Genomic DNA, 60,881 nt, shown 5'->3' with positions numbered 1-60,881 from the left:
TAAACTGACACAAGATGCATCTGTGTCTCTCAGGTGATCTCAAATCAAAAGTTGCATTATGACATCAATGAAGTTATAGCAAATGATCCATATGTTAAAGATATTAAAAACAATAATAAGGGATAATAAAACCCCCCAAAACATTTAGATCTCAGATTAATCATGTCTTACATAATCACAAAAAAGGATTAAAAATCTTTCAGTCTAATAGTAAGTGTGGAAAATGTCGATTAGTTTCAGTTATCCAGAAAGTAGACGTTTAGATGTTGGTGTTCTGCTGGTCTGAGAATGAATGAACTGCAGTTCTTGGAAAAATGCCACATGACATGATCTCAGACTGCTCTGCTCCACTCTGCTGGGCAGGGCAGCTGAGGCTAAGTCAGATGATGGAACAGGACATGTTTTTTATTTCTAGCCACAAGTACATAATTTTAATCAAACAAATTGGTAGGAATCAGTTGCAGGCCTTAAGTGTTTCTGACTTCATGTGCTGGCTGAGCAGTTTAGGAGTTGTGTGTTTCTCTATCCTTTGCATTAAAGCAGAAAAGCTTCCATACGATAAAATCTACTTCATCATTACCAGAAAACTTCATTAGATTCCTTCTCTGTACCATCAGTATAATTACAATAACCTCTGCCCTCCTGCTGAGCCTTAGCTGCATAATTAGGCTGGGCTGGGACAGTTTCTCCTGATTTTTTCCCTGAAATGGAAATCTTGGGAATTCTGCCCAGCCCTTCCTGGATGTCTAATGACCTATTATTCTCCTGAGACACAGCAAGTTTCTTCCTCTAGCTTTTACAGTAAAGAATCTAATACTTGACAGAGTTTGCATTTAAGTTCAATGTAAACATGTAGATGTAGAAACTACATTGATAAATTACCTCCTCCAGTAATCTGACCCTCAATCAAATATTCCTCATCAGCTGCACATTGAGGCTGGAGTTGCTCTGTTGGGCTGTAACTGGTCTGACACTGCCACCTTGTGGTGTCTGCACTGATCGCAGCTCAGGACTAGTCCATACATGTCTATGTCAGATTATGTCCAGGCATGTACCTCAGACTTGCTGAGGAGGGCTCAGTGAGTCACTGGCTGCTCTTATAAAAAAGCTCCCCAGTGACACCAGTCTGTTCATTCACTGAGGGGGTTTAAACTGACCAGAGCGATGGTAAGCCTCATTTGTACTTTTATATTCGAGGGAGCTAACTTGAGATGGATGGAAGTTTATTTTCCTTGTTTAAGAAAAAGATTATTGGTTACCTGAGAGAAATGATTGCATCTTTAATTTGTGTTTTATCAGTGTCTGAGACTTGGAGCTGTGACATTTGGTCAATTAACTGATTAGTTTTTGGCATTTGTATGTATCTTACTATACATGATCTGACAATCTGTTAATCTGTCTTTTCAAGCAAAATGCCAAACTGTGTTACTGAGGATGATTCAGCTCCTGTACTCCAGCTGATGACGGTTACCATCTCTGACTCAGGTAGCAGGTCTAACCAGAGGTCTTCTCTCTTGTTTCCATCAGTGTAGAACGATGGCTACTCACAAGCGGATCCTGAGCGCCCTGGGGAACGGACAGGCCCGGAGAAACCTGTTCGGCCCGGTGGACCGAGAGCAGCTGCAGGCGGAATACCAGGCTGCCCTGCGCAAGGACTTGGAAGAGGCTTCAAAACGCTGGGGCTTCGACTTCATGTCAGACAAGCCTCTGGAGAGCAGTGATTTCCAGTGGGAGGGCATCCCAGGCAACAGGGTGCCACTGCTCTATAGATCCTGCATGCTCGGTCTGGGTAAGGCTGAAGGCGAGAGGGCAGCAGAGAAGATGGTTACTGCCAGAGGAGGAAGGGTGGAGCCACCACAGAGCGAGAAGGAGAACATCCCTCAGACACCAGCGAAATGCAAACTCAGCCTGGACAACCTGGAGAAAACACCAGACAGAGGCGAGAACACGGGACTGAAGAGGAAACAGACAAACCTTACAGGTACATTTAGACATTACAGTTGTGAATGAGCACATTTGTCCTGTCATGTCAGTTGGCATGGAGCTCAACTTCCTGTTCTTTATCCCAACAGATTTCTATCAGGCCAAAAGAAGAGTGGTTTGGATGCCACGCAAATCTGGCGAGTGATATCCGCTGGAGCTTTTACTGCAAAGGTGCCAACATTCCAGGAGAACCACACTAACAGTGCTTCACTCAGGAATCAAATGTTCAGCACAGACTCTGCACAGCTACTCAGCAGGAGGTCGTGTTACCGGCGAATCATCTGAAAACAGAAGGGACCTCATGTCATTACTGTAAGGTTAATTAGGGTACTCTATTCGCTTTGAGGTGGGGGTGGGGGGTTGGTATTTTTCCCAGTGGTAAGAAGGGGACGTTTGAGCAGAGAAGATTAACAGTAATCTCTGGAATCAGTGGATTTATACTCATTTGGATCAAGGGGTTGCCAAAGTGTTAACGGACATTTCCTACTGGGCATTCCACAGTACCAAAATCACAGTCAGGTTTCAGCTGGAGGAAAAGATGGACGATCACAGTAACTGTATACACTTGAACCAGGTGCTAAGTTGGTTGAAATCATTTTTGTCTCATGAGGAAATTAAGGCGTGTCCATGACAAAAGCTGCAGAGTGACTGAAAATGGTAGAGAATGGATGAAGCGCCTTGGCTTGCCTTTGTTCAAATCCACTATTGTTTTTCTACAGTGTTGTTTGTTGTTTTTTTTTAAAAATGTGTATCACGAGGGCTAGGAGTCTTGTTTTTTATACTCTCCAAAGTGTGTAATACATTGTATATCGAGCTGTACAATCATGCTTTATCTACCATCATGTACTCATAGGAAAATGCTTGAAAAAATCTGGTATCCTGAACATGCAGTTTGCTTAGCTTAGATTGTTAATGACAGAAGTGCCATCATGTTGTCTACCATCCTTTCCATCTACTGTATGTCGACTGATTTTCAAAGCATGTCTCCACAGCCGCCCTGTCCAACACCAGATAATGTAGGTTATGAGTGTAGCACCATAACACTTAAACACTTATATTTAGATATATATATATATGTATCAGAGATTTATCTATAGAGTTTAATATAGCATTGTGAAGTAGCATTATCACAAAAAACATTGCAGTATTGCACATAAATCTGATGGTGGTGTTTATTGAACACCCAGTATCAAGTGCCTTTCAGGCATTTGTTTCGGTATTTGAAGCTCCATTAAGGACAATCAGAAGAAAGTGTTCTCTGAAGCAAATGTATCATTTAGTAGGCTAAAGTGACGTGCTTTATTCCTCTCTATTCGCAAGTACAGTGCAATTTAACCGACAGTGTGTAACAATCTGCCTCAAAACTAATAGAATGTTTGTTCTCGACACTTATTTATGGCCATGTTGGCAAATCCTGCTGCTATGGGTAATCTGAATGGGTGTCAAACAAAGTCACTGTAACGCTAATCTTGTTCGCCGCTGCAAAACACTAAAGCTAAGAAAATAACAGAATTACCCCAAAACAATGAATGCACTTCTGTTTATAGATGCTTGTGCACAGGTCCTACATGTTGTTTTATGTTAAAAGCTGCAAATGAAAAGATCTATCCTTATTTATTGTGAGATACTATGCCTTGTGATGTTTAATTATGATGAGAACTCCAGATTCAAATAAAATATTCAAATGAATTTTGGTGAATGTCTTTTGTGTGTCATCACTTGTTCTTGTGCAGAAAACATCCAATCACAAATAAATGTAAATAAATAAATGTTTTTTTTAATCAGTTTTATTCCCCGTGTAGTGAAATAAAGAATGGTTTAAATGTCCAGTTGTAACTGTCAATATTTGAAAGTGTTTTTTTTTTTTAAATTCAGTTTTCCAGGAACCTTGGTGGAAGTATTCACATCTCCTTTACTCAAGTAAAAGTAGCAGTAAAAAAAATGCTTTTAAAAAATGCTGACAATGCAGCAAAAGCTGTGCATTTAATTATGTAAAAATACTGTCATGAAAATACTGAATAATGTTATTTATCACATGTTCCACTCATACATTAACAAGTAAGTATCATTATGATGCTGTAGCTGTTAAAATGGATCTGATTCTTGCTATATACTGCCTACTTTTAGAGCTGTCCCACATTACAAACCACCATGTTTCTTCAAGCCAGACAACAGAAAATCTAACTGAAAAAACAAATACAGAATAGCTTTACACTACTTTGTTAAATTTTTATTAACAAACATCAACACATTCTGATATTCCTTTTTTTTGACAGGGCTGTTTTAGCAATATTGATTTTATAGGCTTAACTTTAATTGTGTCAGCGATCTGCTTCCTTCTCATGTGGTGCTGCAGTTTGAACATTTCTCAACTCTTATCTATGTTTGAGCAGTCATGGGATTTTGATCACAGCTTGTGTTAACACATAGTTTTATTTGTTTTAATTTGTTTGAGGAAAAGCTACACCAGATATTCCATCTAGCATCGAATGGAAGTGATCAATATGTTACAAATACAATTAAACCGCCCTGTACAAGTTGAGTAAATGACTTTGCAGTAGTTCTGTTACTGCACTGGATGACAGGCAGTAAATAGAAACCTAACATTTTTAAATCATAGTGAGTGCACAATGGCCTATTCAGAGCAAAAATTATATATATTACATGTTAAATAAAATATGTGTTCAAAGAAATTCCATGTAGTTGTGAACTTTATTCCTCAAGTGTAGAACATGGTAGTAGTTTTCTTCTGCCCCTTAACTGTACTTATGCTGTTGGAGACGGTAAATGTATTTTTTTTTGTTGTTGTTGTTTTAGAAAATAGGCTGAGAAGCAGCACTTTAAGTCTCAACGTAAGTTTGCTACTGATCTCATGGACAAAGAAAAAGCCTTCAGAGGAACTTTTTGTGGTCAGATGAGACAAAATTTAGCTTTTTTACCACAATGACCAGAAATATATTTGGAGAAAAGAAGCTGAGGCCTTCAAGCCCCAAAAGCCCAACCTACCTTTAAGCATAGTGGAGGCAGTATTATGCTCTGGGGCTGTTTTACTCCCAATGGGACTGGTGTTTTACACAAAGGAAATGGAATCATGCAGAAAGACGATTAGCTCCACATTCTTCAGGACAACCTAAAATTAACAACCAGAAGGTTTGGTCTTGGATGCAGTTGGGTGTTCCAACAAGACGATGATGACCCCAAACACAAACCAAAAATGGAAATTAATGGCTAAATCAGGCTAGAATTAAGGTTTGAGCTAAACTGCACTTATTCTGGCAATTGTACTGGTCCAAGATAAAACAGGAAGCTTGTGGACAACGACCAGAAGCACCTAGTTGAGGTGAAAATGGCCAAGGAACATTTAACTATATGTTTCTGTCTGTATATTTTTGACCCAGCAGATTTTCCCATATCTCCAGAGGACCTATAAATAGATAGGTCCTTTAATAATCCTTTGCAGGAAATTACAGTGTCACAGCAGTTTCATAACAGTCATAAGACCACACACTTCCATACAAATAAGTTAAAAAGAACAATTGATAAATCCTAAGAACCATTAAAAACAAAAAATAAAAAATGCATATACAGTAATAAATCTATGAAAGAACCAAAATTATTAGTTATAGGAGTCACTGGACACTCAAGACTGCCATGATTCACATGGCATACACATGGTCTCGTGTGTGTAACCTTTTGCTAACAACTGCACGAGTTAGTGAATTATTTATAGGAATCTATTGGAATATAAATGTGTTGCTCCATAACAAATACTTACTTAGTAAATGCTCGCTGATAACGCAGTACTGGGGTACTTTTTCTCAAGTAGATGCTGATGTGTGCTGAAGTAGATGTCTGGGATTAGACTTTTCTTGCACAGCCTTCACACGCTACTCTTTGAAATTTATTTCAGGTTTGTTTTGAGGATGGCGATCAAAGCTCGTTTTCATCTCCGTTCAGTGGGCATCCCTCTGCACAAACTGCACGCCGACACACACACAAGGCAGCACAAAAGAGATCTGAAGTTGTTCGAGCACAGCTGAGTCGCTCAGAAAAGCCTCTGTTGTTGTGAAGGAGGCAAATGCAGAAGAGGGAGCTCGGAGACGCTGTGTACTTTGGCACCACATCACTGCAGCCCCACATCAGCACACGCTGGGTGCATGTGTTTGTACTGAGGGGTTTAGAGGGTTTGTAGTGAGGGATGTAGGGCCGGGAGCGTTCCCTCTCTCCCTCCTCTGGCCTCAGCAGCACAGGGACACCTGCACGCCTGCGCTAAGCTCTCCCATCCCCCCGCCCACTCCCCTCCATCATCTGTTCCTTAGCTCCCACATCCATTATAGGGCAGGACCGCTAGCATTTGCATGTAGACTGAAAGGGAGCTACACAGAGAGGGAGAGAGATGTAGTAGCAGGGAGAGGCGGAGGGAACGTATGACACAAAGGAGAGAGAGAGAGAGAGAGAGAGAGAGAGAGAGAGAGAGAGAGAGAGAGAGAGAGAGAGAGAGAGAGAGAGAGAGAGAGAGAGAGAGATCAGAGCGTTGGAGAGAGAAAGGGAGAGGGAGGCTGCAGATATCGATGGCTTTAACAATGGAGCATTAGGATCCAGAGAGGTGATAGTCAGCCAGGCAACGGCTGGGAGTAAAGACATTTGAGGAGGGGGGAGCTCAGGGGGAGGAGGAGGAGGAGGAGGGAGGAGGAGGAGGAGAAGGATGGGCCTCGAACACAGACTTGCAATGGCACTGCAAAAATTGGATTAAAGCAGTATGGTAACGTTTCTGATTTAATTTATCTGCTGTGCTGCTTGTGTCTCATCCTCGTGTGTTCGCGTCCACGCTTGTTGACATCCATCGGCCGTCTCTCGTGTCACGGTGTGTTTCCTGAGAGGAGAGCAGACCCCGTCCTCTTGTTTTCATGCCACAGACATCTGCCATCTCCATCCTCATCACCACCCCTGCTTCTCTTCCGACCTTCAGGATGCCTCCATTCATCCATCCACAGCATCACCCTCGTGTGTTTTTGATTAAAATAACCAAAAAAAAAAAAAAACAACAACAACGCCAGATCCGGGTGCTGCTGCAGCCATAGCCGTCGTGTTGTTGTTGTTTGTCTGTTCTCACCCATATTGTAACGCCGGACACTGCATCTCCCCCCTCCATCCCAACCCTCCCTCCTCCTGTGAGCAATTGCTTAGCTCCTGCATAAGCATCTCACTTTTCCCCCCTCTTCTTTCTGACAAGACCAGGAAATGATTCATCACTAGGGACTGCAGTCATCTATTTTGTTTAGATTTTTCCTGCTCCATTACAATGTGATTGCAACCTACTTTTTAAAAAATCACTGCCTGCTTCGCTTGGCTCTGATAGCAGATAGCACAGGGGGGAGGCTTGCGCTCATTTCACACTGTCACGCGAATAAAATACAAATAAATCCTCGCACCGTCCCGCCTGGAGAAATTAGAGCAGCGCTATGAGACGTTTGGTGTCATGTGTCTACCCGGGCTCATGTTTGCAGGCTCTGATTACTGTGTTTTGACGTCAGGCAGAGGGTCATTAACAATCCTGCCATCTGCCAGTCTGCACATATAGATACAATACTGACCAGGGAATCCCCTCATGCATGGATCAATGGTTTGTCAGCACAAGTCTGATTGCTTAAAGAGATTACATTCTGTAGGATGTCAGGAAAAGTCTGTATCCAGAGGGGGTTTGCAGAAAAGCTCAATATCTCATCATCATCATCATCATCATCACAACGGTCACTCATGCTTTTAAATGTGCAATTTGTTATTGTTGCAGCTTTGTATCTGCAGCATTTTTAGGGGAAAGGTGTTTAAAAGTCACTTGTTTGTGAGCTGACTTTCTGAGGCAGTGCTGGAGCAGGAAGTAGTGTAATTATGTATCATCTAATTAATGCATGATGGCCTTTCTGTGTACTCTCTGATCTCTCCACCAAATCAATTATAGCCGTACGTGCCAGGGGTGGAAAGTAACTAATTTTGAGCACTCCCATCTCAGAAGGTTTATTCATTTGCTCAGTGATTTTTACTATTTTGGTTTTATGAGAAGTTTCACCTCCCAAAAAAATGTTTCATTTGGAAAAGAAATAGGGACGAAATGTTAAGAATGTTGTTTTCAATGAATGTTCTTTCTGCCCAAAGTATTTTTAAAATTGTTTACACTGGAAATTTGAATCCTGATATTGTTGGATTGTTTGTTTGTAGAAAAATGTTACATTTTTGCTCTGAGTAAGAGGCTCTGGATGTCACTGGAAGTTAAAGAAATTAATTCTAAGCAAGCATATTTTTTTAAACCGTATTTTCTTGTTGCAGTTTAGTTATTTTCAAAAAGATGCTGATTGTTGTTGTATCATTTGGTGGATACTTATCATCTAAAGCTATTTTCTCACAATCTATAAAGACAAAATACAATCAAGATGCCACGTTGGCCTAATCATGAGCCTGTTACTCAAAATAACCTTCATGAGAGCTGCTTTTGTACTGTTACTTGAGTAGATTTGAATAAAAACAATGTCTCTCTTGCTTGAGTCTATCAGTATTTCATCTGCAGTAGTTGTAGCCCTCTTTGCACCCCTGACAACCTCCCCCCTGCCCTCTTGTCCCCTCAGCTGGACAAGAGCGAGGTGGCAACTCTAGGCCTACCCTCCACCACCAGCCATGGAGGCTCTGACAGCAACATTAGTGCAGATGGAGCGGCAGCAGCGTCGTCTGGGGTCGTGTCCGGTGGAGCGGAGGGTTCAGGGGAGCCTCAGCGGACCCGTGCTGCTTTGGAGCACCTGCAGCAGAAGATCCTGAAGGTCACCGAGCAGATCCGCGTGGAGCAGGAGGCCCGTGACGACAACGTTGCCGAGTACCTGAAGTTAGCTCACAACGCAGACAAACAGCAGGCGTCCAGAATCAAGCAGGTGTTCGAGAAGAAGAACCAGAAATCAGCACAGACCATTGCTCACTTGCACAAAAAACTAGAGCACTACCATAAGAAGCTAAAGGAGATAGAGCAGGTAAGTGAGTGTGTGTGTGTGTGTGCGTGTGTGTGTGTGTGTGTGTGTGTGTGTGTGTGTGTGTGTGTGTGTGTGTGTGTGTGTGTGTGTGTGTGTGTGTGTGTGTGTGTGTGTGTGTGTGTGTGTGTGGGCACACAATCTCTGTCAGTGGAGCTGTTTTTGGACTGTTTTGAATAATTATCTCATGAGTGACTCCGGCAAGTGTTCTATCTTTGTGAGGACAGTTGTGTCCAAAAATAGACTGATGATTCTCCGCACACTTATTTAAACCAATGCATCATCCTGTGTCTCACCTAATTCTCTGCAGGACCTGCTTTCCTCATCTATCTTCCTAAAGTTCTGTCCCTTAAACCTAATCACCTCGCTCCTACCTTTGAGATCCTCCATTTCTCTGCTTCCTCATTTCTCTTCCCCTCTCTGCAGAATGGACCAGCCCGGCAGCCGAAGGATGTCCTGCGGGACATGCAGCAAGGATTAAAGGACGTGGGGGCCAATGTTCGTGCTGGGATAAGTGGTTTTGGAGGTGGAGTAGTTGAAGGGGTCAAAGGTGGAGTATCTGCACTCACTCACACAGCCGTGGTGTCCAAGCCCAGGGAGTTTGCCAGTCTTATCAGGAACAAATTTGGCAGTGCTGATAACATTGCTCACCTAAAGGACACTCTCGAAGACGGAGTTGGGGGCCACTCTGAAGACACCCCCACGCCCAGAGCCCTGAGCGGAAGCGCCACTCTGGTCTCCAGCCCAAAATACGGCAGCGACGACGAGTGTTCCAGCGCCACGTCCGGCTCCGGAGCAGGCAGTAATTCTGGTGGGGCTGGTGGAGGAGGAGGGTTGCTAGGACCAGCCATGGGGAGTCCCAGACTGGACGGGCACCACCACCACCACCATCACATGCACAGTTCATGGGACTCTCTACTTGAGGGCTTGCAGGAGATCAAAGCCAGCCAGACGCACATGGAGGATGCCATTGAGGACATGAAGGGCCAGCTGCAGAGCGACTATTCCTACATGACTCAGTGCCTGCAAGAAGAGAGATACAGGTAGATATCCCACAAACACCTTCACACACCACCTGTATCCTGAAGCAGTTCTGGGTTTATGGTCATTCTATTTATACCTCCTACCTCTTCACAGGCTTTTAGTATCAAGACAATTTGTTCCTACTGAAGAGCTATCATAAATACATACGTGACACTTAATGCTTGACCTAATGTATACATTTTAAAGGAGTCTTGTGTATGTGTGTGTTGTGTTGTAGGTATGAGCGACTCGAAGAGCAGCTAAATGACTTAACAGAGCTCCATCAGAATGAGATGACCAACCTGAAACAGGAACTCGCCAGCATGGAGGAAAAAGTCGCCTACCAATCGTATGAGAGAGCAAGGGACATTCAGGTAAAAAGCTGCTAGATTATTCTAGACATGACGTCTCATATATTTTTTTAAATACCATTAAATATATATGCGAACAATATAATGAAAGATTTGATAGTCTCTTTAACTAGCAGGTAAATATCAAAGTAAGCTGTGTGTTTAGATTTCAGAAAGATATGCTAAGAGGACCTACTACATATCAACATTGAGCAATACCCAGTTTTTGGCAATCTATTCAGATTTTCAAGGATCTGAACTCTTTATTTCACATACTAATCATGGAAGAGTCACGGAGAACTGGATACTGGACTAAAAGATGATGTTTCTGTGTTCTGCATCCACAGTTACTGTTTCCCCTGTTGGACCTGCTTTTAGGGTCTCACTTGGCCCATAGACTTTACATTAGGTGGATTACCACAGCAGGAATTCAGGCAGGGCCAAGTTTACATGAGTGTTTACCCTCAATCGGCACTTTTGGCCTAGCCTTTCGGTTTCCTTGGCGGTGTACGATCCAACAAATTTGACTCTAATGTTAATTCAGAGTGCGTGAAAGCAAAGAGAAATAGTAGTAACTGAACAGAACTCCAGTTCCATGAGCAGATAGGAAATAAAACATTGGAGGGTTTTAATGTTGGCCTGTATGGTGAATTTTATGCTGAAGGTGGCGATGTTTGAGAGAGGTAGAGTGCTACTTGACAAGGACAAGTATGTTGCCTTCTCCAAGTTTAACCAGTCAGCTAAGACGTACCTATCCCTGTACTTTGTACTTGTTTTCTCTCCTAAAAGTGGACCTGAAAGAGCTTCTACAGGGGCAGTTCTTGAATTCAGAACATGAATAAAGATATGGCTGCCCTAAGCCGGCCCACATGTTCCTGCAGTGGAAAACAGTCTACTGTGATGAAAATGAAACTCGCTTTTGTGGGTGCTGGAGAGTGTTACAATATGAAATTTTCATGGAGCTTTAAGTGGAAGCAGTCAACTTTTTAACTAAGCATTGCTGTTGGTGCTGGCTTGCTGTACATTTTGACTCAGATGGTAGTAATGTTTTCTGGCTGCTAGCAGTAGCATTAGCAGCACTGCTACCGCTAACAGCCTAGCTACTGTCTAGTGCAAGACACAACCATAAGAATCCCAATGTGAGTTTGAAACATTGATCCCGACACTGTGATAAAGGCAAAGAAATAGAGGTTGTGTTTGCCAAACTGATCCGGTAGATATAAGGCCAATTGAAAGTGTATTTTGAACGTTTTACGGGCAGCTACAGAGGAAAACCTTAGCACTACTCTTGTTTTTGTTGCACAGTTACAAATGCACTTGGTTTGTGCATATCAAGCCTTCATTTTTCATGAGATGTATGTTGTGTCTGGTGGTGAACAGAACTGCACAGTGAAAACAGGGCTCAAAGGTTACCAACTCCAACGCCAGTGGTGCCATTATCCTATAGTGAATACATTGTGCGATCAGTATTTACTTTATAAAGTTAAAGCAAAAGAGAAAAAAATATCTATTGCCACTTTAAGAGGAAGACTCAAAACAACCTTGCATACAGGTAAAGATGTCCTCTCAACAGCTTTGCAGATGTTTCTTCAAGGTTGTGATTTATGGGGAAGATGATTTTGAGCTGCTGAGGAGTCTTTCATTTCAATACCACAACTGACCACAGGAAAAAACTTGGCAGCTGAGTGGTGGCACTAGATCCAGCTTCTCTGAACACCTCCAGGTCAAGAACTCCAGTATTAATATCCATATTACCATACTATATAGTATGCTAGATAAGGTTTTAGTGTGTCACAGTATATAGTATGCCAAAAACACCAGCTGTCCAGTCACATCTTGCAGTAAGCAAGCTTACTAGCCATTGCAACCCACAATCTTTTAAGTATTGGAAGATACGTCACTTACATCAAGGTGTCAAGTATCAACAAACTTGAGGTGCGGGAAGTCACAGATATGTCAAAATTTAAGGTGCAATGTTATGTGTGTGGAAGTAAAACTATATGATTTAGAACACAGCTTTAGTTGTGGGTGCAGTTTGATCAGATTGGATTTGACCTATCAAGCTCACAACTTCTGACCACTAAGAAAACCCAGAAAATTAAAACAGAAGTACAGAAATTGCTCATATAAAACAATCAATCTGTTCTAAATTTGTAAAACATTGTGGACATGTGCAAAAAGCTGTTTGAGGAAAACAGGCATTCAGAGCCTTTCAGTTGTAGGAAAAAAAATCTCAGTGTGTTTTCTTTGCATGGGGTTTTTGGGTGTGCACACAGGAAGCTGTGGAGTCGTGTCTTACCCGCATCACTAAACTGGAGCTGCAGCAGCAGCAACAACAGGTGGTCCAGTTAGAAGGAGTGGAAAATGCCAACGCTCGAGCTCTGCTGGGAAAACTCATCAATGTCATCCTGGCGCTGATGGCCGTGCTGCTGGTCTTTGTCTCCACTTTGGCCAACTTCATCACCCCGCTGATGAAGACCAGAGCCCGGGTTGCTGCCACCGTCATGCTCACCTTGCTGCTCTTCATTCTGTGGAAGCAGTGGGATTTTGTGGAGCCGTGGCTGCTGCCCAGCTAAGCTCTCTGAGAGACTGCAGCAGAGAGCCACAAGCTGGTTTTCTACTTACCAGCACTGAAGAACCCACAGACTGGAACAGAATGAAAACTGCTGCACTTGTTCCCTTTGAATTTAAAGGTGGAGTTTCTGAGGGCAAAACATGGCACTTTTAGCTGAGGAGTAGATGATATGTGGCTACAGGGAGAGCTGGGAGGTGTTTACAGAGCAAAAGAACAGAAATTCTCTGCTTGCCAAGCGACTAAAGACGTCATCTCATCTCACCCAAATCTACTGGTGTTGATGACCAATCATCAATTGCATCGCTGTCACCAAAAACTGAGTTTCTTGCAGAAATCTTTGGTCTTTTTCTAATTATTTATGATACAAGAATTACAAAGACTAGAGCAACTTATGACTGTAAAATGCTGATCATGTTTGCTGTAATCTTCATGTTGAAGCTATAGTATACTGAAGAGGAAAAGGGTTTTTTTCATGAATGTTATGTGCTCATGCATGTCCTCATATGTGCACTGGGATGCATCTAGCTGGCATGAGTTAACATTTCATTAATGACAAAAGGAATCTTCTATAACTGCCATTTTGTTGTCAGAAATACAGTGCAGATATGTTGTATCTCCGCTCAGTGTCATTCTTGGTTTGTTTCACATCCTGTTGTGGTGTGGAAGCAGTGCTTTTAGATTCTTTCTTCCTGTCTTTCTTTTCTTACAATTGAATGAACAGTTTAAAAAAAACAAACTGCTGATACTCACCTTAATGATCGAACAACGTAAAACTTCTTCTGACCGTAGATACTATTTCATTACCACTATTGTAGAACTGCTACTATCCACAGTGTCAAATTAACTGGCATGTCAAAGTTTATATCCAGTTTGCAAAAAATAATTATTGCTGTTTTATTAAACAATGTAAGAAATAAATGATTTCATATATTAGGATGACCTTGAATATATCTTTATTGTCCTTGATACTGACCGTTTTTATGACTGAAACCGATTAGAGAGTAACATCATACACAACTCCAGATGTAAAAGTAACATTTTAAAATCCGTCTGTCATCAGGGATATATAAGTTACAACTAATGGTTTTATCAATAGTTAATCAACTCTTTATATAATCGTATTTAGGCCATTAATAAGCATCGTTTGCCAGAGTGTGAAAAATCCCCAGACATTTATCTGCTGCGAAGAATCTGGACCAAATCAATTTATTATTAGTGTATTAAGTATTTATTAATTGAACATTATAACAGCATTACTGGCAACTACAAAGGACAAGCGCAAGTGATAGATCGTTCACAACCTGAGAACTTAAAATATGATTTAATTATAGCTGCTATGTAAAGAATTAAGCATTACACGATTTAACAAACCTCTGAACACCTTCACACACTACAGATATTTAACTATTTATATTTTGACATTCTACAAACTAGTTGTTTTTCGCGCTACTCTGCGATATCGGCCACATCTAGACAGATATTTCACCAAGCTGAATGTATCTTCCAACAACTTGCTCCTGATTTTTAGTCATGCTGCATTTATTTTATCGATCATGTTTTATTTTCTTATCAATCTTTGTAATTTTTTCTCTTCTCTGCTCAGGTAAACGCTGCCAGCAGTTCAGCCAAAAAGTCTTTTTTTTGTTGTCATGTGACCGTTGGTTGCAGCTGAGTCGTTGATGGCTTCACAGGTGCACCATTAAACACAGAATTTACTGCACAGTATATTTTGGCCACACCTTTAAATGAGACATGTAGGATTAAGTGATTTTGGTGAAATGTCATATTTTAAAGCTTAGATTCCACACATAAGATGTAATTAGTTCAACTGTCAGAAAGTTAGAAATTTTGAAATTCACTGCTGTATTAAGGTTGCAAATGTTCACTTCGGAATATTTTTTAGAGCACTTGTCAAATATTAGTTAGCTTTATCTGCCCTACCTCTTAATAAAAATCTTTTGTATATATTTATTGTTCATTAATAACACCACTTAAATAATGCAATATGCCAAAACTGGATTAGAAATGTGGAACTACTCGGTGATGCACTTTCTTTAAACACCAGTGGAGTTCTTGTTTAAAAATCCATGCCACTTCAATACTTAAATGTTCTCATTTTAAAGTGAACCTTATCATTGCAACTCTTTTCAAACACCTCTGACTGTAAATACAGGCGGTATATGAGATAGTACAGCACTGTGTAACATCAGCTGCAGACCATGTGACTTCTCTCCTCTCTGCTGTTGCAATCCTTAAGCATTTCATTTAGCTAAATGCTGTCATTCTACAATACAATATTTATCTAAACATTACTAACATGAGCCACCATAAGCTGCAGCAGCAGAACTCCAGAGTGAACTGATCAAACAAGGCTGCAGGCTTAAGACAGCTTTTCACTGGTAATAATTTATTCCTTCTCTCTAAAATCTCCAGCAGTCCTATGGCTCAATAACAAACATCATCCATAAAATCTGACAGGGGATTCTTTGTTCTTTCTGGTTGTTCCACATGTTGCTTGATGTAATTTCAATCCAGTGCACTCAGGTCAGGACTGTAAAATGAAAACTGTAATATTTACAACACACTCATTGAGGCTACAAAATCAATTTACTGGTAAGAAAGGAAATCATCATCAGAGATTACTTAGATTTAACATCCTTTTGTGACTAGTGGTGGAATGTAACTAAGCAGATCAACTCAAGTACTGTTACTCAAGTACAAATACGAGGTACTTGAAGTATTTCCATTCATTGCAGCTATACACTTCTACTGCATTACAACATAGATGAATTTTTGTACTTTTGATTTCACTAAATTTGTCTGACTGCTTTAGTTTCATAGTTGTCTTGTTTGTGCAACCATGCATCTCAAAATGTCTTGATTTTAAATGTTTCTCATATCTGGAAGGTTCAAATGTTCCTTTACAGGTTGAGATCATTATCCTACTCCTCAAGATGTGAGAATTTATACCATTTAACCCCCCTTAGGTTAGCATCACAAAGCTGAAAACAGGGCCGTTTCCCTGAGTTCATGACAAACTGATTTTTTAAAGATATGTTTCCAACAGGACATATGATGATCTTGCAGAACATGAGTCATCACGGCAGATTAAACTCCTCCACTGTGTAGAGCTAAACCGTACATCTACAGCAGTAAAATGCAGCATTCACATTACTGTAGCAATAACATTAATAATGCAGAAACATAATACATAATGGTAAAACACTGACAGGGACCATTTAACTGCACAATGAATACTCTTTGTACATTTTACAGATAATACTGTCATACTTTGTTTAAGTTTTTGAATGCAGTAGTTTCATTTGTAGTTGAGTATTTTCATTGTGTGTATAAATACTCATACTTAAGTAAAGGATCAATTTCTTCCACCACTGCTTATCTGCAGCATCTTTGTCAGGAGCAGATTACATTTACTCTGGCTTTAAAATCTTTAAGAAAGCATTAGAGGGGCAGAATTAACAGCAGATCTCAGATCCGCTGACGTCCATCTGCTAATCCTGTGGATTATTTCAGTTCTACTTCACTATATCTGTCTCAGCTGATTCTAAATTTGTGAAATATTCACGTGCTAAATGAACCCTGGACAATACTAGAATAATGAAGAAACTATTCCATCTGCAATGAATACAACACAAAGACTATTTCAAATTTATGATGTCTTTTTAATAATTACTGTCAGGCAAAATCCATATGACCATTACATTTATGACAGGTATTCTTACAGTACAAGACAGAACTCAAGGGGATCAGAGCCAGTGGCATGGCCACACCTGACCGCTGAAAAGTAAGACATTCATCGTCATTAGATTGTTCCAACTTTCACATAGAGTTCACAAATGTATTTTGCATTTGACTCGTATCAAACACAGGTTTTCTTGATTACCTAGCAAATTCTAAAGACCTTGATAGAAACAGCAGAGTAGAAAAAAACATTTTATAACAAGCAGAAGAATTCCTGATTTTATCTTAATTTCCTGTCAAGATGCAAGATGTACAATATATTGCTTTCAGGTGCTCAACTCAAAATGGGTACTCCAAGTTTCCCAAAAACACATTCTTCAGTATCGCAGTCTGCCCTTACACTAATATTCCTCATCTCCTGCAGGTCAAACAGAGGTGCAGTGTCTCAGACCCAGTTTCAGATGGGCCAAACCGTTAAACCAGGAGGAGCTGCCATTTCAAGAAGTTACAGGAGCCTAAGATAGGACCAACAGTGACAGCGCCTCCTCAAAAGTGCAGCTTTCCATCACTTGTCATCAATCAAGTGTCTGAAACTCATACTTTTTGCTTCTTGTCATGGAACTAAAACAGAATGACTACAAAATAAACTAAAACATAAATCTATTCATGTTCACTGAGAGCCTTGAGCCTAAGACACAGTATCCAGTCACAGCAGTACATTTGAGGAGAGGACATGATGAAGTACAAATGACACAGGGATGAGTAGTAAAAGTTTCCATAACTGACATTTCACAATAATTAAAAAAGCTGAACAGGAGGCAACACGGAGTATGGACTTCAGTCACTAGCTTCCTATGTTACGATGTCGAAACATGTGACTCTTATAGTTTTTAGTGCACCAAGATCAAATGTACAGGTACATATAAGAAGCACATTATCAACAATACTGTGACTAAATGCTCCAAACTCCAGAATCCGTGCTGCCTTTCATTGTAAAATGCTGTCTCAGGAGAGCACCTGGCGGTTTCCAGACTCAACAGACACGAGCCTGATTGTTGTTTAAAAACATGGACATATAACTTGGTGTTCAGCAGGACCAAGTCGAACCTGCTGCCACAGTCTTCAGGCCATAAACCAATATGCTGGTCCCACAGGGCCTCATTTATGAAAAGGTTTTTGATTCTCAGGCTTTTTTTTTTTTTTTTTTTAGTTAAAAATCAAACATAATCCAGAGCTCTCTCCTCACTATTCACGTCTGCCTTCTACTAACCATGGTAAAATCACTACCACTGTTATCATCTTCCTCGTCTGGATTATGCTGCTAAAATTCTCACCTTGACTCATGACTGTGGCTGTCCCACTGCCCTCATTGCCATCTTTTTTTAGCAAATCATTTCAAAGTGATCGTTTAATGACATCTGGGAAAACATCAGAGACCGTTTTCATAAATGCAGCCCTAAGTTGCCATGTACAGGTCAACATCACAGCGAGAGGTACCTTAGGCAGACCTCTGGGTATAGAAGAGAATATAGGCCTGAGTGTTGCACACTTCCTCCACACTGCAAACCTTCATCTCAGAGTCATTACAGTGGACCCAGAAACCTGAGGGCAACACACAAAACAAGAATGTTAGAAACACGTTAAATCACAAGACTTCACAGGCTGATGCGAAGCCGAGTGCTGCCTCTTCCTTACCTCCTTCTGTATTGTAGCAGTATGCGGTGTAGTGCCCTGAGCCGAAGCCTTTCCCATGATGCATAACTACAGCAGACAGATCGTAGGTGTAGCCTCCCCTGTGGACAGAGTGACCTGAGCCTGTGCAGCAGTATGGTTTGATGTTCAGAACCTGGTCAAAGGCCACATGGACGCCGATTTTCTCCCTATGGTTCCGCCCTGACCATCTGCCGTACAACAGGGGCTGGTTAGTGTTACAAGAATTCACAGGCCTCCTCATAAAAACACTCCTGTACCTGAGCACCACGATTACAGCTACAAAAAACAAGACAAAACGCTACAGGGATCCTCAAGTTGATTTTAAACGTGAACAGAATTAAAACATAATAAGAAAATCATTCTGCAGAGAAACTTGCCTGAAGCGTTTGAGGTGCAGCCGTAGAACCTGAGGTAAACGGTAGATCAGAAGCTGCTTACGCGCTTCTGACAGAACTAAGGGTTTGTGGGATGATTTCCTTCTTCTTTCTGAAAGCATGAAACAATGAGATGGTAAGTTAATCCACAGACCAATTAAAATGCACATTACTGATGTGAGGCTTTGTGTTGGTGCAGAGATCACAAACTTTCTTATGATGCAACAGGCTTTGCAAACGGTTTGTATGGCTTTCATAAAAGCTGCAAACCAAGTTTGAAAGTCTTTTACTCCTGAATAGTGATCAAGAGCAGACTAACAGACCTCACTCTGACAGCAAGTCCTTGCCCTCACTTCCTGCTCACAAAAGTGTTGCTCTACAAGCAAAAACTGATCCTGAAAGGAACATTTTAATAAAACTTGAATATAAGTTTTAAAATTATATTTATATTTTCCTACAAAGATCTATTTGAATATTTATGTATTTAAGTCACTGTTTTAATGACTGAATTTCTTGGCCACTAAAGCATTTTTCAGGGTCTACTTTCTTTAAAATCAGTATGCGAAGTCTAATAACACAGAATCTGATTTTACATGCAGTACATTTAAATCATTAAATTATTGGCCAATATTCAGTTATCCTGACTTTACCCAAATTATCCAGCTCAAGCAAAAAATTTAACAAACAAAACATGATAAATTGTCTTTGGTTTGTATTGCAATGAACACTGTACTAACTGTTGCAGTGGTTGCAGGCGTAGATGCTGCCTTCAAGAGCCTCCATCTCTGTAAACTTGGACAGCATCTCGGTGAGGGTGCAGCTCCGCTGGTAAGCCGAAGAGCCTGAGCCTTTGTCTATGCTGTGATATCGCTCTGGAAACTCCAAAGACAAATCCCAGAATGGCTCTACTGTGTTAGACTTGTGCTTACAGGACAGACATGTGACCTAAAGTAAACAACACAAGGAGAAGAAGAAGAAAAGAAGAAGAAAAGGTAAATGCAATGTTTTTTAATGACACCAAGGGTTAGTTTTAACTTAAGGAATTAAAGGTGGAGTCTGCGATTCTGGAGAAAGATTGTTGATGCGTGCCAGATTTACGTCCCTCATGCTTCCACTTTCCCCTCCTTTTCCCCCTGACACATCCACGAGCATGAATGTGCATAGGACAAGCTGGAATTGTGTTTGGTTGATCGGTCTGAGACACTTCGGGTCCCATTTACGTTTACTTTGTACAAACATCAGATTTTTTTTCAGTGCACACATAGAATGGACGGTCAGCAAACTGTAACTACTTCACTAAATTTGACAGAAAGTGTATTGGATTGGCATCTCATAAGATTATAATATGAAATAAAATTTTATTTATTAGCAAAAATTCACAAGGTATGTCATCTCACAGCACTTAACACAGTAAGAAATCACTGAAGACAATACAGTGAGATGAACACACACAAACTCAACAAAAACACTTCTGGCTAAATAATCTAGTTTTAGAATATTTTCAAACTCAAAGTGGAAGTTTGGTTGCAGGGTGAAGAAATATAAATAAATATATATAAATTACTCTTTTTGGCCCTTGTCATGCGGGGAAAGAGAGCAGGGGAATGAAATGCAGTCATGGTCCAGCTAGTCTGGACTCAGCAAAGATCATTTTAGCTCATGTGGTATGTGACCAAACCATTTGGCCATTAGATCGCTCCTAAAAATAATCAATATTTGTAGACAGTGACATGTCCTCTAACAAACAATGGAACACACTTTGGTTATCACTCTGCCCATTCTAGATGTATCATCCTGAACTTATTTCTCTTTTTGGGAGACATTCAAAGAGACATTTTTGTCTACAATCACATCTAGAGGAGGTCTTGAGGAGGATGAGCAGTCATGGATTATTTGTAAACTGTTTGGCCTCACTCTTTTCCTTTAATGATTTTCAAAGCAGATTTGGGACAAGGGCTGACAGCGTAGAAAGGGGCAGCAACAAAAGCCACAATGGTTTTATGGATTTGTAGTAACCAAATTGTATTGTTTTGTTTTATCATGTTGATGGAAAGCACTTTGGTCTTCTTTTATGTTGTTGTAAAGTGCTCTATAAATAAATGTTGATTGATTGAAAGCCAGAATGCATTGGTTAGAGGTAAAAAAAAACAATATACAATAAATAAAACAATCTTTATCATGAGCACTGCATGTTTTATGTTGATTATTGTTGTAATGTGTGCTAAGATGCACTGTCAGTCTCACCTGGCTGAGTAGCTGCCCGTGAAAGATGGTGTTAAGAACCTTTAGCACTTGCTTGGATAGCTTCCTCTTTGTGATGGGGATAACTATCCGCCGCTTGGACCCCTCTGTGTCCAGCTCCTGCTGCACCTTGTCCAGCAGCTCACACAAGAACTCCTGGGCATCCTGCTGGTCATACCCACGAAAAGCTGGGATGAGGTTCCACACGGAGTGCAGCATGGCAAAGGGAGATACCAACGACCACCGGCCTGACCACATGACCCGGAAAAGTGTATGCAATTCATGGCACAGAGACATCTGCTGGCGGGTGGAGCAGCGAGGCTCCTTGGGCTGGACCAACTCTGCAGCCTGTGGAGAAGGAGGGACACTTTCTTTGTTGCCCACAGGCAAATTCCAACAACCCGCCTTCCCCATGCGTCCAAGAGGGCATCCTGACAGCGCTGTGTTGCCACTGCTGACTACCCCTCCTGTCACCCCCTTCATCCCCTGGGAGTGATTGGTCTTGGCCAGCAGCTCCTCAGTCTCACACAGGTCCAAAGTGAGAAAACACTCCCTGAATTTCTGCAGGTGGCTCAGCACTTGCAATATTGAGTTCATGTAGCATGTGTTCCCCAAGTTGCGCAGACCAGTGACACCTGGAGCGAGTCTCCGGCGCGTTACCGCATGTGTGGAGTAGTATCTCCTCAGTTTAGCAGCTCTGCCATTCTGAGGAGCCTTGCGGGACAGGGTTAGAAGGGAAGGCTTCTTGGGAGGTGGAGGTAGGCGTTCTGGAGGGTCGCGAAATTTGCGAGGAATGAGTGTGATGGTTGAACGTGGCGCCTGAGTAAGAAGCCTAGCACTCTTTCTGGGTGGAACACTGCCAAGCTCTTCCAAGAGTCTCCTTTTTACCTCTTTCTTTTGTCTTCTAGCTTCCTCAAGTTTCTCTTTTCGCTGATTCTGAAGCTCCTGATGTTTGCTGATCCACATCTGAAGCATCTTTCCGAGGAGTGCTTTTCTCCTGTGGCGCAGGGCCAGCTGCATGGCGGGCTGCGGTCCACCTTCCCCAAACCAGGGGGTGCACTCCCCCCCAGTTGATGAGCGTAGGGAACGCCTACCTGGGCTCCGAACAGTAGAGAGTGCCCCTCTGAGGAGTTTGAGGTCACCCTCTGCATTATCATTGAGTACATAGTCTCCACAGGCAAAGCAGAAGACATCCAGCTCACGCACCTCCATAGCCAGTGGGTGGTGTGACTCCTGAAAGTGTTTGAGCGAGTGCTCCTCCATGAAACGTCCACAGGCCACGTGGGAGCACTTGAGGCAGGCCCACACTGAATCGGTGGTGCTGCAGTCCACACAGTGCCATTTCTGTGGATTGAGGATGGAGTGGTCTTGGCTCAGACGAAGACGTCCCACGTGCTTACAACGATCCATCTCTCCAGATATACATGTGGCCTCAGTGATAGGACACACGTCCTGCAGCCAAGCAGCAACTCATTCTGAGGTGAAAAGAAAAACGTAAGATGAAGAACTACCGACAGTGTCTAAATTATTCAAATCAATGAGCATTCATACACTGCACTGTATAGAGAATCACTGAAAATGTAAAGAAGATATACTAACTGCAAAAACTATTTGCTTGATCGGGTTTGGGACAATACATCACAACATCTGCAGGTAACTCAACAGCAACATTCAGCTTGATCAGCCATGCCCGCTGTCACCACCGGCACCGACAGGAAGAGTCTGAGAAAGAGGGAAGAAAGTTACATTACAATTCTGTCGAATAACACCAAAAACAATTAGTGTTTCAATGTAATAATGAGATGAAGCATGTGAAGATAAGTACAAAACAGCATTTTACAAGTAACACAAACAAGGTATTTGCAGAGAACCACATAAAAGTACTAATCTTTAAGAAGCTCTCAAAACTACAGACTTTATAAAAAGGTATCCACTGATATGAACTTGCCCAAGATTTTTTGCAATATAATGTCAATAGCTTTATTGAAAACAACATGAGACCCGAAGAAAACTCAGCGTGAATCCCAAACTTTTTTAGTAACATGGGGTGTCACAGTTTGAATGATTTTGCTTTTGATTGTAAATATGCATGAAACAAAACAAACAAAAACAAAGCAAACAAACAAACAAAAAACCAAAACAAAACACTGAGGCAGAGTCAGGCAATGCCTAACTCCCTTCCTTTGATTTGAGAGATTGCACACCCACTGAGACACTGTGCGCAGTATTAAGCTGTAGAAATAAACTTGAGTTGACATTAGATAGGGCAAATACCGCAAATAATTGACAGCTACAAGAGTTCTAAATTAAAAATAAAATACAATAGCTCTGTTACGGCGCTGATTTTTTTTTTCCAAATGAGAAATTCACATATTTTTTGGGTGGACAGGTAGTGTTAAAGTAATTTGTTCATTTCAAACATCAAACATGGTGTTGATCCCTTCAGAGACAGCATTAAAAGCTGTTAAACAGACAAACTTACAGGTACAAATGTTGACATGGAGGGATCGGCTGTCTGTCCATTTAAATAATGTGCTTAATCCATGTAATTGTGGAGCTCACCAGTACCAGCGCTGTGCTACACCATTCTTCTAGCTTTTTTGTTCCCCCTTTGTGTAAATTCTGCAGTACTTTTACAACATTTTAATTTAAAAAAAATGACACCACCAACTCTCAGCTCGGCGCAACTGGTTTCTTGTCAGCTTCAGACCCAAACCCTGTAATGTGATGTTGCCGCTGCATGTTAACCGTCTACTATCGCATCTGCCGCTGATTACCACAAATGTTCAAATATCTCCACGGTGTGTGTCCGTGTTTTAAAGGCTGCTGTGTGGCTCAGACAGGCTGGCTTTTCACGCCATGCTAGGCTACCCCTCCATCACCATGTTCAGCCAGAACAAAGAACAGTCAGAGAGCCACTCTCCAGGAACATCCAGCAACTTTGTTGGTCTGAGGCAAACCAGCGAGCAATAAGTTAGCTACCGCCGCTAACCGCTAGCTACGGCTGTGCTCGGGGTTAGCGGTGCTCAGCCTCCGCTGTCTCCACTAATAACGTACTTAGTTCAACAGGGACGAGTGGCTTGGCACTAAGTAGCTAACATTAGTGTTATTAGCTTGCCACAGTGGCTAGCGTTAGCTGCCCGGCTAGCGCGTTTGCTGAGGACAATCGAAGTTAACCAAACGGTTGTTGTCGGTCGCTAACGTTAACTAACGCTGTGCGGCTTAGCTCGCTAGCGAACCGCGCCGTTAATCGTTTAAAAACTCCCCGGTGACATTCAGCCGGTAACTGAAATGTGGCGACATGAACGCCGGGCCTCAGCTGTGGTCGTTACCACGTTTGTAACATCTGATAATGGAAAAGCTGGGTAACGTTACCATCGCCAACATCCATCCATCCGGTACACTCAGAGCTGCTTGTTGTCCTCACAGATTGAACAACCCAACTCTCGATCCGAGCCCAGACCCTGCTGCTCTCATTGGACTGGGACTGAGCGGCAGCCGGGCTCTCATTGGCGGAGGGACTGAACAACAGGCAGCAGGATGGACCGTCCGTCCACCCACCGAGGCCACATGGAACAATAACCGAGGCTGGACCGCAAACCGGGCGCGGAGGATCGCTATCCGGAGCCTCTGACCCCAGTGTCCCCGTAAAACCCCGTCTGCGCCGTGTGTCCGCTGGTTTCTGATAATCTGATAAAATGCACTTGGGGAGGATGTGCAGCTTTAGAGCACACAGTCATGTGGAGGGAGTCCTAAACTTGGCCTCAGTGTCACTGCAAATGACTGTAATTCAAGTTAACACAAGGTGACACTGGTGCCAAGCTGCTGTCTGGAAAAACAATATGCAGCGGTTATGGAAAGACTTCTGACTCTCACATCTCCCAAAAGTGCTGCAGTTTTTAAATGTGTGATTTTTACTCTTCATTCTGACAGTTAGACGATTGAAACACATTTCTGAACACTTGTTGACAATAAAAGTTAAATAAGGTAATAGAACATCACAGAGGCAGTATTCAGTTAGTAGAAGCACAATTAAAGCCCCTTTGTATGCGTTTGGATCTTCTCTTTTTACATTTATTCATTAAACTGATGTTTCTTCAAGTGGGCATGTTAAACTTTAACATACTGAAGCTAAAAATAGCAAAAACAGTTGAATACAGAAGTCTGAAAAGTATTTATCTTGCAAAATGGCCATTTTGATCAGTTCTATACTCAATTTGTGGATCCTCATGCTACATCCTGTCAGGACTGTATGCTTGCACACAAACTGTACTTGATTGACGTCTTTCTCGCTGTTGTTTTTGTTGCACCTGTCGGGTAGTATCACAGGTCTGTTTCACATTTTGACAGTAGGAAAAAGCACAGGTGTAAATCAGCCATTTTCGTGACACCTGAATAGAACAAAACCGTTGTTGGTGTTGTTCTGTAGTAACACCTGAGCTTTTCTTGCTCTAATAAGTAAGTAGGTCTTCTGTGGCGGTGTTCTGTGTGCCACATAAACATGTTTTTTTTTCTGGGAAATGTGAATAGAATGAGCGCATTATTCACGCTGCCTGCACTTTACTGCTGTAACAAGTCAAATTCTTCCATGGCAATAAAACATTAGTTACTCTTGCCCAAGGGTGCCACCATTTACTATTTTTTTCTGGATTATTCTGCAGATGATGTTTTTATAAATTAATTTTTTGTCAATAAAATGTAGGGGAATAGCAAAAACTCCAGCTCAGTTTATTTATTATCATATCCTTATTTTGGAGAGGTTCACAACCAGCATTTTGTGGACATTTTTGCTTGAAACATCAATAAAACAATTGATTAATTATACAAAAAATTAATCTAATGATGTGTGTTTAGCTCTGTGATCCTATTGTTTGTGCACAGATGTACAGAGATGCTTGTTTCTCCTGTTTAACATTATTAATTATTGAAACATAAACCTTTTAATACTTAAAATCTAATAACAGATGCCAGAACATAGAAAATCTACGTGACTCTATGTAATGTTACTTTCAGATAAGCATGTGTCCATTCTAATGTCTCTTAAGTTTATAACTCCACTGCCTGATGTATTGTGAATATAAAATGGTCATCACAGCAAAAACCGTAAAAGACTCTGGCTTCTGTTCTCCACTTTGTGTCTTTAATATCAAATGCACTCATCAAGTAGTGGAATGTAAAACCAAAGCTCTAGAAATACAAACATAGATGCCAGGATTTAAAATATGCCTGGATATCAATCTGATCCACAGGACCAGAAAAAACACAAGATCAAAACAAATGTAAGAAAAAAAATACACTCAACGCACGTTACTACCGGGGATTTGCAGTTTACGAAGCTTGTTAAACAGCTCTAAGTACTGAGTCACTGTGTCAACGCAGTCTGCTGGTGCAAAAAGCCCCTCAGGCTTGGCAACAAACACAGATGGCAGTTCAGGGACGCTGGTGCCGAGGAAGGACTGCATGAACTCCTTCATGAGGTTCCAGCAGTCCCCAGGAACCACACAGGGACAGTACTCCACCTGAGGAAACACAGCAGGAGTTAATGCAGTGTTCACATGTCCCCGCTCTCACTGATAACATCAAACCATATGTACATACTTCTACTGAAATCCCTCTGGCGCTGGAGCTCATCGTCACAGTGCCGACTTTTATCAAGAAGTCACAGTAGCGATATCTCGAACCGCGACACTCCACCTTGTGTCCCTTCGCATTCTGGAAGTGACTTTTCAGCTTTACCATGAGGACGTCGAAGTTTGCATCTGCTACCAGACAGGGTCCACCTTCAAACAGAGCCAGGCAGCTCAGGGGGGTTTCAGAGTTGTGCATCACGTACAACAGCTTGGAGGGCTGACCTGTAACAGACACACAACACTGACTCTCAGAGGGGAAATACATGGAGTTCTGTAGCTAAGTAGAGCCATAATGCACTTGGATTTTACAGCACATTTCAACTTTGTGAGATTCTTTCACATTAAAAAAGCACAAATGGAAACAATGTAGTTTTTATCCCAATTGCTTTAATTTGTGTAGTTACTTAGATACTAGTTAGTCAAGAGAACAGACTCTCAATCCATGATGAACTACACAAATTGTCCAGCAGCATAATAAAAGTCTATAGACTAGTAAAGTTACATTTAAATACGAGCTCCAATAATACTATAAAACAAGTGAGAGATCATTTATTTAGATTTTTTTACACTGTGCTGCCATCTAAATTTTTGAATATGCATGTTTAAAGAGTTCTTGATCCATTTCTGTAATAACTTTTACTGACACTTCAGTAAGTACATAGACATTAGCTGCAAAATGTAACTAAAGTATTACAGTAAAATTACTGGTTTGTCCCCTCTGACATCAGATTATTAACAGTGAAGCACCACAGTGTCAGCAGCATGTTACTGATATAGCTGCTGCAGGTGGACTTATATAAACTACTTTATACCCTGGGACTTTATATACAGGGACAGTAGATGAATCTGAGGACTGATTAGATGAGTTCGGATACATAAATCAGTTTTTTACGTTTTTAAAATGTTTGATTTTTTTGTGAGATATCAGATCATACGAGCACTTATTGAAATTGAAGCATGTGAGAAGTCTGGAGGGCAAAATCACTTTGTGATGGAGCTTTGATTAATTTAAGACATCTCAAATGTGACTCGACTACACACTGCTTTTTGTGAGAAGGCAAAAAAAAGTTGGAAACCACTGGTTTAATCTTTAACGATATGTCGCGCTGTAAAAGCTTGTTGTATTTTCAAATCTTAAAAGTAACTAAAGCTGTCAAATAAATGTTGTGGAATGGAAAGTCCAGTGCTTTCCTCTAAAGCACTACTTAGTCCCACCAGTTCCAGCCCTAGTAATAATACTAGCATTTATTGTATTTACATGAGAATTGGTTAACATTTTCTGTGGCTTTGAAGGGGCTTTGAAGAAAGAAAAGAACTTTGATTGTGTCCTCAGGATATTTTCAGTTTGCGACTGAGACTTCAAACTTTATTACAGAAAGCCTGCATTACAAACGGAGGTTTTTAAGGAGTGTCTAAAGAATAGCACTGCTAAGCTGCATTGCAAGAAATGAAGTGATGACTTCTGGAGCTGGATCAATCAGCCACAACATTAAAACTACTGACAGCTGATGTGCTGATTCTGTCGTTACAATGCAATACAAATTCTGTTGGGAAAATCTGGCCTCTGGCATTCACGTCCTGTTACGTTGAGAAGCTATTTTTTTCCACGCAGAAAGTTATGTTATTGTTGGTGTATGATGCACGCAAGAGAGTGACTCATCACTAATTCAACTGAATAAAGACACCGCTGTTGGACCAAAAATGATCTGCCAAAAAGTGATTGTGCACGTCATGTCTACGTCTACAGATGCATTTATCTGGATCAAACAGACATAACATGCAAATACATATAATTGTGTACTACATTTCTTGTAACCAAAGACCTGTAATTGTGAAAACTGTTTCCAGTGACATTTAGGATGATTATTTTCTAATTTCTGGTACTTAGGCTGTATGTGGTAAGCATGTCTGACATCTTTGTTTAGACTGTAATTAACATTGCAATTTTTATACGGGTTACAGTCTCTAAAACAGAGCCATCATAGCTTCAATCAAGTCATTTTGAAGCATTAATAACATTCCAGTCACAGCGTAGGGGCTGAAGTCTGTTTTTGGCAAAAATAATGCAAAAAATTAATAATAATAACGGCATTAAATTAGTTGAGCTGGTTGTTAAAAGCTATATCAACCTGTTAAAACAACTGGATTGATTATAATCTGACACAGAGCAGGCAAAAGAAGGCAGAGGTTTAAGGATATGCAGGGATTGCCACAGACGGCAATCAGTTTTTGGCAGACGATCACTGTTTGGCAGAACACCAGCATGCGTGATGTTCTTGCCATCAGCACTGAACTATACTCAGTGTACTATTCAGTTATTACTAAAATTAAACAGTCTTTCTCTTCTCACTGCCCTCTATTCCTCTGTGGTGCTGACACACAGGATGAGATACTTTTTATTGAATTTCTTCTTTATATATTTAGGCTGTTAATAGGAATAATTGTTAATAAAAGTTCATTTAACTGCATAACAAATCTGTCATTTGTGACCGCATTTCCACATTTTAGCACCAATATTGCTTCAAAAACATCAGAGAGCACAAAAGACGTAGCTGGCTGCACAAACACCTTTCTCCTTTCACATCTGTTACAAACTAAAATGTCTATAAAAATATAACTTTACAGACTAACAGCTCAGATTAATGATAAACTGGGTGCTTTACTTCAACTCAGAGGGATTAGCTGTTAAACAGAGTCACAGTTTATCAGCTAAAGTTAAATCAATTGTTAAATAGCAGCCATCCTCAGGTTGAGTCGTGACCTCCATCACAGCTGTTGATGTCGGAAAAAATCTAATCAAGTGTATACCCATTTAAGCCACTTGAACAATGTGTTCCCATATGTTTAATATGCATGTGGAAATATATAATTATATAAGCGCAATATCACAATGGTAAATATTCAGAAGGTTTAAAACTCCAACATATGAGAAATATTCAACTGTGAACCATTTCAGACAGTTCAATAATACAAAACATAGATTACTTTTCAATATGAAATACTTGGTTACAAAATCAAAATTTCCCCAACTGATTGAGCAGGTATGACAAATTGCATTGCAAAAACGAAAATATAATTAGATAGGCAAATCCAAGTAGAACAGAGTTTAGGAGATCAAAATGGAAGCACCTTTTAAAAATATCCTTAACTTGGAAGGTATTTGATATATAACATATATATAATGCATATAAACATCCATATTCATTCATCTATGCTATAAAATTGTCAAGCCAGTCAGAGATGGTCGAGTGGAAACTGTTCTAAAGATGCGATGATCTTAGATGGAATGACCTGGTAGTCAGAAAAATACTCTCATGTGAAGAACAAATGCTGTGTGTGCACTGTGGCTTCACTGTGATCAGTAGATTTTAATGAAGCCATGAGATACATTGATGTAAAAATTACCTATGACAGAATGCAGTCACTTCTACAGACTGATGGAGCCAGTAATATCACATATCTCACGTCTGAAAAGGGCTAAAGTGAGGTCCTCTGCAAGCCAGGGTGTAATTCACACACTGATAATGAGGGTGAGAGAGATGGTACTGCTGCAATGATCATGCAAAAGATCCATTATCTCCTAATGTTCTCAGACAATCGGGTAGAATGAGTAAGTCAATTAGGGTGCTTAAAGAAAAAGTAGATAATTGAATATTACCGCTGACATTTCCTGTGGCATGGTATGTCTCACAGTCCACACAGAAGCTGCCCTGCTTCACAGCACCCAGCTGCTCCAGCTTCTTGTGCAGGAGGTCCACTGTCTGCTGCACACTCTTCCCCTCCGCCACAGGCACCTGGCACACGCTACAGGACACAAAGCCGGCAGAAAGATAGAAAAAAATCAGGATGAAGCCAAAAAAACATGTGCTTCTGGTGGTCATGTAACGTTACGAGTACTGCTGCCTGTTTAGCAAAGCACCGTGTGAATGAAACAAAAACATGCACGGCGACTGAGGCCACAAGGTGAAGATTGATCTGTAAGTAAATTAATGAATTGCACTTTCAAAAGAATTAGTTTAAAATAAACATATATACCTAAATCTATAAGTAATTATCTTACCAAGTGACTCCCATTGATGTTTTGTCTCCACTTGCGATGCGAGCTTGATATTGAGTACTTCCGGGTCAGAAATTAACCTGTAGAAAAATGAAAACCGTCAAGCGACTCTTTTTTTCTTCTATAATTATTCATCCTAGATATTCATATAACCACTCCAATAAAACAGTGTCACGACAGGAAAAAGGTCCTATTTTTATTTTCTTTTTTAGGTAAAAGAAAATCCGACGTTACGTGACGCGTTTTTCGTCATTTCTTTTGCGCCGGACAGCTGCACGTGTTGAACCAGCGAGTGTTTACGTTGCCTTTAAAGTCTTGACTTTACATGCCAGCAGAAAAACACCACTTCCACTGACAGCGTCCGACAAACTGCAATAATGCCGAAAGTAAAAAAGTCTAAAGGCGGAGGAGAGAAGAGCGGCGGAGCGGTGGCGCTGGCCGACCAGATCCTACAGGGGGACACGGTCCGAGCCCGAGGCCGGGTGAAGAGCAGAGACAGCCGGGCAGAAAACGACGACACGTACGTGGACGAACGTCTGTCGCGGAAAATCTTACAACAGGCCCGAATCCAACAAGAGGAGCTCCAGACGGAATATGGACTGGCACCAGAGAAGAAGAAAGCACCAGTCACTGTCCTTGGTAATGTGGGAGGTTTATGTTGTTCGTGGAAACCATTAAAATGACAGATATTTGAATAGAGTGTGGTGTAGCAGCACTGGCCTCATGTGTAAGTATGCATAAGCTCAGTCATTGAGGAGTTAATGAGTAAGAGGGTTGCTTGATAATGGAAAAAAAGAAAACACTGATATTTTAAATTACTATTTAGGAGTAATTGTTCAACCGTGGTTGGGTTGATTTTGTAGGGGAGTGCATCTGCATCTAAAATAAAAATTAATTTAAAGAAGAATCATCAGAAAAAAAGTTGTTTGGAAGCTGATCTAACACTAGCCTATTCATCCAAAATAGATTGCTCTGAATGTCAACCAAATGGCTTTGCACTTGGTATTTATATTGTTAATATTGTGTAGCACTAATGTGTATACTCATGTGAGTGGTAGTTTCACTTGTTCCCCATTAAATGTACTACACAGAATTGGTGAATTACACTATATTTTTTCTGTTTAGATTCTCAGTCATACAGGCCTTGGTATTCTAGGAGCTTCAGTATAAAATGATTAACACGATTTTATTTCATACAAGTAATTTAGGAATATTTGTCTTGAAGGACAGCTGTTTGTAACAAAAACCTATTGAAGTTTGTATGTTTAATCGGTTAAATTGTTTATATAAGGTAAAAATAATTTTTTACTGTGTTTTTTTTGTATGTCTGAAAAATTGGAAAATGAAAAATAAAAGCTGTGAAAATACTCCCTACTGCTATTCCTGTAGAACATCATCAGCTAGGCAGCTTCCTGGCTTTACAAGCCAGTGAGAATATTATTCTCATAGAAACTGAAGAACCAATAGTTGTCCAGCTTAAATTTTGTATAATCATGCCCCCTCACTGCCTGATGTTTTCAAGAGGAGTTATTCAGAATGAGCAGCTGCCTGTAAAGTCCACCATTTACTGTTTTTTTTTTTTTTTTTTTTTGATTTTAGAGCTGCTTTTGAACTCTGAAATGTCTCAGTTGTAGGCTAGGCTCACCAGATGTTCTGCTGTTGACTGCAAGAGTGAACACAACAGTCTTCATGCACTCCTAGCATCTCAGCTGCATTTGAAGCTACATACATTGATGTAGCCTGTTGTGAACTAGTCTGACTAACTGGATGTAGGCTGCAGGTATAAACCTACCATTAGCGGCTCATTTTAGTCGACTTTCTCCTGTCCTTCTGCTATCTGTGTGTTATTGTTTTCAAAATCCACTTCACTCTGGGAAACATCATTCACCACCTCTGTGCAAGCAACCTCCCACACTGAAAGTTTCTAATTTCGCAGAGGATTTGAATGATATAGTGAGGCAGCCCTGCTATTTTTTCCCCATCCAGTATGGGACCTTTAAAGCATTTCAGATGATTGACCTAATCAAGAATATCACATAACCGTGCAGTCACCATCCTAAGCACTTCATTGTGATTATCTAATGGACCTTGTTTGTCTTGTAATCCAATTTTAGGGCCTGACTCTCAGGATGCAGAATCAGATGATGAGTGGCCGGCGCTGGGAGAAGCAGGTGCTGGCGGCGACCATACTGAATGTGACACCGAAATTACCGTCGACCCAGACGATGAGAAGGCCATGGAGATGTTTATGAATAAAAACCCTCCAATGAGGCAAGATGCAACACAATCCTGACTTAGTTTTTAATCTAGCTGCTGGAGATTATTTTAAATCAGTTTCTTTTCTAAATGTCTAGCTGGGTTTTCTCTTTGTGGTTCTTGTAGACGGACCTTAGCCGACATTATCATGGAGAAGATCACAGAGAAGCAGACTGAAGTAGGAACAGTGATGTCAGAGGTGTCAGGGCGTCCGATGCCACAGCTGGATCCGAGAGTAATAGAAGTGTACCAAGGTGTCAATAAGGTAGGATGGTTTAAAGATTGGACCGTGAATGCATCAGACATGAACATATGGGTGAAAAGATAAAAGAAAACATGGAAATGATGGATGTAGAAGCATGAGTAATGCAGATACTTGTCAAAAGTAGTCACTCAATGGATTCATTTGTATCAGAATGACTTGAATAATATGCAGTAGACTCTACAAACACTGGATATCAACCCAGCTCAATGCTTATTGGGAAATCTTAGAGTGACATGTTAGACATCACCATCATAAATACATTAAATTAGGAAATATATTTTGGTAGAATTATGTTGACTTATAGGCATAGGGTAGCTGCTTGTAGGGACAAAAACCTTATTAACCCTTAGATGCATAAGTGAGTCAAAAATGACCCAGTGAGGTTGTTTTGTTGCAATATCTTTGTAATGAAAGTTTCATTTCATTTTCCAGCTATTCCTCAAAAACATGTTTTTGATGTCATTCCATTTAAATTTTTAAGCTACCTTTTGTCTTTTAAAGAAATTATAATATTCGTGCTACTACCCCAAGCTCTTGATCACTGATAATATCATACAAGAGGTGATGCAGTACACACAGAGGAATGTAGAGTAGCAACAGTTGGAGAAATAGTGTGGAAAAATGTCAACAATGTGCATGTTGACAATCTTCTATTGCTGTTCTGTGTAATATTCTTCTTTTTCAACTATCAAAATGTTCAAGATCTGTCATAAAGTGAAAAATAAAAATATTTCAAACATGAAATCATTCTTGTGTGGACAAAAACATAAATACTAATTGCTATTAACCAAAATGAAAAAAATGGCATAAAAACATTGTAAGAGTCATTTCTGACCCACTTAAGACTGTGGGGTCCAATCACTCGTGCATCTAAGAGTTAAGAAACCTTTTAAATGATGTGTTTTCTCTTAAATTTGATCCAACGTGTAGCTGGCTATAGCAGTGTCCATGTTTCCGTAGCTCAGTTGTCATGTCTCTTGTTTTGTTTCAGGTTCTGTCGAAATATCGCAGCGGTAAACTGCCAAAGGCTTTTAAAATTATACCGGCACTCTCAAACTGGGAACAGGTTTTGTATTTGACAGAGCCTGAGACCTGGACTGCAGCTGCCATGTACCAGGCAACAAGGTGATTCCCCAGTTGATTAACTTTGATTGATGATAATACATCGACAGAATTGTCCCAGTTCCCTGCAAATCCTTTAGCACGTTCCAATTAAGTGTTTTTCCATGTTTTTGTTGTAGAATCTTCTCCTCCAATCTGAAAGAGCGAATGGCCCAACGGTTTTACAACTTGGTGCTGCTGCCTCGAGTACGGGATGACATCGCAGAGTACAAACGACTCAACTTTCATCTCTACAGTGCCCTGAAGAAGGCCCTGTTCAAACCAGGCGCATGGTTCAAAGGTGAGACTGGAATGCAACAATTCTGAAAAATATTTGTTTTCTTTTTTTGAGAATGAAATGAGAAGATTGATGCCAGTGATGTGCATGTGGGTATGTTAAGCACAGAGTGAAGCAAACAGCCAGCTCGGCTCTGTCTACAGCAAAACAAACATACCAGGCAACGACTGTGAAGATAATTTATTTCAACAATGCATCCCATTTCTATTTCAAAATTTTTTCAGACACAACACTCATTAAACCATAGACATGAAAAATGTACTTTGAACAGCAAAAAACTGTTTTGTTAACTAAAATGTGCTTCCCTCTTCCTCCATGTGCTCCTTTTCTTCACTGGGAGAGTAGAATGGATACCTCTTCAAAAGTACTTGGTCATATGACCAATTTCTTCCATGTTTTCTAGAAACAAGGCATGGCTCAACTAACCCACAGTCTCATCTTACCCCACACTGCCCTGCTCTGATTTCATTAAGCACTGAGTGTATTAGTGCAGATTAGTGATCAGTGTCCTGTAGCGTTTATCATTCTTCATTCTATTGGTTGCATGGTCAACCACTAGTACTATTATCCCTAAAATTACCAGTCAAAGCAGTTGATTGAATTTATATACTGATGCAGTTGTCACATTCTATTTCAAGAACTTTGAAAATGGAAAAACCTAAACTGTCATTGTAACATGCAAAACCTCTGGGCAACTTTTTACTTTTAGTCTCACACTTAACTTGTTAGGCCTTATCTGAAGATTTGTAAGGCAGATAAACAGCTGTTAATAGAATTACCTGCTGGTGACAGTTCCACTGTTTGAGAACTTTTCCAACAACCATGGACTCATCAAAGCAGCTGACTGAGGATCTGAGAATTCAGCCAAATTATGTAAACAATGCAGGGGGAGTCTTTGAAAAGATATCAAAGAGCTTCCAGCTTGCAGTTTCCACTGTCTAAAATGCCATTCAGTTAAGGGCAACTGTGGAAGACAAGACAGATCTGGACGAGGAAGAAAACATTCTAATGAAACCAGTAAAAAAAATCATGCTTTGGGGTTCGTGTGGCAGCCGGTGGCACAGACAAAACTGCATGGATGGGTAGGAGAATGCAAATCTACAAAATGGCAGCAAATGATGGAAGCAAATGTCATTTAGTCAAACTGAAATGAGTCTATCTTGTAAAGCAGGACAATGATCCAAAGCCAATGTTAAACCTCACAATAAACTACTTCAAGAATCACAAGCGGAACCTTTGGGCCCTTGTTGTCCCATGACTTGATATCTTTAACATCTAAGTCTAAAAATAAATCAGAACTTGAAGTGATCTGTGAGAAATAGTGGCGGAAAATTCCTAAATCAGGTTTTCTGTATACCAAAAAAACACCAGAGTGTGATATCTGCTAAAGACGAGTCGTTAATGTGGACCTTTAATGGTGCCAGCAGGCAGATGGGTCCCCCCACATTAGAGCCGGGTTCTGCTCGAGGTGTTTTTTCCCTGTTAAAAGAGTGTTTTCCTTGCCACTGTCACCTTTTGGCTTGCTCTGGGGATCAGGCATATGGGTTCTGTAAAGCGTCTCGAGACAATTTGACTGTAATTGGCGCTATATAAATAAAATTGAATTGAAAAAAAAATTGAATTGCTCAACAATGTGCACAACCATAATTATTGTGCTTGTCGAAGTACATAAAAAGTAAGTGCACGGACACTTGGAGAAAGGTCCATTTTCAGTGTTGCTCAGTTTCTGTCCTTACTTCTCCTCACTTTAAAAGTCTCCAGGATATTTGCTCAAACTTTTGCATACAGCTGTATGCATTTCAGGCCTGTAAACGGTTGCCACCATGTTGGGTATTAACCAGATATTGTTTGACTAAATGCCCTTTGAATGCTGGGCTAAGATCCAGTTACATGTGACCCTTGTAAAAGAAAGTGGGTAAAATGAATGAATGAGAGGATTTGGCAAACCAGAAAATAGAGGCTTTCTGGGACATGTCACATTTCTAATTTCAGCACTAAATTTAGAAATTTTATTCTGAGAACCCTGGCAGAGGATTAGCTGGTGTCCACAGGGTAAATAACATCATTGGTTCTGGAGACATAGTAATTAACACACTCAAATTTAATTGGGTCAAATCATTCTTCATACATCCAGAATTTATTGTTGAGGATCTTTTTTTATTATTATTATTCCTTTAATCTTGCCAGTTTTGTGTTCACAAATTGTCCCAGTTTGATGAGACTGTTTTCCCCAAACATCCCATGACCTATATTTTGAAAAGGCATCAGTATGAGACGTCACCACTAGGTGGCAGTGTTGCACACAAGTACATCACAGTGGCAGCACATACTGTATTAGTGAGAGAGCTATGTTATTATGTTATTACTAGCAACTGGCTTTCTCAATTAAGTCGTCCATTATCAGCGTTTATTTAATGTATGGAAAAAGCCAAGTATATAATATATTTATTTATTTATTTATATATTATTTCTGGAGTTTTTTCCATAGTTGAAAAAAGACAGGGAAGGGGGTGGAATGAGATGTAACAGAGCCTGGTTGGATTGTTGGTACAAGCGCTCTCTATGTCCCTCATTATTTATAGAGTGAATTGAGCATCAGTTAATTTCATGTTTTTCCACAGGATCGGTGTATCTGAAGGCTCTGAAATAATGTGGTTTTACAAATAATATTTTCCTTCATGATTTTGCTGCAAACTTAACACAATAATGTGGAATTATACTATTGCCAATGCAGAACATTGGCAACATGCAAAATAGTTTTATTCAGTTAATTGCCTAAAATCTTATGGCATCAGTTATTAGTCTTGACTGTATGTTTCTGAATCAGAGAATAGTTTGTTATGAGCAGAATAGCTGTTGGTTTGTGAATGAAACATCTGTAAATATTTTAGAGAAGTTGTCATTACTACTCTCTGACTTGTACGTTCCACTTAAGTCAACATTTAATTAAAATTTTGGGGAACCCTCACTTCTCTCAAAGTTCCAATATAGTGCATAATAATATCAAATTGTTTCAAATCGGGTAAATATGAACGCTTGTTATGTTTTTGCAGCTTCATCCAGAAGCTAGTAACTAAATATAAGGATCCTGAGGACTCTTCTTCAGTTTTAACTTTATTCACTCTGTTTTTTGCAACTTTGACATCTCAAATTAAACTTGTGTGCCTCTGTTTCTACACAGGTATTCTGATTCCTCTGTGTGAGTCTGGGACATGTACTCTCAGGGAAGCCATCATCATCGGGAGCATACTCACAAAGTGCTCCATCCCCGTGCTCCACTCCAGGTGAGGTTTCCTTTCAGTGACACATGCCAGCATCTGTTCATTCAATGAAGGATCCAGCCAGCGGTGCTCGAAAGCTCTCTATTGTGTAATTCAGACAAGTTAAAGCAGGTTGAAAGTTGTGTAACATTTACGACCTCTGTTGTCTTTCAGCGCTGCGATGCTTAAGTTGGCAGAGATGGAGTACAACGGTGCCAACAGCATTTTTCTGCGCCTCTTGCTCGACAAGAAATACGCCCTGCCTTTCCGTGTCCTAGATGCCTTGGTGGCTCACTTCCTGTCCTTCCGCAGTGAAAAACGTGTGCTTCCCGTGCTTTGGCATCAGAGTTTACTCACCCTGGCTCAGCGCTACAAGGCTGACCTGGCCTCCGAACAGAAGACGTCCCTGCTGGAGCTGCTCAAGATACAAACACACCCTCAGATCTCTGCAGAGATTCGCAGGGAGCTACAGAACTCAGAGTCGAGGGATATTGAAGTCGGGCTCCCTGTTACAGTGGAAATGGACTGAGTCAGTTTGCTCTGATGCGTCATCCTCTTTGTTCATGTTTTCTTAGCATGAATAGAGTTTTCGGTGAATCTTACTTCCTTATTCTTCCAGTAATATTAAAGGAAAGTTATAAAGATCACAGTGACTCATTGCAGTGTTTCGGAGCTGTGGTTCTGTTCCCTGCTTGGATGGGTTTGCACATTAAAAAATGCACATCAGTTTTGATGTGGCTACTCTAATATCCTATCATACATCTCTGGGCCTTTTCCCTGCAGTGGTTGCTTTGGAACAGTGAGTTTTATGTACAGTTGATTGAGAACAAGTTTGTCATTTTGAAGCATCCATTTAGATTAAAAATAAACTGAATCCTTTAAAGTTGGCCTCTGATTTCAGTTCATTGAGTACACCAGTAAAAAGCTACATGAGGTGGTAACAGAAGGGTAACAGGTTTGGTCTGAGTGGTAATGTGCTTCTCCCTGTGCTGGGTTGCCAACCAGACACAGGTTCATCCATCATCACTGGTATGGAGAATGAAAAGACAAGAATGAAAATTTTTACACAACTAAAGTATAATATCAGGTCATTTCTGCATTATTAGTCAATTATCTGCCCATATGTCAAATCCTATACACTTTTAAGAGCTCTGTATTGTCCACATGTGGAAGATATTCTGAAATAATGTAACGGGGACACATTAAGTCTTGTTTCTGCACAAACGATCTGGTTGTGGGACTTTGTGGGAACTTGGTGGCTGCAGGGTTCATAACAGGAGGGCAGCAGGTGGGGGTCAGCAAATTTTTGTCAGAGGGCCCTGAACAGGTTAATCCAGCTACAGATGATTAGTAGTCGCCGCCTGTTGGGCCTTGAATATATTTACCTGCCTGGGAATAGATTTTGCTCGGTATAATAAATTTTGTCTTACGTGTGGCCCTTTTCATCAGTCAGTTTCAAAAAGCAAATATAAGTACATGTACATAAACACAAAGAATCATGTTAATCATTGTTTGTTAAGAGAATGACTAGTTATTGATGTATACCTGCCAAAATGTAGTTGAGATTGAATCACTAAATAATGTTTATGTGTGTACTTCAGTTCACCAGAACCAGCAGCATTGTTAGGTTCTTGATACATATTGGATATACAATGAAAGTTGTTAGATTTTGATTCAACTCTTTCGTGCATTGTGTCCACTACAGTACAGAGAGTTTCAAACTTCAAGTAAAACCACATTATTCAAAAAAACTTTTTTCCAAACCAGCAGGGAACATTCTCCCTCTCTCTGTTGAAACCTTTAGATACAAAAGTATTCTCTCATTAACTGTAATGTAGTGAATACCAAATTGTGTCCTTATGGATTTTGCTTTTTTTTTTTTCTGGCTGTTGACTGTATTTTCAGATGTATGCAGTAATGACAGAAGATAAACGAATTTCCCTCGGGATGGAGTGAGGGGTGGGGGGCTTTTTTTTGCTCTAACGTATTAACAAAATGAAACAAGAATTTTGAACTTTATTCAGTGTTCCGATTCTTTTCTGGACACTTTTGCAAATGAGCAAATTTTTTTGATGAAATAATACAGCATTTGCATAATTACAAATTTTTAATTTCAGAAAACCTGTAATACATAAAAATAATTATTATAGGTACTTAAATGAGTCAGATAAACTGGCATAGTGATTAATAATTTTTCAGTCTTAACCTTAGTGTTTAATTTAATCGAGTAAATTCGTACTTTATAAAACATTGTATTCTCTTAACTCTAATAAGTAAATGACTATGATGCATTTGCATAATTATTGACACTGTAAGGGTTTACCTAAATATTTAGTTTGAGCAGGTAAATCTCTACTTCATACAATAATATACTGATTTAAATCAGTCAAGTAATTCTGATAAATAATAATAATGTAGCAGAGTTAACCTTGGTGTTCGCTTTAGTCAGGTAACATTATTTACAGTTAATAGTGAGTGACATGCATTGCATACATTGTATTTTTGAATTTGTAGTCTTTTTGTTCTTTTTATTATTGCTTTGTTTTGTTCTATAATAATAATAATAATAATAATAATAATAATAATAATAATAATAATAATAATAATAAAAGTATTTAGCTGACAAAGTTTCATGACATTGCGATATCTTGAAAAATTTGTTCATCCTATTCATTTGTAGGGGCCGTAAAAATCCTGTTGCACGTGTTAAAGTGTTGTAGTACTAAAAACTTTTTCTATTGATTAATTTCTGAAAGGGTTTAAAACAAATCTGTTATTTGTTTCTCGTAGGACACTTTTAACACAAGGCAACGTTTTTCAGCTCCTACCGGACGGTTAGCTAAGCTAGCTAACGTTCGCTAATGTAGCTAAGCTAAAGCAGATAGAACAGCTAACGGCTAACATTAGCCCAACGGTTGTGATGTTAGAACCGTTAATTTAATGCTATTAGTTTTAATGCTAATTAATTCAACTTTGTCTACTGGGTGGATGTTATTGTGAAGATGTCCGGCTTCAAAGTAAGTTCTGAAACTGTTACTCTCCGGGCGGGCAGCGACCACTCGGTGACCGGAGACCCCAGAGTGCTGGCCAACCTGCGGGCCCTGGAGCAGACCTGCCCGGTGTCCTCCTGTTTTGGCGGGGTGCAGACAGACGTCCAGCCGAGCATGAGGAGGACTCTGGTACTGTGGATGTTAGAGGTACAGAAGTTTCAGGCTGTCCCGAAATCAAAGTTAATTCAGCATAAAACCAGTTTAAATGAAGACTATCACTGTGACAGGTGTGTGAGGAGCAGAAGTGTGAGGAGGAGGTGTTTCCACAGGCGGTGCGGTACCTGGACTCTTACCTGAACCGGTTCGTCATTGAGAAGTCCAACCTGCAGCATTTAGGGACAGTTTGTTTGCTCCTGGCGTCCAAAATGAGAGAACACGTTCCCCTGTCTGCTAACAAGCTTCATATCTACACAGACAACTCCATTCCAGTCTCGGACATCCTGGTAAGTACCGTACATGTACATCATTTTATGTTTAGAAGCCAGCAATATGGGTGAATGTCAGAAAAAAAAAGTATCCATCACTGTTCCCAAAACCCAATATGACAACCTTAAGATATTCACTTTACTGTCACTGAGTAGTAAAGAAGTCTATTCAAGTTTGAGAACATGGAATCAGGATTTTGACTTTTTTTTAAAAATTCCTAACAAATTACTCAAACAGATTGATTATCAAAATTGTTGGCAGTTAATTGATTTATCATTACAGCTTTAGGATGTCATGATAGTTCCTGCTTGTTAATTACTGTTCCATCTCTCCATAATACATGCAGACAAACAAATCTAGCACCACCTTGAATCAGTAGATATTAGAAAAAAAACACTCAGAATCTTTCCCAAATGTACACCTAACTTTAAGTTTGATGGATATAATAACATCTCACAAGGTGGTTTCCTACACATGAATCATATGACAACTCAGGGTGGTATCCCAGAAATTTACTATATTTAAAGAAAGAGAGCACATAAATGTGTTTTTTTCCCCCAAAGAAATAAGTTGCATATGTTTTTTAGACATTATAAATTTTTGTGCTTTTCTTGACAATTACTGACTAATTTTACCTCTATGGCCTTCTTACAGATATTCAAATGAAAGAAAGAGAGAGGGATGAAACAGTTTCGTTGAATGCGTCACAATTGAACACTTGCTATCTTTGTAGAGGAGTTGCAGACTAAAACATTTGGTGAACACTGCCTTATCTGTTTTGTTCAAAATTGTGTAACGGTACAGAATTATTGGTCCACTTCCACAGTAAAACCCCCCACTCCTCTCTGAGATAACTCAAACCTACAGTTTATTTACCAGAAGAGACACATTGCTTTTGGTTTTCAGTGTAAAATATATATTTCTGAAAAATACAACAGATAAAAATGTCGTAATGAAAAATACTTAGACCCTTAAACAGTACCACGCTGTAGCTCTTAATCAGACTTCTACACTTCTCTTCTTGAGTAAAATGCTTTGCTTCTCGTAGGTTTGATAACTGTCGACTCCCAACTACCAGTTTTAGCTCTTTTTGTGGATGTCAAAGCAGGACACTTCAGCAGGTTTTATGTCATTATCCTACTGGAGTTGCCCTGACCTGCGACTGAGATAGAGCTCTCTGACACTTGGCAGTATGTGTTGTTCCACAACCACACAATTACGTCCTGATTTCATTCTGCCCTACACAGATTCCGATGTAGCAAAGTAGCCTCATAACATAACTGATCCTCCTCCATGTTTCACTCTGGGAATGCTTTATTTTTCTTCTGTGACCTTATCTGAGATGTGACTCAACAAAATATTGTAATTTTGGTTCCAAAAAACATTCTCCTGGAAATGTTGAGGTTTCACAACATGCATTTCACCAATCTCCAGTCTGGCTATTTTATGCTCCAAAAATGGAATCTTCTTTCATTTAGAAAGAAACGCATGGCGTGACTAGGCATGTGTCTGTTTTGAAATTTTCCTTAGTTCCTTTTTTTGTTGAATCTGGGTAAAACTGTCCTCTTTTTCCAAGGATTTTGTCTACAGTCTCATGAACCTTGGACTTTCTAATAATATAAGCAGCTGTGGAACATCATGCTGCTTAGAGATAGTTTGTAGCCTTAAATTTGACCATGCTTGGCAAAAATTTTCCTCCTCATCTCCTCAGACAACACTCTAATTTTCTTTCTTTTGGTCATGCTCACTATGGAGCAAACAAACCAGCTTGCGGAGTAGAGTTTTCCATTTAGATAGGATCAAATCATGCAAATCATTGTAAGACTGAAAAATTGTGATGTTAACTGAAGAAAGTGTGTCCTTGAAATATCGATGAAATCCAGTCATCCTTAGGACTTCTCATGGGTGTACATCATTTTGTCACAGTCATTTTAGAAAATCTTTTTAGATTAAGCAAGAATTCAGTCTTTTTCACATGCAGTTTAATTCTATGGCAAACCAAAGGCATGCAGGTATGCATGACTAAAGGGCTTTAAATTTCAGCAAGTCTGAGAAGGAACAGAGTGTTGATTCAGTGAGGGGTAAGGGTACCAACACGTCTTTATGAGTGTTCCTGCAGTGAGATTTTGATGGTGGATTGGTTTAGAGGAATGTGTGTGTGTGTTGCAGCAGTGGGAAGTGGCAGTGGTGTCCAGGTTAGACTGGTGTCTGGCCTCTGTGGTACCCTCTGACTTCCTGGAGCCAATTCTTCACACTCTCCCCTTTGTTTCGGCCCCCCATCTTAAAACCTTGCGCAGACATGTTCACTCCTACATTGCCCTGGCAGCCACGGGTAAGTTGCATAACTGAGTTACCTACACATGAGATGGTTTTCTCAAATAAAATACAACAGAAGGCAACCGTTGTGGAAAAATACTCAATTACTAGTGAAAAAGAAGTAAAAGTACACAAGTATTAGAAGAAAATTTTAACATATTATTTTAAAAGTACTGTTTTTGACCCTCTGAGTGATGTTTTATCATATGTGTCCCCTTTAGAATAATAATAGTGAAGCAGCAGTGAGTCAGCAGCATGTTATTGTTGTAGTTCCTGCACTTTGAATTTTAGAACGCATTTAAATATACAGGGACAAAAGATAAATCTGACAGGTCATGAGATGATTTATGGAAGAGAAAAGAAATAAAAACAAAATTGTATTCTACAAATCTAATTTTAAGTTTTTCACTTTCTCTCTAATCTTTGACTATTAATGGGATATGAGATCACATGGACATTTTTTTTAATTAAACCATGTGAGAGGTTTGGAGAGAAATTTCTTATTTGGCAGCGGTATTACCATCTCACAGACATCTGAAATGTGAGCCCAGTCACAAATCCCTTTTTGTACAAAGCCAAAACATGTTGGAAACTGGCTTGATCTTGAACTGTTTGCTGTATTTTTTAGAGCTTATTATATTATCCTTTGTTGAAATCTCATCTGTGTAGAGAGTACAATATTTTCCTCTGAAATGTAGTGGAGTAAAAGTATAAAGTAGCATGACATGGAAATACTCATGTAAATCTACATTGTACTTAAGTACAGTGTTTGAATAACTGCACTTTTTGACTTTCCACCACTGGAAGACAATATGCATCAGAAGTGGATTATATATTTATTTCTGTTGTTAATTATAAACCGTTTTATCACGCAGTGCAATAAAAGCAGCAGTTTTATATAACGCAATCACTGATAACATTTTCTTATGTAATGAATGTTAAACAGAATTTCCTTCTGGGGATTGATAAAATATTTTTATTCTATTATATGTAAATGTAACTATGACATTAAATCACTTTCCAAGCAGTGAACAATGGGCACAAAACAGACATAACTTTGATTACGATGTGTCAGCAGTTCATTTTGGAGACAGAGAGCTGCGTTTGTGTAATCCTGCATTGTCTGTTATGAAAGACCTGCGTCCGACTATTCAGCTGGCTGATTTCCCACGAATCTCTGTGATGTTGCCCGCGGCAACAGGTCATAGGGATGCAGTCAGTTAGTGCCGTTTCAGACAGACTATAACATTACAGACCATAAAAATTAAGAGGATTCCCGGCTGTCGACATTTTAACGCATTCAAAAAGGTGTCGAGAAGGGGCTGAATGGCTTTTTGTCTCAGTATTTCTCCTGCCTGGAGCAGTCAGGATATCAGATGGTCAGGTTTTGGGAAATGTCTGCTTTTAAGCACTTGGGTGTGTCTGCAGTTGTGGCACCCGTCTGTCTACCGTCAAGTCTTTACTGACTTTCTAACTGTTGCATGGATAAAGAAAATATCAAAGTGGTCATTATAATGAGAACATTTAGAGTAAATATTCTTCCATCTGAATCTACAGACTGCAGGTTCTCAGCCTTCTTGCCCTCCACTGTTGCTTGTGCCTGTGTGAGCATTGCCATGCAAAGGCTCAAGCTGGTGGACAATGCTACCTCCCCAGATTCAGTGCTGAAGTTTTTGGACAACCTTTTGGCTCCTGATCTGGTAAGGCTAATGTTTAACTGACATTTCCAGATCATATCTCTTTTGACTTTGCCCCGTTGTCAATAGTAACTATGTTTGTGATCTTTTCTGCAAACGCCCTGATGGAATGGTCTGAGGAAAAGTACAGACAAACTGTAAAATGCTAGTTTAAGAGGGCATCTGGGAAAATATTGAAACATTCTGTTTGTGAGGTATTTGTGCAGCCTCCTCGGTAGAAACTCAAAGATTTTTTCTCTCTAAAATCTGCCCCTGAACAGAGTGAAATGCTCCTCTGCTATGAGCAGCTAGGGAGTATGTTAGGGCTCATCCTGCCTCCCTGTTCCCATGATGGTATTAGCTGCACCCCTGCTGACTTTCAGGATGTTGAATTGACACTGGTGTCACCACCTCAGGAAATCAAGATTAAAACACTCCACCCTGCCATGAAAAGTTTGAATGAACTATAAGTTTACATTCATGAGACAGAACAAGAAGCCCACATAAGATCCTCTGCAGTTTTTTTTTTTTTTCCATGTTTAGATTGAAGGTTGAAGCTTCTTCTTTGCAGTGTTTCTGCAGTTTGTGATTTATTTTAAATATAATTTCTGTTCCTAATTAAAATATTACAATAACTACATTAAGTTTGAGAGTTTAGTTTTACTAATTGTGCCTTTCATTATTAATTGAACTATACTTGAGTCCCGATAGCAGTCTTTGCACATTTTAATTGTAATATTGTTTGTTTCTCTGGACTTTGATGAAAATCTGATACTGGTATGGACAGTTGTGATAAGTTTAAATGGATGTTTTCTGCATGGTTTCAACACCACTGACAAATCAATCCTGTTGCACTTAAAACACTTGTATGTAGGTCACTAACAACATTAGCCAACACTTGTTCTTTGATGTGTTTTTTTATTGATTTCCTCATCCCAGTCACAACAACATGGCAGATCAGTCAAATGCATGACAAGCCAGTTACTTTGGCAAATGATTATTGTTGCAGTCATAGAAAAAACATGAACTGAACCTGAACACTGCAACTTCTGGGATAAGGAAAAGAGAGAGGCAAAAAACAATGATGAAATGCCCAAATACTCATTAAATTATACAAAAATTCAACAGATCTTCCCAAAAGCTGACTTCATGTTTTCCCTGTCACGCTTCAATAATAAACGATTAACAATCAGTAACAGTGAGAGTAGCTCAGTTCTTAATACAATCCATAAGATTCCAAACATGTCGAGAATTTACCTTTAAAATCCTGAATGATTTGAATGGTAGCTGATAGATAAACTGTATGATTATTAGGTTTCAGTGGCCTGTAAGTGCCACTCCAGGCTTGATGCTCTAATCTAAAGCCAGCATGCCCCTCAAGTTAGATAACTCCAGTGTGCTGCAAGAAAATCCTGGTGTACCTTTCTCTGCTTTATGCAATATGTCACCAGGGTGTATCGCATGAAGCGGGATAACCAAGCCAGTCAGATAGCTATAGACAGTAGTATAAAATATCCTGCCAAACTCAATTAATGATCATCATCTGCATACATGCGTCATGATTTTACCTCTAACCCAAGTATATAAGTTTTGCTTGAGTCTAAAGAAGATACAGAATAGTAGCTTTTTACAGTTGAGTTGGCTGACCTTATCTGGCTTTGTGACATACTGCATCACCCCCCAGTGCTCCAGGATTGATCTTAAAAACGAAGTGTAAATATACAAAAGCATACAGTAGCTAGCCGGGGCACATGCTGTTGTTGGCTTCCAAAAAAATTCTGAAACGACTTAAAGGACCAGTGTGTATGATTTAGTGGCATCTATTAACGACTGAGTACCCTCCTTTTCCATGTTGGAGAAGCTATAGCAGCTGTCACTTCAATGTAAAATGGCAAAAAGGCCCTCTGCAGAGCCAGTGCTTGGCTTGTCAGTTTTACTGTAGAAAGATGGCAGCGCTACATGGCAAACTCGTTCTCTGTACATATGAAGGGTTCATTGTATGTCAGTGAAAACACAGTAATTCATAGTTACAGGTGGTTATATGCTAATTAAAATGTTATGACTACTGTGTTATGCTCTTTGCAACCATGAGTACACGATGGTCCACTACAGCACAAGTGATGTTGATTTTGTCATCAGAAGGTGCATGCGTGCTTCTGTGTGAACGTAAGCGTGTCCTCAGTATTGTGACTGCGCAAAACTACTTCGCTACAAGAGTCTCCAACTGCACTGGAACACATTGATGCTGCGAAACCTCAAATGTTTGGATCGACGACTACACATCTGTAGTATCTAGAGCTGTGCTTGCACAGCTAAAGCATAACCTGAAATCTTACACACTGGTCCTTTAATGAGCCCAACCTTTTCTGTCAAGCAGTCACTGGCCACCTGTGCACTTGTATCAGTGTAGGCTTTAGAGCAAAAGCAGGTTCTGCTGGTTACACTTGTTCTGAGTCATTATTATTATTCAAGTCATTATCCAAACATAGAACAAGTCATATCAGGAAAACAACAATAAAAAACACTCTTTGAGAGCTGAAGGTCCTGTTACAAACATCATCAGGCACTTTTTGCAGGTTCTTTTAAAGATAAGCAAAAAGGTTTGCTCTTTGGTATCCATGAAATGCTCCCCTCATCCTAGAACAGTAAAAACTAGTATATGGTACAAGAGAAAAGCCATCCTAATATTGAGCCTGTGTGTACTGCTGTTATTATTCTAGATGTACATATTGTTGACAGATAACAAAACTAGAATCAAAATGACAAAGACAAACCTTTCTCAGACTGACTTTATGGATTGTGTATCCTTCGGTTCTAAACCTGACAAAATGAGCTATATTCAAACATCAGTCCTACTGTGACTGAAAAAAAAAGTTTCCTATCTGACTGTCACTGAAGTAACATCCAAACTCGAACTGGTGTTTTGGTTTCGATGTCAATTCTCTCAGAAACTACACATTTGACAGTAAGCTCTCACACCGAATATTAGAGCTACAGATTGACCACCAGCATCTCTCTTCTGAGATTCTTTGAAATGATTACCACTCAGCTACTCTTCATTTTGGTGCCATCTGATGATTTTTAGCCTCTTTTACTCCAATTACAATGACAACCAATCTAATTACCTCATTTTGGGATCAATCATCATCTAAAATACAATCTGATGGTTAACAGCAAGTCTCCTCCCTTTTTGGTACTGTGTAATTCCTGAAGATAGTCAAAATGATCACCTCTACAGTGTGCTGGTATTTTCACATAATGCACTTTGGCTCTCGTTTCTTCAGTAGTTTAAAGTCATTTACAAATTCTGAATGAAAAACAATTCTTTATTCTGAGTCCTCTCCAAATTACTCATCTTCAGCTTGCTGCAGAGCCTCTTATAACCATGGCTTGTTTGTAAGCCTCTGTGACGTTATCACAGTCTGTGATAGAGAAAGCACTGTCAGCCACTCCAGACTCATAGCAGTTCCAGGACCTGAGCAGCCCATCAGCCAGGATCCTGTCTTCTTGGATGTCCAGCAGGTTGTCAGCAGAGACGCAGCCTCTCATGCTAGCTTTGGCTGGTTTATCTACTTGTGTTGGAGGTCTCACGTGGTCTGGCAGATCCAGCTGATCAAAGGATTCTGAAGACAGAATGCTGTCTTCACTGATGGCCCCGCTCGGTCTGGACCCGGTGCTGCTGCGAGGTAAAGAAGCTGCCAGCTGGTCCAGAGAGCCAAACTCCTGTAACCCACCCGAGGAGAACTTTCCATTACGTTTGAGGATGCCCTTCCTGTAGGTTGGTGCTGAAGGGCACTCTTTAGTTGGTGGCACCCAGCCAGAGTCACTGTTCTCAGGAGAAGAAGAGTAGTACCCCGACTCGTGCTCTGCAGGCTTCTTAAGGATACCTTTGCGAGGCAACAATGCATCTGAAGGTGCATTCGCTGGTGCAGACAAGCCCAAAATATTCTGCGGATCTACTGAACCTGCAGCTGGGGTTTCAGTGATCGCCTTCTGTTTTACGCTGTTACGTCTCTTTAGGATACCCTTGGAGGGTCGAGTGTCTGTGCTTCCTTCATGAACTGTCTGGGAGACATTATTCTCCTTACGTGACCTTCGCAGAGAGCGCTGCCGGACTACATCCCCTCCACCGCCCTGTGAACGGAGCAGGCACCGCATCTTGGAGCCGTTCTCCAGCAAAGGCCTCGATGTGCGCCGCAGCCAACTAGCAACACTGGCCAACCCAGCAGGATGTGATGTTGATGGAGATACTGGGGAAGGGGTCTGCTCTGCTGTGCTGCTCTTCCTCTCACACAGTATTGGGTGCTGGTAACCCCAGTTGAGCCACCAGTGTCCGGCAATCTCCTCTATTGTAGCTCTGCGCTCAGGATTTACCATCAGCATCCATCGGATGAGTCCACATGCATCTGACAGAGAAAAATGTGGGGAAAAAATGTAAATTTGCAGATAAGAAAATAGGAAAAAAAAAAAACAGACTTGCCACATACTGCCACTTGGTCAGGATTCCATTTGCATCATATTAACATGCTGGGTAGCCTTTAGTGTAATTTTTCAACACAAAGGTAGTCAGATAGACTTATAAAAATCTGTTAACACCAGAAACGGACAACAGCCAAATTTCTCTGCTAGTGCTGTCATTGTCACTGCTTTTAAACCAGTAAGAACATTGCTTTGTAACATTCAGTTACTGTTGTGAAAGGGTGTATTTTAACTCAAGCAAGTATCTTTTCTGAAACTTAACCAAGTAGTTTTAGTGCCGAAATTTAACCAGCGAGTATATATAAAAGTAAACAATCAGTGAAAATTACACTTCTGTCAGAAGATAAAACGAAACTAAGTGAAAAAATAAGGGTCTGACACGGACGTGAACCTCAGTCTTCTTGGTGAAATTACTGCACACCTGTCCAGTGTTCTTATGAAACTCTAGAAACTGGAAAAACTCTTTTATGTCTATCAGCGTGTAATACAGACACCAGTCGCACTGATGCCAAAGAAAATTTTGAGCATGTCTCTCAGATGCAAGCTGCTTTCACAAAATGACAGTATATGACACTCTAGAAATGAGAACGGCTTTGAAAATGAATATCTCTCTTATATAGCAGTATATGCATATACACCTGAACTCACCAGAGGGGTTGTTGGGTTTCCGGTAGTTTCCAGTGCTAATCTGCTGGACCAGTATCTTGTGGCTGTTTCCATCAAATGGCATGGTGCCATGAACCAGTGTGTATAACAGCACCCCTAGCGACCAAGTGTCCACCTCTGGTCCACGGTATGGCCGACCATTGACAATCTCTGGGGAAGCATACAAGGGGCTGCCGCAGAAAGTCTGAAGATACTCATCACTTTGGTACAGGTTGGACAGTCCAAAGTCTGCAATCTGCAAGAACAAGAAGTTGAGGTCAAAGATCAAATGTGATGAAATCTTCTGTCATTAACATTTATATATAGAAATGTATGTTAAAAAATTGCAGACACTGAATGGTGTAGGTGCTTAGTTCTTTCAGAGCCATTATGCATACCTTAACATTGCCGTTGCCATCGAGTAAAATATTCTCCAGTTTCAGGTCCCGGTGTACAATTCCATTCTAGGGGAAATAAAAGTTAACAGTTTTACATAGTATTCCTTACAAAGATCAGCTCCACCCAGACCATTATGCATCAGTTTACTGGAAGTTGTCTGTATTACATAAAAGGATTAGTTTTTACTGGGTCACAACACATTCTTTTCCAAGTGAAGATTTTTTTTCTGGTACGTCAGCTATGCTTCATTGTCCTCCGCTCTGTAGGGGGGCATGCCTGTGACTCAAATGAGTTTGCATTTGTTTTGCTTTCAATAATGCAGGTCAGCTACCGCTTGCGTATGGGCACTTGTTGTACCAACGGACACATTCTTTGTACGTTGTGTTTTGCAGCACTCATTTATTGTTAAGATGCAATCATGAAGAAACTGTGGTACGCAAAACTTCAGAGTTTATCGCCGTGCCAAATGTAAAATGTACAGTGAGAATTCAGATGTCCTTTTCCATTGCATAAGCATGGAAAGTAAAATATTTAACAAGACATCAGCACTCCATAAAGGTGAAATCAGACAGATGGGTGACACAGCATATGGCAGGGCAATTCAGTGGGTAAATATTGGCCAGCAAACATTTCTAAATGCTGTGCAAAGGGCTGAACAGCCTCACTAAAATATAGTGTTCTGTAAATGTTCGTAATTACACAGCTCTGGACTTTGGGAACAACTGACTGTTGTGTGTGTGTTCTGTTCCTTCACACCCTCATTAAACTGTGAGACCATGCGTGTGTGTGTGTGTGGGGATGCCTGGCCTTCAGCCTGATGCTAGCTCTGTACAGACCAACTGTTCATTTCCCCCTGCATCGCTCTCACAGCCTCCCTGTTCAGACCGCTAGACTGACAGTGAATAATGCCCATTATGTAACTTTCGAGGTGCCAATGCCCTGGAAAAACATGGCGAGTCTGAGCGGTGCTCTGTCATTGGGCTTGATCTGACAGGGCTAATATACTCAACCATGAGACAACATTCTGCCCTTAGCAAATAGCTAAATATGATGTGCGGAGAGCTGCCTTACCTGATGGCAGTAGTGGACAGCTGACACGATTTGCCTGAAGAAGTGCCTGGCCTCCCGCTCAGAGATGTTCCTCTTGTCACAGATGTAGTCGTACAGATCCCCCCGGCTGGCATACTCCATCACAATCACAATTTTGTCCTTGTTTTCAAATACTGAAAGAAAAAAAAAAAGTAGAGCCCTTTTAAGTCAAGGTTTCAAACCCTAAGCAGTGTTGAAGATTATAAAAACTGTTTGTGCAATTTCTAATTCACAGTGTTTCGGACCAACGAGGCCCCATGATAACTATACAGCAAACACACATGCACTTGAGTGGAGAAACACTAAACGATGACTATCTCATCAGGCGTGAGGGGCACTGGAAGACACGAGGCTCCACACATTATCCTGCAGGGCTGCTGGGGTACGTCATGATAACGGTGCTTATGTAACTGAGCCCCGGTTTTCTGCACAAAGACTTGCGTGACCGAACTGCGAATCTCAGAGACTGATTGAAAAATGTCTTTTTCCAGGTATCACGTTTCATGCAGTGTGAGGCTCAGTCAGAGATGCAGACTCCTCTCAATGGTAAACAAAGAAATTACACCCAAACAATCTCCAAATTTTGGAATACTGTATCAAAGTTGCTAGAAGAGAGAGACTCCTCACTTAAAAATCCTACATAGAAACATATGGGAGAATTCAGCAACACCAGAGATGGTGGTTGTATGACATGTCAAAGCCAAGAATTTGCTTTGTAGCATGCAAACCAGAACACATCCAGCCAATTGTGTTGTTGCACTTGCTGTTGGCGAGGTGTTGCAAAATTGTGCACATGCATAGTGCAAGTATATCTCCTGTGGGAAACCTTATTTTGGGGAAAACTAACCCAAAAGTCAAAAACAGATCTTGTTAGCACAAAACAACTGTCCTGGGGGGTTACTAACATGGCTGTTGGGTTTTGAGACTTGCCTATCAGGACTTTGACTGTACCTTCATATATGGTGATGATGTGGGGATGACACAGCGAGGACATGATCTCAATTTCTCGCCGAATATGAACAAGGTCTTGCTCATCCTTAATCTTCTCCTTTCTGATTGACTTTACAGCAACCTTAAAGAGAAAGACAAAAAAAGAAAAACACATTTTACTAATGTAATGAGAATGATTCAAGGACATAATCAATAAAATTAAGACGCCAAACAGTGTTACAGGAGCACAAGTTGAGATGAGTCATCAAGTCAGTAAACCGACCGGATAACGTTAGCGACACAACAATATTTAGCACAACTTGGGCAACATTATCCAGTATAAGCCATTGGTTATTAAGCCAAAAGTTGCACACTTGATCTTGAATATCAAAACATTAGTACAGTGGTGAGCAGGCACTCTGAAATGAAGACACTAGATTAGGCATGTTTATTTAGCAGAGCAAGGTAAAAAAATTCCACAAATAAACTTTAATTTATGCAAATTTGCTGTCCTTCTGAAGCTAGTCCAATTGTGAGAGGACTGATGGGCGGTGAACCGAAAACTCTGCTGTACTGTTCCTAACAAGGCAGAGGGAATGCCAGGTCAAGTATTTTCTGCTGTAAAGAAATCCATTGTCCGCTGTTACGTCTGCAGGGCCCAAAGAGCTACACTTAAATGTGAATATTATCTGTTTGGGTCTGTATTTGCAGACTGGCTTTTGACAAGGCAGTGTTCATGTCTGTATGTTGTGTTTGCCTATGGGTGGCTCAGATGCCTGGGATTCCTGTGAGTGCCGAGTGCGTCACCAGTCTACCGCAAGGTTGAAGGGGGTCCTGAGGCATCAGATTGCCCTGTCGATCGTATAGTGTCTCCGTTTTCTCTTGTTTCTAACCCTCATGGCTACACAGAGACAGGGAAATGAGTAAAACCAGCAACTTGTCATATCAGTTTCAACAAACGACTGCTTTCCGTCATGAGTCACTGTCTGGCTTGGATGCTCCTCCAGGTCTGCGCTGTGCTCACGCCCCGCAGACCTCTTTTCCTGATTCTGGGAACGAAGGTTTCCTGCGCTTGTTTGCATAGCTGTCAGACAGGCTCAACTCACTCATGATGAGTTCACGCTCATGTGAGGTTGTCTGTGCGTGTGTGCAGGCTTTGTCAGCAGTAGTCGGCTCCACGTAGTAAGCACGGAGAGGCTGAAATCTTGGATATTTCACACATAGCTTCTGTGCATACACTCACACCATATTTCTGCACTTGGAAACACCTAAATGTCGTCATTAACCACCATAAGTCAGTCCAGCTGGATCTGCTTCAAACTTAGCCTTGTCACAACTTTAAGCGCATTCAAAGTGAAACATTAATAAACCAAAACCAAATTAAACTGCACAAATAGTTCTTATGTAAAGCCTAGTTGGAACTAAATACAGCGATATAGTACGTTTCAGTTATAACTACTGATTAGCTAACTGAACCACCTGACAAAGCTAATTTCACCAAACTGATATTAGATCCCAAACAACACTTTCAGGGAATAACAAATTCTGGTTAGGAAGTTACTATGAAGACACTACTTGACTCTGCATCGCTGTTGGCTCAGCTTTAATATGTACTCAGAGAATTTATATTAGATAATCAGGTCCAATAATCTGTTAACCCTTACATCAAACTATATATGCCAATAACATTCACCTGCACAAGACAACAACTTCATTCTGTGCTGCATGGACACTACTTGCCAACTTTGAATCATAAACATTTGTCTATGAATCAGAGTTCAGTAAATTTGCACATAAACAGATTTACTAAACTCGGTTTTTGTAGGTTCTGACTTATTTTTAACAAAGTTTTGATTATTTTTGTTTTTAAATCACTCCAGATTAAACAGAACTAGTCCCTTGACATAAAAAGTCATTTGTCAGCTAATTTTGAATAATTGCTTAAGCCCTTGTCTTTTTTTTGTTAAAAATGTTAAATGTCAATCATTTTCTAGTTCCAGCTTCTCACTTGCTCATCTGTGCTTTTGCAATATTAAACCTAATATCTTTCAGCTTTGAATTGTTGAGCTTTCTCACAGCAGACATTGTTGCCTAACAAGCAATTAAAAACATTAATGGCGGCTTAGTTCCATTAACTGTCCCAATAAGCTGCTTGAGCGAGCCAGTCTGCTCAGTATCAGGAACTTAACACGGCAAATCCAGCCATCATTAATGGTGTTAAATCCACCTGTGCTTACTGCTGATGGATCAAAATGTTGGTAGTGAACGACGTGTGTTTTAATACGTCACGTTGAGCTTTAGTAGTTATGGCAGGATTTGATCTTTGTTGTTGAGATATTTTAAAAACCACAAAATATGATGATACAACATGATTTAGTAAAGTTTATCACTCTGAAACTAGCTAGTTTCGACAAAGAACCTACATTCTAGTGCAACCCAGTCTAGGTATTTAATTGGGGCGTCCGTTTGGAAACACATGCAGCTTTCACGTCATACACTGTGTGGCATTTCAACCCTACACTGATGTATGCTGAACCCCCCCACCTAAATGGGGTTATGTAATCAAACTTGTGCACTTAGACAATGGGAACAGCTGTAGCGCCACAGCACGCAAGATGAAGCCATCCTTTGTGTTGTGTCACTCCCCGTGTCAAATTACGTATCATTGTCCATTATGCCGTTAATGGCAAATGAACACAAAGCAAATGAATGTTTCTCGTGTTTCCATTCGGCGCTAACTTGTTATTTGTTTGGTGTGAGTTGAAACCATACAGTTGGGCTAATCAGTATTTTGATGCGATTTGAACACGGGTTTGAGGCACGCTGGGTTAGGAAGCTGCCTGCAGGGATTCATCTCAGACAACGACTCATTTTCTGTAAAAACAGAAGAGTGAGGCATCAGCAAGTCACGGCAGGGCAGGGTGTGAGGACAGGGCTGAACTTGTATCGCTACATGTTTACTGCAGGTACAGAAGGGGAATTCCTGGCACTTCCTCCCTTGACTTCAAAACACTTTCACCCATACCAAACATTAACTTCTACCAACATGCCTTTCTGAAAAACGTGACATGGCAGGAACCCAGATTAACTGATGAAGGGCATCTAGGGTTTCTATTTTAGTTTATTTTTCTGTGTTCTGTGTTTTACATACAGTTTATATTTCTGAGTATGTATGATACATTAGATCATGAAAACAAACCTGGAGTTAGCACAAATGCAAATATACACACACTTGATCACATATGCAACACAGTTTTGAAAACATACATAAAATACATTCACCTGCCAGGTCATTTGGTTCGCCAACTGTTGAAACTGCTTTAGAAATGTGTTGATTCAACTTTGTTGTCATTGTGCAGGCTTTACTTTGTGGTGATCTTGACCTGTATTGCTTTATGCTGGAGTTTCTGATATTTAGCCAAGTTTCACTGCCATAAACAGCTGGGAACATAATATACAGTATGACAAAATTGAAATGGTTTTAAAGTATAACTCTTCAAACAGTTTACTGTTATTGTACTGATTTCCCCTGATGTGTTAAGGAACAGATAATAACGAGGGAAATCTGAGGAAAAAAGTAATAATTAACATGTTATCTGTAGAAACACAAACTAAAAACAGGCAGAAATTATGAATAACATTTTCATTTTAAAAAAATGTAATTGTACAGATGTTAAGTTTTGCTTTACAACATTTAACCACAAATTGGTAAATATATTTTTCAACTAGAAATGTACAGGTTTTCCCTATTTTAGTAAATTGTGCTTAAAAACTAAAAAAAAAACTAACAAAAACACAGGCCAAAGCTGTGCAAAATACTCACATAAAAAAACTGTATTTCTACTACATAGTATTCTATACAATGTGCGACCATAAAGTTATATTGTTTTCCTGTATTTAAAATTTAAACCAGCTAAAATTATCATTATTTTACAGGTGTTTGTGTTATTTTTATAATTGTTAGGTTTTTTTTAAACAATCCAGTATTCCATGATTTTTTTAACATATTTTTTCTGGCAATCGTGCTACTGGATTTTCAATTTTTTTTGAAAGATTACTTCTCCTTCTTGTTCTTTTTTTAAACAATAGACACTTAAAAAAGTCAGACTGTTAGGGGTTGGCAGCTCTTAAAATGTACAAAAGACACAAGTCTTGTGTTTGCCAACTCCTCTTTGTCCCTTTTAGAGGCTTATCTCTGTTTTAAATACCTCCCATTTCCCCTTAGGTCATGGGGAACTGGAATTCACCTGAAAGGCAAGTTACAGTTTCCCCTTCTCCCTTTATCAGGAACAGAGAAATTAAGTTACCTAACTTTCCTGTCTAAAATTTTCTCCTGGGACAGAGTCTCTGAGTCTTTCCAGCAAAAACGCCTTTCCTTTATGCTCCACATATGGCAAATGGAAGCAATTACATAAAACTTCCTTTGGAGTGAGCAAGTCTGTTTCAAACTGAAGTATTTTATTCTCAACTGATTTTACATTTTGTTTGAACACACCAAAAATAACATATTAAGGTAGTGGGTTTGGATCAGAGGCAGTTTGCAAGACATTTGGCTTTAATTCAACCCTCTATCAAGCAGAACATTAGAGCTTTTGTTGTCCTCTGATAAAGCTGGTGAGAATAAAATGCTTAGATTACTACACGTGTGTTGAATCTGCTTATTCAGTGATAAGTGAACTTGTTGGCAAATACAGACAAATGACAAACAGTTCAACAGCAGGCACGCTTTACTCTTATTTTACACATAATATATTTCACTGTTTCCCTGTGAGGAACCTGAAGCCAGCGCTTTTAAAGTATTTTTCCACCAATTGAAATCCAAATGCAGACTACCTGTGCGCAGATTGTGCCTCCTAAAAATAGCACTTATCTCCAAACAACAGGTGGCCAAAGTACAGTGGAGCAGACACTGACCTGATACTGCCTGCAGATGTTACCATTAAAGAATAATCAATGATGAACAATATCGATCCTTACCAGTCTGCCGGATCTTTCCTTGGCTTTCTTCACCTTGCCGTAGGTCCCCTTCCCCAGGGTCTCCAGGAACTCGTACCTGTGCTTCAGGTTGTGTTTATGGTGGTGTCTCTTCACGGCTTGCTTCTTCACGGGCACCTGGGACGGAGCCTTCCCGACAGGAGCGTTTTCATACGGTGAAGCGGCCCAGACAGTCGGCCTGCAGCTCCACGAAAGAGCGGCGTCCATGCTGCTTTGTTTGTCTGTTTTTGTCGCTTACTTTCGGACGCAGGTGTCGGAGTTAAAATGCATTCCTTTCGTGCGCAGCTGCCGCGTTGCTCTCAGGTAAAAGCCAGATCAAATGTGAAGCGCTCCAACTCCGGCTGTCAGGCCGGAAAATACCAGTAGAAGTGTAAAGACAGAAACTGAAACATGAAGACCGAAACCGGGAGAGTGTCAACCGTCTCGGTCCAGCTCAGAGTCCAGCCAGCAGCAGGTATTCAGCATGCGGGAGAGCAGCGCAGCACCGCCCGCAGGATCACGTCAAAGAGTCGGGGGCGTTTCAGGTAGCAGAGGAGCGTTGGGTTTATGACACCGCGTGTTACCGGTGGCTACAGAAACACACCCCGAGGTCCATTTGTGACTCTAATTTCTGTGTATTTGATTTAGTTCTTATTAATCTATCACATTTCCATTCAGGGTTGCCCGATTACCTATTTTGACGCCTCCGCTTATGTCACGTTTCAGTGACTGGAGTTACAGCCGGTGTGCACCGAGAGGCAGAACAAACGCACATTGAAAAAGTGGGCCAAACATGAGCTCGGTCTTGCAACAATATCCAGTGGTAATAAACTAAGTATATTTACTCAAGAGGCCTAATTGCCATTTGAGTAAGTTTTACTTTATTTGCTCATTCTTCATTTCAAGTTAAAAAAAAATTAACAAAACATTAATAAAACCTTCAGTACGTTTCAGTACTTCAGAGAGTATTTGTGTTAGATTTTGGTTATTGACTGATTGTACCTACTGTAAGAAATATAGATTTCTTGCAAATCTATCTATGTAAATTGCCACTTACACGTTAATGCATCACGAACTACAGTATATTCATATGTTGTATAATTGGAGTATTTTTTTATTTATTTAAGAAGGGATCGTGTACAATCATTAATATTTTAAAAAATGGATTTAGTCCCTTTTCCTGACATTGTTCAGCATAATGCTACACAATATGTGAACACTAATTACAACAGCCCACACTGTAATTCATCATGGATGCATTTACTTTTGATGTATTTTGATAACAGTACTGTTATACTGAATTTTGCAAGCAACTTGTCAACTCATTTGTAATGGAGTATTTTTATGTTGCAGTTTTGCTACTTTCTCGACCCTTATTACTAGAAGAAAAAAATAAGAATATACACCAAGAAACTCAAACAAGAGAAAACTGAACTTCTGAAACCAATAATATCAGCTTATTGATCATTTTAACAGTAAGAATTTTATGGCCAATAACTGACTGTTTTAAACACTTATATTGTGGAGTTGCTGTGGCCTTTTTCTGACATGGTGCTTTTGAATATAACACTTCCAACATGATTTACAATAACACTCTGACACCCTATAAGAAGCAGCTAGGAGGAAAAACAAACTTTCTTCCTCTTTAATTTCCTCTATTTCATTGAAATACTACATTTCAAGTCCTAGCTGACTTCATGCAGCTACAATGTGTTTGGTTATTCAGCTGTTTGTTCAACCTGATCTAAATGTTCTGAGCTGAGAGAGAAGAGAGCATGAGGTCTGGATGAGTAGTGTCATTACAGCTGTGGGCCACTAGAGATCAGCATCACTCACCATTTGCAAGAATGTGATTTGACTTTGTAGGTTTCACAGAAACCGAAACTTTGTGCCAACTCTCAGTAAAGCATACTTACAATACGAACAATATGACTTGTGCAGAGTTTTACATCTCATTCCCCAGGGCATGCTTAAATTTAAAGTTCAGTCCATAACGTAAGCATGTGAAATATAATGTTGAATCAATGAATGTTTGCAGATCAGGACATTCCTGATTTTCAGGAACATTCAGATTTACTACTTTGAGCCAAATGACTGTTCCTTCACACATTCTGTCTCAATTAACCTCTTCACCCGTCCAGAGTAGCCTTTTTGTCCGCCTTTCCGTTTGCACAGTACTGCGTCAGAGATTCTTCACTGAGCATGCAGGAGAACACTGCACAAAATCAACAATGAAAATAGACAAAGAAGCCAAGTATCATATTTAGTTCACTATAGATTGTAAGCTTGGAATAAAATTCAATGCATACAATCTCGACTTAGTTTGACATAATACATTGACTGGAAAACATGTTTTAATATTATGTAAGTCTCATATTTTTATGTTAGTTTGAAGGAGAAAACATGAATAAATACTAATCAGACTGTCTGTCAGCTTATTTCTATATCTTATCAATATAAATTATTAAGACTTGTCACATATTTTACATCAATTAAACTGGGGTATATAAGATTTGATAGACCAGTAGAAAGTCAGTTTGATTTTATGATACTGATTATGAAACAGTTTAGCTGCCAGAAGGAGCACATTTGTATCTGGAAGTACCGACATCATAGTCTTATCTCCTCTTTTCCACTGAATGTGTCTCTGTTGAAATTTGTTAGTCCTTTTATCTAGTCTACTCGCCATGTAGACTGATATATATATATGTTCAATATCCATTTACAAAACTAATTAGCCAACATGTTCAATTAGTTCAACAGATAACACTGAAAGGAAATGCTTATACTCTCTTAATGGCATCGTCAATTTCTGAAATCTGGTCCTTCAGTTGATTCCATTGCTCAGGACTCAGGGAGATACCCTTATTCCCCGGCTTCATCTCTCCATCTTGGTTCATCCAGTACTCTCTGTCAATCAGGACTTTACCCTTGAAGTCTCTGACGCTGACGTATCTATCTTTACACAGCTTAATCCTCATTAGGGTCGTGGGGGGCTGGAGTCTATCCCAGCTGACTTAGTGTAAAGGCAGAGGACACCCTAGACAGCTCGCCAGTCT

At 40.2% G+C, this 60,881-nt stretch overlaps 7 protein-coding genes across 8 annotated transcripts in view; 4 read left to right on the top strand and 3 right to left on the bottom strand.

The window, feature by feature from the left end:
- cdkn1a (cyclin-dependent kinase inhibitor 1A) overlaps positions 1-3,672 on the top strand; it is a 4,970-nt gene extending 1,298 nt beyond the window's left edge. Inside the window, exons 1-3 of one of the 2 annotated variants that reach the window (XM_035952200.2) lie at positions 1,077-1,167; positions 1,528-1,981; positions 2,073-3,672. In XM_035952200.2, the coding sequence (XP_035808093.1) occupies positions 1,165-1,167; positions 1,528-1,981; positions 2,073-2,128 (513 nt within the window). In that variant the 5' untranslated portion in view covers positions 1,077-1,164 and the 3' untranslated portion in view covers positions 2,129-3,672. Of the gene's footprint in view, positions 1-1,076; positions 1,168-1,527; positions 1,982-2,072 lie in introns of those variants that run through there. The other variant, XM_023278924.3, reaches the window with a different exon arrangement.
- Positions 3,673-6,601: 2,929 nt separating this feature from the next.
- Positions 6,602-17,852, top strand: tmcc2 (transmembrane and coiled-coil domain family 2). The gene is made up of 5 exons (XM_023278901.3): positions 6,602-6,745; positions 8,604-8,996; positions 9,420-10,036; positions 10,255-10,390; positions 12,643-17,852. The coding sequence occupies exons 1-5, from the start codon at positions 6,743-6,745 to the stop codon at positions 12,940-12,942; spliced, it is 1,449 nt and encodes a 482-aa protein (XP_023134669.1). The 5' UTR covers positions 6,602-6,742; the 3' UTR covers positions 12,943-17,852.
- On the bottom strand, positions 16,604-24,664 carry usp49 (ubiquitin specific peptidase 49). Its single transcript, XM_023278935.3, has 7 exons — positions 24,347-24,664; positions 22,571-22,693; positions 20,975-22,446; positions 19,468-19,675; positions 18,734-18,842; positions 18,339-18,544; positions 16,604-18,245 (listed from the first exon to the last, which is right to left on the bottom strand). Exons 3-7 carry the CDS (start codon positions 22,379-22,381, stop codon positions 18,142-18,144), a joined length of 2,034 nt encoding a protein of 677 aa, XP_023134703.1. The 5' UTR covers positions 22,382-22,446; positions 22,571-22,693; positions 24,347-24,664; the 3' UTR covers positions 16,604-18,141.
- Positions 24,665-26,089: 1,425 nt separating this feature from the next.
- On the bottom strand, positions 26,090-30,797 carry med20 (mediator complex subunit 20). Its single transcript, XM_035952212.2, has 4 exons — positions 30,662-30,797; positions 30,260-30,405; positions 26,570-26,823; positions 26,090-26,490 (listed from the first exon to the last, which is right to left on the bottom strand). Exons 1-4 carry the CDS (start codon positions 30,673-30,675, stop codon positions 26,269-26,271), a joined length of 636 nt encoding a protein of 211 aa, XP_035808105.1. The 5' UTR covers positions 30,676-30,797; the 3' UTR covers positions 26,090-26,268.
- Positions 30,798-30,905: 108 nt separating this feature from the next.
- bysl (bystin-like) lies at positions 30,906-38,725 on the top strand. Its single transcript, XM_023278917.3, has 7 exons — positions 30,906-31,297; positions 32,773-32,929; positions 33,041-33,179; positions 34,171-34,304; positions 34,421-34,581; positions 37,760-37,862; positions 38,013-38,725. Exons 1-7 carry the CDS (start codon positions 31,036-31,038, stop codon positions 38,365-38,367), a joined length of 1,311 nt encoding a protein of 436 aa, XP_023134685.1. The 5' UTR covers positions 30,906-31,035; the 3' UTR covers positions 38,368-38,725.
- A 1,967-nt stretch (positions 38,726-40,692) lies between these two features.
- Positions 40,693-45,776, top strand: ccnd3 (cyclin D3). Its single transcript, XM_023278918.3, has 5 exons — positions 40,693-41,035; positions 41,116-41,331; positions 43,484-43,646; positions 45,188-45,330; positions 45,588-45,776. The coding sequence occupies exons 1-5, from the start codon at positions 40,841-40,843 to the stop codon at positions 45,774-45,776; spliced, it is 906 nt and encodes a 301-aa protein (XP_023134686.2). The 5' UTR covers positions 40,693-40,840.
- Positions 45,777-46,204: 428 nt separating this feature from the next.
- Positions 46,205-58,324, bottom strand: nuak2 (NUAK family, SNF1-like kinase, 2). Its single transcript, XM_023278916.3, has 6 exons — positions 57,826-58,324; positions 52,870-52,990; positions 51,901-52,052; positions 50,829-50,894; positions 50,434-50,686; positions 46,205-49,712 (listed from the first exon to the last, which is right to left on the bottom strand). Exons 1-6 carry the CDS (start codon positions 58,048-58,050, stop codon positions 48,664-48,666), a joined length of 1,866 nt encoding a protein of 621 aa, XP_023134684.1. The 5' UTR covers positions 58,051-58,324; the 3' UTR covers positions 46,205-48,663.
- Between the last annotated feature and the right edge of the window lie 2,557 nt (positions 58,325-60,881).

Source organism: Amphiprion ocellaris, chromosome 5 (assembly GCF_022539595.1).
Source record: "Amphiprion ocellaris isolate individual 3 ecotype Okinawa chromosome 5, ASM2253959v1, whole genome shotgun sequence".
Lineage (NCBI taxonomy): Eukaryota > Metazoa > Chordata > Actinopteri > Pomacentridae > Amphiprion > Amphiprion ocellaris.
Note: the sequence above shows the minus strand (reverse complement) of the source record. Positions and strands in the feature narration are given on the sequence as shown.

What these genes read in the sequence shown, in the direction of transcription:
- ccnd3 (XM_023278918.3), top strand. Translation starts at nt 40,841, where the DNA reads ATGTCCGGCTTCAAAGTAAGTTCTGAAACTGTTACTCTCCGGGCGGGC. An exon ending in TGGTACTGTGGATGTTAGAG is followed by an intron (nt 41,036 to 41,115) that starts GTACAGAAGTTT and finishes TCACTGTGACAG; the next exon opens with GTGTGTGAGGAGCAGAAGTG. An exon ending in CATTGCCCTGGCAGCCACGG is followed by an intron (nt 43,647 to 45,187) that starts GTAAGTTGCATA and finishes CTGAATCTACAG; the next exon opens with ACTGCAGGTTCTCAGCCTTC.
- nuak2 (XM_023278916.3), bottom strand. Translation starts at nt 58,050, where the DNA reads ATGGACGCCGCTCTTTCGTGGAGCTGCAGGCCGACTGTCTGGGCCGCT. An exon ending in AGGAAAGATCCGGCAGACTG is followed by an intron (nt 52,991 to 57,825) that starts GTAAGGATCGAT and finishes TTTCTCTTTAAG; the next exon opens with GTTGCTGTAAAGTCAATCAG. An exon ending in CTGTCCACTACTGCCATCAG is followed by an intron (nt 50,895 to 51,900) that starts GTAAGGCAGCTC and finishes TATTTCCCCTAG; the next exon opens with AATGGAATTGTACACCGGGA.
- usp49 (XM_023278935.3), bottom strand. Translation starts at nt 22,381, where the DNA reads ATGGATCGTTGTAAGCACGTGGGACGTCTTCGTCTGAGCCAAGACCAC. An exon ending in CGCCTGCAACCACTGCAACA is followed by an intron (nt 18,843 to 19,467) that starts GTTAGTACAGTG and finishes TCATGCTTTCAG; the next exon opens with AAAGAAGAAGGAAATCATCC. An exon ending in CTGCACCTCAAACGCTTCAG is followed by an intron (nt 18,545 to 18,733) that starts GCAAGTTTCTCT and finishes GTTGTACGGCAG; the next exon opens with ATGGTCAGGGCGGAACCATA.
- bysl (XM_023278917.3), top strand. Translation starts at nt 31,036, where the DNA reads ATGCCGAAAGTAAAAAAGTCTAAAGGCGGAGGAGAGAAGAGCGGCGGA. An exon ending in AGCACCAGTCACTGTCCTTG is followed by an intron (nt 31,298 to 32,772) that starts GTAATGTGGGAG and finishes ATCCAATTTTAG; the next exon opens with GGCCTGACTCTCAGGATGCA. An exon ending in ATCCCCGTGCTCCACTCCAG is followed by an intron (nt 37,863 to 38,012) that starts GTGAGGTTTCCT and finishes GTTGTCTTTCAG; the next exon opens with CGCTGCGATGCTTAAGTTGG.
- tmcc2 (XM_023278901.3), top strand. An exon ending in AGCTAAAGGAGATAGAGCAG is followed by an intron (nt 8,997 to 9,419) that starts GTAAGTGAGTGT and finishes CCCTCTCTGCAG; the next exon opens with AATGGACCAGCCCGGCAGCC. An exon ending in AGAGAGCAAGGGACATTCAG is followed by an intron (nt 10,391 to 12,642) that starts GTAAAAAGCTGC and finishes GTGTGCACACAG; the next exon opens with GAAGCTGTGGAGTCGTGTCT.
- med20 (XM_035952212.2), bottom strand. An exon ending in TGCCACAGGAAATGTCAGCG is followed by an intron (nt 26,824 to 30,259) that starts GTAATATTCAAT and finishes TGTCTGTTACAG; the next exon opens with GTCAGCCCTCCAAGCTGTTG. An exon ending in CCAGAGGGATTTCAGTAGAA is followed by an intron (nt 26,491 to 26,569) that starts GTATGTACATAT and finishes GTGTTTCCTCAG; the next exon opens with GTGGAGTACTGTCCCTGTGT.